This window comes from Arachis ipaensis, chromosome B2, assembly GCF_059453495.1.
Source record: "Arachis ipaensis isolate K30076 ecotype BB chromosome B2, ASM5945349v1, whole genome shotgun sequence".
In the NCBI taxonomy this organism is placed as follows: domain Eukaryota; kingdom Viridiplantae; phylum Streptophyta; class Magnoliopsida; order Fabales; family Fabaceae; genus Arachis; species Arachis ipaensis.
In genome coordinates, this window is record NC_142437.1 from 84,373,265 (window position 1) to 84,445,353 (window position 72,089).

At 37.0% G+C, this 72,089-nt stretch overlaps 1 protein-coding gene and 2 pseudogenes across 1 annotated transcript; all 3 read left to right on the forward strand.

Moving 5' to 3' along the window:
- Positions 1-18,965: 18,965 nt before the first annotated feature.
- Positions 18,966-43,129, forward strand: LOC107625406 (putative 2-oxoglutarate-dependent dioxygenase AOP1.2; annotated as a pseudogene).
- LOC148574658 (disease resistance protein RPV1-like) lies at positions 35,441-36,374 on the forward strand. Its single transcript, XM_088504537.1, has 3 exons — positions 35,441-35,465; positions 35,890-36,200; positions 36,354-36,374. The coding sequence occupies exons 1-3, from the start codon at positions 35,441-35,443 to the stop codon at positions 36,372-36,374; spliced, it is 357 nt and encodes a 118-aa protein (XP_088360663.1).
- On the forward strand, positions 37,112-39,968 carry LOC107625407 (transcription factor bHLH10-like; annotated as a pseudogene).
- Positions 43,130-72,089: the final 28,960 nt, after the last annotated feature.

The following is a 72,089-nucleotide window of genomic DNA, read 5'->3' on the forward strand; positions in this document are numbered from 1 at the left end:
AACAGAAACCAAAATACACCCAAGGACTACTTCGCTTCCCATGATCCAGACGCCTAGCGAGGAGCCTCTCGACCTACATCTGAAAAACAACAATACAATATGGAATGAGAACCGGAGGTTCTCAGCATGGTAAAAGTGCCACACATATAATAAATAAGGTCCCGAGAATGCCACAGGCAATCCTAGAACTCCGTTATTCAATTATCCAACTTGAGTACTAAACAGAATCCATAAACAGGGGTAGGTGTTCTAAATCTACCTAACTTACTCAAGTTCAATCTTAACCTAACACCAAACCATTTTCCCGTTTCCTCTATCCATCCATCATTCATAATGCAACAGAAACACACAACCAAATAAGTTCACACACAAGTAATAAGCAGATAGTACAAATAGCAAGTATGACAGATAGCAGATGATATATATCAATTAGGCGAACCCAGGAAATGCATAGCAATCAAAACAAATAAATGCATATGATGCATGCCTGTCCTATGGCTGATGGGGTCCATCTGTCAGTTATCCAGCCAACTCGACAAGTCTGAAAACCTTAGACTGTCCCCATCACGTATCCCCAAGAGTCTATGCATGGAGTTCACATTCATTCATCATATAATCACTCGATGGGGGTTATCCATACCTGGAAATTTATACGTGCCCGGTCACCCTTACGACGTAGGGTCAACAGAGTATCAAGATTCAACCTAGAACATGTGGCGAGCCACTATTTTTACCCAGGAAAACTCGTATCTCAGATATCATTATTCATAAGCCATGGCAATTATCATCAATACATTATCAAATATCAAGCCTTAATGTTAAACTTCATTAACATTCTTATTTTCTTCATAAAAGCCACCGTTTACAACTTTCTTCACCATAAAGTTATGTTGTTTTCCTAGCTTCTTTTATCTACTGGACCTAGAACCATACTTTAAGCCTTAAAAGGAAGAAAATAGAGGTTTAGAAGTGGAAAATTAGTTTAAAAACAGCCAAAACCAATTTTTGCAGCAGGCAGCATCAACGCGTACGTATAGGCCACGCGCACTCGTGAAGCGTACATCAAGTCACGCGTACGCATGCCTCTCACGCATGCATTGCCAAAATTCCACGCCAAGCGTACGCATGAGCCACGGGTACGCGTGGGTGGGCGTCTTTCAAAAATGGGCAGAATGCCCAGAAAACTTGCAATAACCTGTTTGCCCACCCTGAACACAGATTTAAACACTACACTTGCAACGTCAATAACTTTCTCCACAAAATTTTGTTTTCCATAAAGTGGATATCAATCAAAAGCTCTTAAAACCATCTTTTATTTGCAACAAACCACAATTCAATCCAAAATTTAAGAAGAATATTATGGACATCCAAAATTCATCAAAATTTGGTTTTAACCAATTTCTAACAAAACCTCACTTTCACCAATTTAAGTTTCTTACCATTAAAACTTGCATTACAATACCATATCAACCCAATTCATCAACAACCATTGCCAATATAACCTATAATCAACTTAACTAACCTTGATCATCAACAATTATCCACATTTACCTCATACATCATTAACCCTTCATTTATTCATATCAATTCTTCACCTATACCAACTTTCATCATGTATTTGTCAACCTTCCATTAACATATACCAATTAAATGACATTAACATAAATCAACCATTCATACACATTAATCCATCAACTTCACATAACACATTTTAGTAACAAACACCAACACAATCCATCAATACATTAAAATCAACACAACCCATTATAAGCAAGTCCAAGAGCATAAATTAATAACCTCAATGTCTCATAATTCCAATATATGTTCATCAACAATTATACCAACAACAATACAAAGCTACTCATTAAATGCCATTAAAAAATTCAACTTATCCTATGGTTCTTCTAACCTAAGTTTTCACAACACCGTAAATATTAAACGTGCGAAACTGAAACCATACCTTGGTCGATCACTTAGTTCACCCAAGGCAGCCTCACAACTCAAAATTACAGCCCCTCTAAGCTCAATTAAAACAGCCCCCAAACCAAGCTTGATCACCAACAAGCCTCCAATTACTCCCAAGTCAATTTCAATGCTTGTATACCCACTTAATCTATACCTAATACATATACATGTTCCAATTCATTTTTTCCATCATAAATACAAGATTGAGCTAGGGTTAGGGTGTTCTTACTAGCTCAATAGCTTGAGCCCACAAGTCCCAGAAGCTAACTTGAACCTAGAACACAAAAATTGGACAAGATTCACCATAGGTTTTCAAGTTTACCAAAGAAAGAGGGAAAGAGATTCTGAACCAAATATGAGGCTTACCGGTGAAATTTTTCAGATATAAAGGTAGAGCTTGACGCGCTAAGCGCGTGGCCGCGAACGGTGCGGCGATCGGAGCTCAAACGAGGAAGATATGGTGGTTGGAGTATTTGGTTAGGGTTAGGGAGCTCTCCTCCTCTCCCTTTCTATTATGGCGTCCAGCAGCTATTGAGAAAGAAGAAAGTTGCTGTTTCATTTAAGTGTTTGGGTCCGGTTGGACCTACGGACCCGGTTTGGGCCCTGGTTCAACCGGTTCAGCCCTTCCGGTCCGACTTTGGGCCAAATTTTCGAAATTGGTATCAAAATTCTTATTTCGACCAGCTCTATCCTATTTTGATATTAGTTTTGCATTTTTAACTTTCCTAATTAAAATTCAATTTATTAACTAATAATTTACCGATTTTTTTGCGGGATTTACATTCTTGATGATGCCTTGAGTATCTAGTTATTGTGCCTTTCTATTGTTTTCTTCTTTTTTGTTTAGTTATTTATTTTTCTCTCATCTTACTAAAAAAACAAAAAAAAAAATATTTTACATTTTATAAAATAACTAAAAATTATTCAGGTTAAAATTATACAGGGCATATGATGTTATCCTAAGGAACCAAATGATTTGATATAATACAATAGAAATGCTTCATGCTTAAGAAAAGTTTGAGTTTAATCTACACTAATGAAAGTCATATCATTATTGTAGCCGTTGCTGAAGTTGGTGTCATGATGGTTAGTACCACCTTAGTGACCATTGTGAATTGTGATGCTCTACTTATATAGAGGGCCAATAACTAAAGTACCTCTGGCATTTACACACTTAAGCCAGCCCCAACAAGAACAATTAGTAAACCAAACTTCATAGGTAGCAAACAACCAATTGCACATCTTACACTACACCACCACTATCACCAAAAAGTCTCGCTAAAAAAATAAAAACAAAAAAAACATACTAACAAGCACATTAGCCATTGCAATTTCTCCTTTTTTGGTGCCTTTTTTTGGAATAAAAGTATGTAATTTTGAGGGGTCGAAAATAGAAATAATGCATATATAAATATGTAGCCCATGAACAAGAAACACAACTTATCAAAGCAACAACACAATACACCATCAATATCCATTCTATTAGAAAAATTCTAAAGCCATTTCTATCGTTTCAAAAAATGACACAAAGCACTGTATAAAGTACCATCGTTTGAAATAAATATATTCAATTTACAGAGGAACAGAAAAAAAATAAATATTTGGATAAAATAAAACAAGAGACTTAAGTTCCAGAAAGAGAAAAGGTGAACTAATAGAACATGAGAACGAGAATGCATACCTAAGTTTCCAAAATAATGGCCCTTATCACAGGAATGGAGAAACAAAGGGAATACTTACCTTGTAGTATTTACGATGAGGGTTGAGTGCCAATTAAGGGAGAGGTAATGACAATGTAGGGAGGAGGGAGAGAGAGGCAGCGTCTTTAGTGTTTAGGTTTTGCGAGAGAGAGACTGCTGAGGGAGGACACGCCGATGCAAGGTGCACCGACGGAGCAGCGTCGATGGAGGGTTGCGAGAGAAGGTGTGAGTGTTGCGAACCCGACGAGGAGGCTTGCGTTGAAGATGCGAGGGTTGCAACAAAGATGGCGCAAGAGAGGGTTACGATAGAGCTCAAGTGCGACAGAGGGCTCGGAGAGAGGGCTGGGTGCGAGGGTTCTCAGTAGTGATGAAGATGAAGGGCTGGGAGAGAGGGCAGCTGGGTGCGAGGGTTCTCATCGGAGAGAGGGCAGCTGGGTGCGAGGGTTCTCATCGGAGAGAGGAAAGCTGAGTGTGACAGTTCTCATCGGCAGTGATGAAGATGAAGGGCAGCTGGGTGCGACGGCTTGAGTATTGATGAAAGGGTTATCACTTCTTTAGTGTTAAAGTGAAAATTTGGAAAAAAAAATTGGTGGGAAATTAAATTTTTTTGTGGGAACTATGTCGCTACGCTTTTTTAGGGTGCCTAAATAATTAGAGGATGTGGGCACACTTTAAAAATCTGACCGTAGGAAGACAAACTAGCCACGCTTTAAAAGCGTACCTATTTTCGTCTGTGGCCACACTTTTGAAGCGTGACAAAAAAGCGTGGTCAAATCACTAATCAATCATCAACCTCATAAAAGCGTGCTAGTTTCTCTTTATGACCACGTTTTTGAAGCGTGGCAAAAATGTGTGCCCAAATTACTAATCATTCATCACCCTCATAAAAGCATGGCCATTGACCACTTTTGGCCAAGCTTTTAAAGCGTGACAAGAAAAAAGTGTGCCAACATGCCTTTTTCTTGTAGTGTAATCAAATTTTTTATTCTCTTCATAATTTTATTTATTTTATTTTGTTCTCAATTTATTGATCCTTATTATTTATTTTTTCATCTTTTGTTTTATTATATGCATATAAATTTCTAAAGTGAATTGATCAATTTACTAACTTAGAATTTATTTTTATTTTTAGAAATAGTAATGTAGAAATATTTTAAAAGCAAGCTACCACATACTAGAATCTGAAGTCACTCCATTAGTCTCTTCTAATAAAGAAAAATTCTTAGAATTCAATGTGAAAAGGCTGATCCTGGACAACGACCCAAAATTTCAAATTATGAACCAAATGATATAGATGAAGTTAGACGAGCTTATTTGTAAAATGGTCCTTGTCAACCAAGAGAATACGATTTTTCACAAACATATTTTGGAATTTCTCCCCATAGATTTAATGCTGATTGGTTTGATGAATTTTGTAATTGGTTGGAATATAGTACTTCAAAAAATGTTGTCTTTTGTCTTTGTTGCTATCTTATGAAACCTGATGGTGCGCGTAACATTCTACAACATAGAGCTTTACGCCTAGGTTGTAAATCAAAGGTGGTGAGGCGCTACGACCTCTAAAAACAAAATTACTTACATATAGCTGAAGGATAGGTTAACTAGGAGTCTTGAACAAAAGGGTAAACAAAACAAACACCGAACTCAGGTCACACTCGAAACGCTGAGAAATAGAAATCGGGATGACATAATTGCAGAAAGGACATCATACATATATATATATATATATATATATATATATATATATATATATATATATATATAAAGAGTTCCAACAAGATATATAACAAACTCTAGTTGCGACGTGCGAAGAAAAGGCCGGCTAAAAAATATATACGTTCATCCTAAAAGTACCAATATACAAAATACAAATCCTAATTTCTCCGAATCAACCTCAAAGAGGGACAAAATACAAGTTTTATACAAAAGTGGAGAATGTGTGCGCGCGCGCGTGCACACACACACACACACATATATATATACACACACACAGATATATATATATATATATATATATATATATATATACACACACACACACACACACATACATATACAAGCTAAGTAAGTTGAAATCCCCAAAAGTAGATCTTCGCTTGTACAAGAGTCTCCAGCAGCTAGGTGCCTCGTGTCCTGCATCTAAAAAATATCAAATATGCATGAAATGAGAACCGGATGTTCTCAGTATAGTAGTAGTGCCCAATAGATAAGATATAATATTTCGGGAAGCCAAAGGCAATCCTAAACTTTTACAACCTAGATCAAAGCCTAGAGTTCTAACTGGTAACTAACCAGAAATAAGGTAATTCTACCTAGGGATTCTAATCTATCTCTTCAATTCCAATTCTCGACAAATCTCCCAATAGCCAATATAAAACAACTCTCAACGTCACCTCTACCAGCATGAGAGATCTCTCAAAGCAGACACATATAAGACATACAAGTAATACACAAATTAGGAAACAGATACAACATTTAAGTCACGTAGCATATAAATACAGATAATCAAATGGGCAAGCCAAAATACAATATGCATACTAAAACAAATCATAGAATGCACATGATGTATGTCTGTCCTATAGCCGATGAGCTCATCTGTTGGTTTTACAGCCATACCCGACGCACCTGGTAGCTAACCTGGATATGGTCTCTAGGTTGCGCATCCCTAGAAGGATCATAAACGAATGAGAGTATCTTTTTACCTTATCCTAGAGTTATCACGAAGGAGTGTGCCTTTCCACATCGAAGAAGTGTGCCTTTCCACCTTGCAACAAAGAAAGAATGTGGGAGAAAACAGTATGAAAGAGTGTACCTTTTCACCTTCCCTACATCCACACCACGACAAGAGAAAGAATCCCTCATCCTCAACTTGCCAACCTCGTACATAGAATGAAACCTCCAACCTCACCACAGACAGGAATAAAATAATAATCCCTACGAATCCACAACGCACTGAGAAAGCGGGACTATGCCTACATTCTTGCCAGGTAATTAATAATCTTTCCATTCACAATCACAAATCAAACCTCATTATAATCATAATCCATCTCTTAATATCTTAATCATCCTCATCACATCTCTCATTTCATTTAAGTCCCTCTTCTTTCAGTTCACTATCTCGACTCATTAGGTCTCACTCCCAACTCCTCTACCCTCTAATATACCAGCTCTAGACTCATAACAGAAAACATCCCTTTTGTTTCATCCAGAACACTCTCACAAATCCCAAAGCCTAATCACTAGCTAGGGATCCTAAACAGAGATTACAGAGGTTTGAAAAGCTAGAGAAAGGGTTAAAACTCAAAAATATAACTTTGGCAGGTTAGTCATGCGTATGCATGCCACCCGCGTACGCATAAGTTCAAAATTTGCTAAACTCGCATACGCAGCCTCTTCCGCATACGCGAATGTGTGGGCAGAGAAGGGGTTCTGCATACGCATGATACATGCCACGTACGCATGAGTGTAAAAGAGACAATGTTTTGTACACAGCCCTCTTTCGTGTATGTGAGTGTGTAGGCAGAGCCCAATACTCGCGTCGTGTGACACGGTCGCGTACGCAAGCATATTAGTTTTGCCAAAAAGCTGTTAAGTTAAGAAAAATCAGTCTTTCACACCAAACTTTCAACGCGCATAACTTTTCGTTAAAAATTATTTTCAGTCCGTTCTTCGAACGTTATAAACTTCACGGACTGAATTTTTAATCAAGACAAGTTTCACAAGATTTGGGGGTCCGGAAGCCAAGTTATGGCCTGATGACAAGTTATCTTAGCCTAGTTTCACTAGCCTTTTTCTTTTGTTTTCAATTGAATTATGCACTTTCTTGAGCCAAAAGCAAGCCAATTGGGTAGATTTTCATGTTTCCTTTGATTTAATCAACCATGTATGAATTCATGCTATTTCATGAGGTTTTATGCTATAATTGTCATATATTATGAAAGAATGAATATCTCATGATTTTGAGCATAGCTTTGATGTGTTTGGTTGATTAATGATAGGTGAAGAAAGCTTGGAGAAAGGTTGATGCAAGAAGGAATGGCTAGGAGGAATGACTTGAGTCTTGGATTAATTATGAACCAGGAAGCAAAAGTTGGAGCAAAAGTTAGCCCCTAACTTTTTGGCTAACTTTTGGGCAAAAGCTGGACCAAAAGTTAGCCCCTAACTTTTTAGCTAACTTTTGGCATGAAAAACACTCCCTGGATGCACCAAAAGTTTGCGCCAACGTTAGCCCCTAACTTTTTGGCTAACGTTGGCACCTGAAAAACTCCCTGGGCTAGCAAAAGTTTGCGCCAACGTTAGCCCCTAACTTTCTGGCTAACGTTGGCGCCATGAATAACTAAAGGGAGGCCAACGTTGGAGCAAAAGTTAGACCCCTAACTTTTGCCCCAACGTTGGTATCATCAAAACAAGGGTGCTGATGTGAAAAGTTGGAGCAAAAGTTAGACCCTAACTTTTACTCCAACTTTTACTCAAGCTTTCATGATTCCAACCCGGTTCAATTCGGTTCTTCTCCAAACTCCAAGAGCAATCAACTAAGGCCTCTCTCAACCCAATTCCACCAAAAGCAAAGGCCCAATTGAAGGCTTGAAGACCATTTGAAGAAGGTGTATAAATAGATTAGAATTTAAGTTTTAGGGGAGCTTCCCTTTTAGTTTTTAAGAATAGCTTTCTTTTCGGTTGCTTAGAGCTCACTTTTACATTCTAGCATTGTTGTTTTAATTCAAGAGAATTGGGGAGGAGAATTGATCTCTCTTCTTCCTTGATTCTTGTCCAGCACTCTTTAATTTTCCTGCTTCGGATCTTGGGTGGAGAATTGAAGAACTTCTGTTTCAATCTCACCTTGGGATCTTGTTTAATTTTCTGCTTAATTGAATTTTAGTTTTGGTTAATTGCTTTTCATCTACTTTCTTTGCAATCTACATTTCCTTTGCAATTGTTCTTGTTGGATCTAGGAAGGCATTGAGATCTAGACTTGGTTCTCTAGTCTCTTGGGTCCTGAGATCCGGTTTTCCATTTTCCATTCCCTGTTTACTGTTTTCATGCTTATTTACATTTCTGTTTTAAGATCCGGTTCGATTCAAGACATCCTTTACTTCTCTGCTTGTTGCAATTTTACATTTCCTTGTTTAATTTCTGCAAATCCAACTCCCCATTCCCTTTACAATTCAAGCCATTTACATTTCTTGCACTTTAAGATTTTGCAATTTACATTTCTTGCGTTCTAAGTTTCTGCCATTTAATTTCTTGTTCTTTAAGATTCAGCATTTTAATTCCTGTTCTCTTTAATTTCATGCCAATTACCCATTCCTTTTACTTTCTATGCAATTTAAATTCTGCAAATCACAAATCTCTCAACCAAATCTTGATTCGCTTGACTAAATCAACCACTAAACTAAAATTGATCAATCCTTCAATCCCTGTGGGATCGACCTCACTCCCGTGAGTTATTATTACTTGATGCGACCCGGTGCACTTGCCGGTTAGATTTGGGTGTTTTGGAGAAATTCGTTTCTCCCACAAAAATATCCCATCAAGTTTTTGGCGCCGTTGCCGGGGATTGATTAGATTGACAATGATTAAGTAAGGTGGTGATCTAGATCAAGCACTTTTTCTTTATTTTTCTCTAATTTTGACTAACCCACTAACTGTTTGAATTTTTGCTTAAGCTAACTAAAACTTCATTCTAGCAGTAGATTGAAGTGTCACTGGTTTGTGTGTTTCTTATGTTCTGCTTGTATGTCAGGTACAAGAAGAAATACACCCATCTTTCATGAACAAGACGAAAGAACTCTTAGAAGGTTAAGAAGAGCTGAAAGAGGGAAAAATATTGTTGGAGAAGAGGAATCAGAAGAAGAATTCCAAGATATGGAGGAACATTCAACCAATCCACCAGGTGGAGCAGACAACAACAATAACAATCCACCCCAGAGGAGAGTTTTAGCCTCCTATACTTTTGCAAATCCTAGACATTGTGGAAGTAGCATCTTAACTCCAAATGTCAATGCAAACAATTTTGAACTAAAGCCACAACTCATCACTTTGGTTCAAAACAATTGCTCTTTTGGTGGAGGACCACTTGAAGATCCGAACCAACACTTATCCACCTTCTTGAGGATTTGTAACACTGTTAAAACTAATGGTGTGCCTCCTGACAGCTACAAGCTATTGCTATTCCCATTTCCTCTCAGAGACAAAGCCACTCAATGGTTGGAATCCTTTCCAAGAGACAGCATCAACAATTGGGATGATTTGGTAACCAAGTTCCTTGCCAAATTTTACCCACCTCAAAGGATCATAAGGTTGAAGACTGAGGTACAAACATTTACACAAATGGAGGCTGAACCCATCCATGAGGCATGGGAGAGATACAAGGCTCTAATCAGGAAATGTCCTCCTGAAATGTTCACTGAGTGGGATAAGCTGCAGAATTTCTATGAGGGCTTAACATTGAAATCTCAAGAAGCTTTGGATCATTCAGCTGGAGGTTCCTTGCAACTCATGAAAACTGCAGAGGAAGCTCAAAATCTCATTGATATGGTGGCTAACAACCAATATTTCTTTGCTCATCAAAGAAACCGCCAACCATCACAAAGAAGAGGAGTAATGGAGTTAGAAGGAGTGGACTCAATCTTGGCTCAAAACAAGATGATGCAGCAGCAAATTAAACAACAATTTGAACAAATGGCCAAGAGAATTGATAGTCTCCAAGTTGCAGCAGTTAACACTAGCCAACCATCAACCACATGGGGACAAAATGAAGAAACTCAAGAAGAACAACAACAAGAGCAAGTACAGTATATGCACAACCAAGGACCAAATGAAGTGTATGGTGATACATACAATCCATCCTGGAAGAACCACCCAAACCTCAGATGGGGAGATAATCATACCCAAAACCAACAACCATGGCAGAGGAACTCAAACCAAAACAACCCAAGAAGCAACCAAAACCACAACCAGCAGCAGACTAACCAAAACCCCTACAGAAAACCTCAAAACAACTATCCCAACCCCAACCAGTACCAATCTAATAACCAACCTACCAACCAAAATGCCTACCATCTACCACCCACATCTCATAACCCACCTCAAGTATCACCTGAAGCCCAAAGAATCACTAACTTGGAGGCCGTGATAGACAAAATGTTGAAACACCAGGAAATGACAACCAAGAATCATGAAGCCTCCCTGAAGAGCCTAGAGAGGCAGATGGGGCAAATCTCCAAACAGATTTCTGTTGAGAGACCTTCGAGCTCACTGCCGAGTGACATAATCCCAAATCCTAAGGAAGAATGCAAGGCAATACAATTAAGGAGTGGGAGAACATTGATGAGCAACAATGACACTACTAAGAAGCAAGTAGAGAGCAGCAAAAGACCAATAGAAGATGATCAGCCAACACACACAGAGGAAGCCAATGATGAGGATGCAATGGCAAGCAAGGAAGCTTCAAAGCAAACTCAAGCAAAGGAGGAACAATCAAAAATTCCAAAAAAAGGGAATGAAGCAGTTGAAGAGCCAACCAAGAATCAAAAGCAACAAGCAGAGAAAACCTTTGTACCTCCACTGCCATATCCCCAGAGGTTCAACAGAGAAACCAAGGACCAGCATTTTCACAAGTTCCTTGAAACTTTCAAAAAGCTGGAAATCAATATTCCTTTTGCTGAAGCACTTGAGCAAATGCCTCTGTATGCCAAGTTTTTGAAGGAGCTTATCAACAAGAAAAGAAGTTGGCTTTAGAAGGAAACCGTGTTACTCACCGAGGAATGCAGTGCTTTAATTCAAAGGGGCATTCCACCAAAACTCAAGGATCTAGGAAGCTTTGTAGTCTCATGAACCATTGGCAGAATAATTCTCAACAAAGCTCTCTGTGACCTTGGTGCCAGCATCAACTTAATGCCTCTCTCAATGATGAGAAAACTTGCTATTGAAGAGCTTAAACCCACCAGGATGTCATTGGTCATGGCTGACAGATCAATCAAAATACCCACTGGAATTGTGGAAAATCTGTTGGTAAAGGTTGGGGAGTTTATTTTCCCAGCAGATTTTGTGATTTTGGATACTGAAGAGGAAGGAAATAATTCAATCATTTTGGGAAGGCCATTTCTAGCCACAGCAAGAGCCACTATCGATGTAGAAAAAGGAGAAATGATCTTCAGGGTCCACAATGAACAAATGGTCATAAACGTCTTCAAGTCAATGCAACACATTCCTGAGCAAGAGGATTATGTGAGAGTAGACATGATAGAGAGTTTGGTAAAAGAAATGCTGGAAGAAAGTCCTCAAGAGCAAGAAGGAAATCAAGGGGCAACAGAGGAACAAGTAGGTGAGACTTCCATTGAGCAAGATGAAAAACAAGACAAGAAGGAAGAAGTACGAAAACAAGAACTGAAACCATTACCCACCCATCTCAAATATGCATTCCTTGGCACATCGGAGAGCTTCCCAGTAATCATTAATTCATCCCTGACAAAGAAGGAAGAAGGAGAACTTCTTGATGTACTCAAAGCTCACAAAGATGCTTTAGGATGGACCATTGATGACCTGAAGGGAATCAGCCCTGCAGTATGTATGCACAAGATCCTCTTGGAAGATAATTCCAAACCAGTGGTTCAACCACAAAGAAGGCTAAATCCCACAATGAAGGAAGTTGTCCAGAAAGAAGTAATGAAGTTGTGGAATGCAGGGATAATCTTCCCAATATCTGACAGCCCATGGGTAAGCCCGGTTCAAGTTGTACCAAAGAAAGGAGGAATGACGGTCATCATTAATGAGAAGAATGAGTTGATCCCTACTAGAACAGTGACTGGGTGGAGGATGTGCATAGACTATAGAAGATTGAATGATACCACCAGGAAGGACCATTTCCCTCTTCCATTCATTAATCAGATGCTGGAAAGGTTGGCCGGCCATGCCTATTATTGCTTTTTAGACGGATATTTTGGGTATAATCAAATCGTGGTGGACCCCAAGGACCAAGAGAAAACTGCCTTTACATGTCCATTTGGAGTCTTTGCATACCGGAGGATGCCCTTTGGGCTCTGCAACGCCCCTGCCACATTTCAAAGGTGTATGCTCTCCATTTTCTCTGATATGGTCGAAAAGTTTTTAGAAGTCTTCATGGATGACTTCTCTGTTTTTGGTGATAATTTCAATGCTTGCCTAAACCATTTAACCCTTGTTTTAAAACGGTGCCAAGAAACTAATTTAGTTTTGAACTGGGAGAAATGCCACTTCATGGTACCCGAAGGGATTGTTCTTGGCCATAAAGTTTCAAGAAAAGGGATAGAGGTTGATAAGGCAAAGGTTGAAATCATAGAAAAACTCCCTCCACCAATTAATGTGAAATCTGTTAGAAGTTTCTTGGGGCATGCCGGATTCTACAGAAGGTTTATCAAGGATTTTTCAAAAATAGCTAAACCTTTGAGTAATCTACTAATGCTTGATAACCCTTTTGTTTTTTATGAAAACTGCCAGCAAGCCTTTGAAACTTTAAAAAACAAACTCACAACAGCACCAATCATAACACCTCCGGATTGGGAGTTACCCTTTGAACTCATGTGTGATGCAAGTGACCTTGCAATTGGTGCTGTACTTGGGCAAAAGAAGGGAAACTTACATCATGTCATATATTATGCAAGTAAAGTGTTGAATGAGGCCCAAAGAAATTACACCACAACGGAGAAGGAGTTGCTAGCTGTAGTTTATGCTTTTGATAAGTTTAGATCATACTTGATAGGATCCAAAGTTGTGGTCTATACTGACCATGCTGCACTTAAGTATTTGATGTCAAAACAGGATGCTAAACCAAGACTTATCAGGTGGATATTGCTCTTACAAGAGTTTGACATTGAGGTAAGAGACAGGAAGGGCACTGAAAACCGGGTTGCTGACCATTTGTCGAGGCTACCACATGAAACAATGCAACAAGCATCTCAGCCCATGAACGAAAGCTTCCCAGATGAGCACCTTTTGCAGATCCAGCAAGCACCTTGGTTTGCTGACATAGCAAACTACAAAGTGGGAAGAAAGATACCTCAAGACTTTTCTAAGCAACAAGTGAAGAAGTTAATCAATGAGGGAAAGAAATTCTTATGGGATGAACCCTTCCTGTTCAAGAGATGTTCTGATGGAGTAATTAGAAGGTGTGTCCCTGAGAGTGAAATGAGGGATATCCTGTGGCACTGCCATGGTTCAGCTTATGGTGGACACTTTGGCCCAGAGAAGACAGCTGCAAAGATATTGCAGAGCGGCTTCTATTGGCCAACTATCTTCAAGGATGCCAGAGAATATGTTCACCAATGTAATGAATGCCAGAAAGCAGGAGGATTAACAAGAAGGAATGAGATGCCTCAAAATTTCATCTTGGAACTGGAATTATTTGATCTATGGGGAATTGATTTCATGGGGCCCTTTCCCCCTTCCTATTCTTTCAGATATATCTTAGTCGCAGTGGAATATGTCTCAAAGTGGGTGGAAGCCATAGCTACGACCACTTGTGATGCACAGATTGTCCTCCAATTCCTTAAAAAGCACATTTTCACAAGATATGGAGTGCCCAAGAGTCTTGTCAGTGATGGTGGAAGTCACTTTTGCAACAAACAGATGGAGAAGCTCCTCCACAAATATGGAGTAATCCATAAAGTGGCTACACCTTACCACCCTCAGACTAATGGCCAGGCTGAACTAGCAAATAGGGAATTAAAGAAGATCCTAGAGAAAACAGTGGGAAGCACAAGAAAAGACTGGGCTAGGAAGCTAGAAGATGCATTATGGGCATATAGGACAGCTTTCAAAACTCCTATTGGCAAGTCACCCTTTCAGCTATTGTATGGCAAATCCTGCCACCTCCCTGTAGAGCTTGAACACAGAGCTTTTTGGGCCACTAAACTCCTCAACCTTGATTCCCAAGCTGCAGGAGAAAAAAGGTTGTTGCAACTGAATGAGTTAGATGAATTCAGGATAGAAGCTTATGAGAGTGCTAAGATATACAAGGAAAGAGCTAAGAGGTGGCATGACAAGAAGATCACAAAGAAGGAATTCAAGCCAGGGCAGCAAGTGCTCCTATATAACTCAAGGCTTAAGATCTTCCCTGGCAAACTTAAGTCTAAATGGACTGGCCCATACTTGGTGACAAATGTTTTTCCTTATGGGAGCATTGAACTGCTAGATGAAGCAACAAAGAATCAATTCACAGTAAATGGTCACAGAGCAAAGCTGTACTTGGGAGGACAATGGGATAAGGAAAAAGAGGTCCAGAACCTACAGCCTTCCTGAAAGGAATTGAAGGATGTCAAGCTAGTGACAATAAAAGAGCGCTTGTTGGGAGGCAACCCAACCTGAGGTAATTTTCTCTTAATAGCTAGTTTAATAAAAGAGTTGAGTAGACTTCTCTGTATTGCAAAGAGCTAAGTTTGGTGTTGCACACCAAAATAGTTAAGGGGTGAATGTTGAATACTAAGTTTGGTGTTCCACCAAAAATTTCATTAAGAACACATTGCACCCTCAGCATGATCAGTATCGGCTCCAACTCATCAGAGAAACTGCTTAACAATTGTCATGTTTCCAGTTTTTGGTTGTTTTCTGGTTCATAGTTTGTTTCTTAGTTCATAGTTTATTTCCTTAACAAAAGTACTTGATGTTTCATGCATGTATTTATTTTGCTACATATAGAAGTAGGCAAGGAACTAAGTTTGGTGTTCCCACACCAACTTAGGTTCACAGAATCACAAGCATACAGGCATGCTAACTACCTCTCAAGTGCTTGGGGAACAAGCAACTTTCAATATCTTTTGTAGGAAGTCATTCAAATCTCTTGGAGAAAAAAATACATCATCATGGACAGAGGAAGGATATATAACCCAACAATGATGATGACACAGAGGAAACAAATAGACTCCAAGAGGTTGTATTGTTCTCTGACTGATTCTAGTTCAAGTATGTTAATTGAAAGTGCAAATGTCCCCTGTTGATTTGTGTCTTCTTAGATTCATTTACTGTCTGCGAGTTTGTTTGGTTTCATGCTATTATGGCTTACTAGTCTAAGTGCTTGATTCACTTTCATCTTACTTGAATTATATGCTTTGTCCCCTGCATTTTCAATTCAATAAAAGAAATGTTTGAATGTGAAGTGAGATAGTTCTCTGTTAGATAGAAGTAAAATAAAAGTAAGTGGTGGTATGTGTGTGATTGTATAATAGCTCACCTTTAATGAATAAGAACACTAGGATGTCTCCTCTTAAGTAGAAAGTAGCTACTGTCTATGAATCTCAATTGAATAAAAATCCTTGGTTAGAAAGAAAAACAAAAAGAAAGAAAAAGAGGAGGAGAAAAAGAAATAGCCAAGAAGTGGCAGAACAAAAGAAAAACAAAAAGAAACAAAGCTGGACACCAATAGCTTGAACCTTAGAATATATGCCTGTGGTGTCTTTGTATTAGGATCTGCTTGGATTATTAAGCTCTTTGGAGTGCATCAACACTTGATGACTTGGGTTAACTAACCCGGGATCATCAGCTGAAAGTCCACTATCAAGAGCAACCTAACTACAAGGCATTTAGTAGCCCAAAGAGGTGCTGGGCATCAATGTTCTAAGAAGGAATGTGAGCCAAGTGTCTATAGTGAATAATGTGTCAAGTATAAAGAAAAGGAAATGAACTTGCTACACATGACACTCAAATAAAGCTCATGAACAAGATAATAGCCAAGGATAAAGGAATAATGAGAGGTCATAGCAGTATGTTACTTGAAACTTGAAAGAGGCTTTCTAGGCTTAAGAGTCAATAAGAGGTGAGTGTGTACATATCCACATAAAACCCCATGAACTATCAATAACACTCTACTAGCATGAACATCCTCTCCCATTTCATTCTTTCTTCTCAATAAATCATTTCTTGCTTGGGGACAAGCAAGCTTTAAGTTTGGTGTTGTGATGACAAGTCATCTTAGCCTAGTTTCACTAGCCTTTTTCTTTTGTTTTCAATTGAATTATGCACTTTCTTGAGCCAAAAGCAAGCCAATTGGGTAGATTTTCATGTTTCCTTTGATTTAATCAACCATGTATGAATTCATGCTATTTCATGAGGTTTTATACTATAATTGTCATATATTATGAAAGAATGAATATCTCATGATTTTGAGCATAGCTTTGATGTGTTTGGTCGATTAATGATAGGTGAAGAAAGCTTGGAGAAAGGTTGATGCAAGAAGGAATGGCTAGGAGGAATGACTTGAGTCTTGGATTAATTATGAACCAGGAAGCAAAAGCTGGAGCAAAAGTTAGCCCCTAACTTTTTGGCTAACTTTTGGGCAAAAGCTGGAGCAAAAGTTAGCCCCTAACTTTTTGGCTAACTTTTGGGCAAAAGCTGGACCAAAAGTTAGCCCCTAACTTTTTGGCTAACTTTTGGCATGAAAAACACTCCCTGGATGCACCAAAAGTTTGTGCCAACGTTAGCCCCTAACTTTTTGGCTAACGTTGGCGCCTGAAAAACTCCCTGGGCTAGCAAAAGTTTGCGCCAACGCTAGCCCCTAACTTTCTGGCTAACGTTGGCGCCATGAATAACTAAAGGGAGGCCAACGTTGGAGCAAAAGTTAGACCCCTAACTTTTGCCCTAACATTGGTATCAGCAAAACAAGGGTGCTGATGTGAAAAGTTGGATCAAAAGTTAGACCCTAACTTTTACTCCAACTTTTACTCAAGCTTTCATGATTCCAACCCGATTCAATTCGGTTCTTCTCCAAACTCCAAGAGCAATCAACTAAGGCCTCTCTCAACCAAATTCCACCAAAAGCAAAGGCCCAATTGAAGGCTTGAAGACCATTTGAAGAAAGTGTATAAATAGATTAGAATTTAAGTTTTAGGGGAGCTTCCCTTTTAGTTTTTGAGAATAGCTTTCTTTTCGGTTGCTTAGAGCTCACTTTTACATTCTAGCATTGTTGTTTTAATTCAAGAGAATTGGGGAGGAGAATTGATCTCTCTTCTTCCTTGATTATTGCCCAGCACTCTTTAATTTTCCTGCTTCGGATCTTGGGTGGAGAATTGAAGAACTTCTGTTTCAATCTCACCTTGGGATCTTGTTTAATTTTCTGCTTAATTGAATTTCAGTTTCGGTTAATTGCTTTTCATCTACTTTCTTTGCAATCTACATTTCCTTTGCAATTGTTCTTGTTGGATCTAGGAAGGCATTGAGATCTAGACTTGGTTCTCTAGTCTCTTGGGTCCTGAGATCCGGATTTCCATTTCCCATTCCCTGTTTACTGTTTTCATGCTTATTTACATTTCTGTTTTAAGATCCGGTTCGATTCAAGACATCCTTTACTTCTCTGCTTGTTGCAATTTTACATTTCCTTGTTTAATTTCTGCAAATCCAACTCCCCATTCCCTTTACAATTCAAGCCATTTACATTTCTTGCACTTTAAGATTTTGCAATTTACATTTCTTGCGTTCTAAGTTTCTGCCATTTAATTTCTTGTTCTTTAAGATTCAGCATTTTAATTCCTGTTCTCTTTAATTTCATGCCAATTACCCATTCCTTTTGCTTTCTATGCAATTTAAATTCTGCAAATCACAAATCTCTCAACCAAATCTTGATTCGCTTGACTAAATCAACCACTAAACTAAAATTGCTCAATCCTTCAATCCCTGTGGGATCGACCTCACTCCCGTGAGTTATTATTACTTGATGCGACCCGATGCACTTGCCGGTTAGATTTGGGTGTTTTGGAGAAATTCGTTTCTCCCACAAAAATATCCCATCATGGCCCACCGGAATTGGTGAAAAATTGATTGTTTTACCAAAACTTACAAATCCTCTAGTTTTCCAAAATTCTCAATTCAATTACTCCTAACCTTTATGATATACTTCTCAATCACTCCACAAACATATCAACACCTAAATTATTAAATTTCCATTTCAATCCAAACATAAGCACTCACTCCAAACCATTTCAATTCACAAGTTCACAATCCAATAACATTTCACAATCCCTTTCCACTTTGTTTAAATAGAATCAAAGAGAATTCTAACACGAACGTATGGCCATAAATGACTCATCAATGGAGTTACGGATTGAAAGTTATGGGCAAATGAAATTGGGAGTGAATAGTAGTTAGGTTTTGGCTCACCTCTTCTTCTCTTCTTCATGGATCATGAACACCAGCGGAAAAAGTGGCTAAAGTTCTACTTTTGTGGGTTATATGAGTTGGGCTTGGGCCTAACATAGCCCTGGTTCCACCAGTTGGCCCATTGGCCCAATTTCAGGTCAAAATATTTAAAATTAGTGTCAAAAGTTTACACATGTTATGTGGCCTCAAGGAAATGATCATTTCTGGTAATTAACTTTTTCTTATAAACTTCAAATTTAGAGTAATTCTATATGAACACTCGTGTTTGACCTTTAATTAAATTTGATACTAGTAAAAAAGGTTTGTAACTTTTCTTTTTGTTTTGTTTCTTACTCTTTTAGTTGAAGTTCTTAAATTCTTTACAAAAGGAAAAACAAAAGGAGGAGCTATAAAGATTCGTAGCTAGTGTTTATAAGTATAGAAGTAGACTTTTTCTTAAATTCTTTTTAGATAGATATTTATGCACATATATATTTAGTTTTAGTTAGCTTTTGATTTATTTTTTACTATTTTATCCATTTTTATTTTTATAATTATGTTATATGTACACCAAAAATTAATCACTAATCAAATATTATGTATAAAAGTATGTATTTAGCATTTCATAAGTATATTCCTGTAAATAAATTTGATTATTAGTTTATTATAAGTTTGATTATTATTCTACTATACCAAGTTTGATTATTTTTTAGGTAATTATTTAATTAAAAAATGTGTGAATCAAATATGTATAAATATACATAAATACATAATAGTTAATTTCATATCTAATTTTTAGTATATATAGAGATTTTTTGCTGCTCTTATAATGGATCCTCTTTTTCTATTGATTGGTGTAATGATGAATTAATCCCTAACTTTGATACACAACACTAGTCTTTTTGCTCTATAAGCAATTTTTTACGCTGTAAATATATAAAAATATTAAATCCTTATATAATTTTTTTTCATTATTATGTCAAATATATTGAATGAACATTTGTGATTTAACTACAGTCTCAACACGCAGCAAAAGTGTAAATTCCTATGCAAAGCAATTACAAAAACTAGACTAAGTTGTGAAAAGAATGTTGTTTGAGAGCTATGGACTGGAGAACAAGAAATTAGAATGTTTACTGGATTTAACTGATTATGTGCTCCGAGGTTACAAGTACAGAACACCAAAAGTTGGTGAAAGCAACTTGGGAGTGGCTCCTAATTCAGACACATCTTTCCTAACAATACTAAATCAGAAGATAGAAGGCTTGGGGGTTAAGCTCAAGAATGGGGAATGGTTTGAAGTTGGTGTTTCATCCTCTTTGTATTTGGTTATGGGTGGTGATGCATTGCAGGTCAGTCACTTTTAAATTAGATATATACGTGATACAATATTTATTTTTTTCTCTCACCATTTTTAATATCAAAGAACTCTTGGGATTAATAGCTTTTAGTATTTTTGACTATCATTTGGCCAGCACAAATACTAGATTATCTTTAATAAATAAATTTTACTGATGTATGTGTGTAAAATTTGAAAAATGTGAGTGCAAATTGTATTGATTCATGTGTGTAAAACTCTAATAAATATAGGTGCAAAATATATGTTTCTTATGTGCAAAATATTTATAAATATAGATGCAAATTATTGCTGGCCAATAATGATAAGATTTGCTAGTCATATAGCATTGCTCTTAAATATCCGTCCAAAAACAAAAGTGGATAATGTTTCAAAGTATCTATTTTTTATTGGAGTTTAGGAGGACCTTTGTTAGTCCACAACCTTAAGGTAGCGTTTGGCAGAGAGACAGAGATGGAAAGACTGAGACTGAGAGACAGAGATTCAGAACAGAAACTGAAATAAATTTTTGTATTCTGTTTGGTGCAAAATGGGAGACAGAAATTGAAACAAGAATGAAGCTCTAATTTAATTTGTACAAAGGGTAAAATTAGAATTAATTAATTGAAATGAGGGTATTTTAGGTATAAAATATTATTAATTTTTAGTCTCTATTTCTAAGAATTTCAATCCCCTGTGTTCTCAGTTTTTGGAGGTACTGAAATATTGAAATTTTAGGAACAGAGACAGAAATTTTAGTACCAGTCTCTGAGCTAACAAACATGATACGGATCTCAGTCTTCTAAACTCTGTCCCAGTACCTCAAAACAAATGCTACCTAAAAGGATGTGCCAATTTCACTTTTTCGAATTGATTTTTTTTTTTTTTTGCGAAGCAAAAACTAATCTCGAAATGTGAAGAGAAAATTTAGATCATATGGATATTAATGTTCATTTTTATAGACTCAAATGGTTTGTCAAGTGGCTTGTGTTGGCATGGAGGGATTATGTAAAGGTGAAGGTAAGATATACAACAGTGAAAGATGAGGCTAAAAATTAAGAGCGGGACTGGTGGGTGTGTCTCATAGTATTAATGTGCATACTCGTTTGGAATAATTTTAAAGAATCTAGGTAGTCCTTCTTGAATTTGATGGCAAGGTGATAGTAACGAGGAGTTTCAATGTAATCAAGAGTTAGAAAGAAAATAAGGGAGGAGATCTAAGATCATTAGGTTCTATTAATAATTTTAACTATTTTATCGATGATAACTTTTTGGTGGATAGGCCTCAACTTTACATAGTCTAATAGGAGAGCAGGGTGAGACCTATTAAAGGAGAGACTCGACTGTTTCTTATGTGGGCTGCAGTAGCTAGGTAATTATGAGGCTGCAGTGGTTCGAAGACTAGCTGAAATGAGTTCGTACCATGCACCATTATTACTTGATACCAATCCTCCTAGACAGGTCACTATAAAGAGGTTCTAATTTCAGGAAAGGTGGTGTGGTAATGAAGAGATCAAAAAGTTAATTCTAAAAAATTAAAACATGCATGCATATGATTTTTCAATGTTCATCACCGTTTAGTCTAATGACAATATCAAAGCAAGTCAAATTCAAGAAGGCTATTGATGAACTGAACCAGTGCTATGTAGCAAGGAGGGTAGAAAGGATTCATCGAAGTTGTGAGATTGATAAATTCGAGAGAAAATTGGAGGAAGAATACAAAAGGAAGAAAGATATTAGAGAGAAAAATCAAGATATAAGTGGATTAAAGACGTGAATTGCAACACAAAGTTCTTTTGCTAAAGGTTCCAATCTAGAAATCGAAAAAATAAGATATCGAGACTAGTTAGAGTTGATGGGGTGAGAGCTACAGAGACGAAAGGCATAGCTAGAGTAACGAGTAGTTATTTCAAAGAACTATTCACAACCTCTAACCCAGCTGATCCAACTATTACTTTTCATGACTTTATTCCTGTAGTTACAACTAGCATGAATCGTTGTCTCTTGAGGATGGTGACTTTGGATCGGAGGAAGCAAAGAGGCCAACTTTCATTGTTTGTGCGAAGAGTGCATCAGGAGATGATAGTTTTATTGCAAATTTTTCTAGTTCTATTAGGATATTTCAGGCGATGACATTTTCAAGGTAGTTTATAGCTTCTTTAGGGTTGTAAGAGTTCTAAAAGGTTTCAACCACACTCCTGATATGCTTAATCCCCAAGATCCCAAATGCTAGAGACATGTATCAAATTAAACCTATTAGTCTATTCTCTATTTTTTATAGGATTATATCAAAATTTAAAGTACTGGTTCAAAGACTTCAACTTTTCATGAATAATTTTGTGAGTTCAAACCAAAGTGTATTTTGAAAAGAAGGCTACATCTGACAATATACTCATTGCCCGTGAGTGGATACACTACCTGAAGACAGAAGACAAGATTGAAATATGAAATGGTACTGAAACTGGATATGATCAAGGCCTAAAATAAGGTTGAATAGAGCTTTTTGTGGTTTATTATGGAGAAAATGGTTTTTGATGGTTGATGGATTTTGTGGATTTCAGACTTGGTCACCAGTGTTTCTTACTCTGTTATTGTAGAGAGTCAACCTTATGACTTCTTTAGGCCAACAAAGGCCATCTATCAAGGAGATCCTCTGTCACCATACCATCTCCTTTTCTGTGTGGAAGCTCTTTCGTTCCTATTACACAAGATAGAGAAAACAGGAAAATTCAAGACATTCAAATCCATAAAAGATGTATTATTGCCAATCATTTACAATTTTGCTGATGTCTTTATCCCTTTCTATAAGGCCTCACATGATTCATTCACTAATGTTCTAGAGCTTCTCTATAACTATGAGATGTTTAGTTGTCAAAAAGTCAATCTAAACAAGTATGTCATATTCTTCAATAAAAATGCCATTCCACTCTCAGAGTCGTCCAAGTAATATCTGAGGTGAATCAGAGTCGATCTCTCGAAGATTGTTGGCTCAAATCAAGCTATGGACACCTTGTAGATCTTAGTCAGGTGATTAGAAAAGAGTTATGTTGTTAAAAATGCATAAAGACTAAATAAAGATAAATTTACTTAGTAGTTGTGAATTCAATGAAAAGAAGATGGTTGAGGCTTCGAAAATGCTTCATTCTTCTGGATCAATCTTTCTTACTGTTTTCTCCAACTGTGAGTGGTTCTTTTCATGACAGGCTGTAAGTGATCAACGCCGGTTCAATGGCTGCCAATCTTCCTCTCTCAGGCTGAACGCTAGATTTAGTGTATGCCCAATCTGAATGAGGGTGAAGCTCCTGCAGTTCATTGACGATCAGATTCTTGCCAGTAAAGAATTTCATAAAAATAATCACGTTGTAGATATAGTTTCTAAACCAATAGAGAATCCTTTCGTACAAAAGTTTGGTTGTCACAAGTAACAAAACCCAATAAAATTTATAATCGAAGTATTTAAACCTCGGGTCGTCTCTCAAAGAATTGCAGGGAAGTATGATTTATTATTGGTTAATGAAAAAGGTATATTTATGGGCTTTTGAAAGGTTGAACAGGGAATTTAAATAGCAGGAAGATAAATTAATAACTAGAAAAACTCTTGGCAAGGTATGAGAACTGGAAATCCCATTCCAGTTATCCTTATCAGGTGTGATGAGAATTATTTATTGCTCCCACTTAGTTAACTCTTACTAAATAAAGGAAAGTCAAGTGGACTAATCAACTTGATTCCTCAAGTCCTAGTCAACTCCTATGGAAAGACTAGATTTAGAGGGATCCAAATCAATCAGCAATTTCAATTTTCAATCAACTGCTGAGTTTGATAACTCAAGTGTCACGAATTACTCAACCAAAGCCAAAAGGGGAAAATCCAAATTATTTATATCATAAATAGAAGAAAGCAATCATAAATCTGAAATACCTCAAATTGCATTGAATAAAGAAATCAAATATAACATGGAGTTCATAAATCAAATTGGGAAAATAAACAAACTAAAGTAATAGAACAAATAAAAGTAGAAGAGAAACTAAAGTAAAGAAACATTGAACCTGGAATTGAAGAAGAAGTAAACCTAACCTAAGAGAAATCCTAATCCTAAATCCTAAGAGAGAGGAGAGAGCCTCTCTCTCTAAAAACTATATCTAAAACCTACAAATTGTGAATTATGAATGTTGTTGATAAATGAATGGATTTCCCCATTTTATAGCCTCTAATCTGTGTTTTCTGGGCTGAAAACTGGGTCAGAAACAGCTCAAAAATTACCCCCAGCAATTTCTGATACGTCTAGTGATGATCTAATTTCTGCCAGTAAAGAAATTTATAAAAATAATCGCGTTGTAAGTATAGTTTCTAAACCAACAGAGAATCCTTTCGTACAAAAGTTTTGGTTGTCACTTAAGCAAACCCAATAAAAATAATAACCGAAGTATTTAAACCTCGGGTTGTTTTCTCAAGGAATTGCAGGGAGGTATGATTTATTATTGGTTATGAGAAAAAGTATGTTTTTGGGTTTTTGAAATAAGGAAGAAGTAATTTAAATGGCAAGAAAAATAAATTAATAATAGTAAAAACTCTTGGCAAGGTATGAGAACTAGAAATTCTATCCTAGTTATCCTTATCAGGTGTGATGAGAATTGGATTTTTGCTCCCACTTAGTTAACCCTTACTAAATAAAGGAAAGTTAAGTGGACTAATTAACTTGATACCTCAAGTCCTAGTCAACTCCTATGGAAAGACTAGCTTTAGAGGGATCCAAATCAATCAGCAATCCCAATTTCCAATCAACTGCTAAGTTGATAACTCAAGTGTCACCAATTACTCAACCAAAGCCAAAAGGGAAAAAATCTAATTTATTTATATCGTAAATAGAAGAAAGCAATCTTAAATCTGAAATACCTCAAATTGCATTTAAATAAAGAAATCAATTCTAACGTGGAGTTCATAAGCCAAATTGAAAAGATAAATAACAATTAAAGTAATAGAATAAATAAAAGTAGAAAATAAATTAAAGGAACATTGAACCTAGAATGAAGAGAAGTAGCCTAATCATAATAGAAATCCTAAATCCTAATCCTAATCCTAAATCCTAAGAGAGAGGAGAGAGCCCCTCTCTCTAGAAACTACATCTAAAACGTAAAATTATGTATATGAAAGTTCTATTTTTGAAGGGATGCATTCTCCTATTTTATAGCCTCTAATCTTTTGTTTTCTGGGCGGAGAACTGGGCCAGAAACAGCCCAGAATTCGCTAGTTGCGAATTCAAACACGCTGATTTTTGCAGATGCAATGCGTGCGCGTGATGCACGTGTTTGCATCACTTATATTCAGAGCAACAATTGAAAATTATATATCCTTTCGAAGCCCCGGATGTTAGATTTCGAACGCAACTGAAACCACCTAATTTGGACCTCCGTAGCTCAAGTTATGATCGATTTAGTGCGAGAGGGTCAGGCTGACAGCTTTGCAGTTCCTTTAATTTCTTGTATTCATTGCACTTTTGCATGCTTCCTTTCCATCCTCCAAGTCGTTCCTGCCCTGTAATCCCTGTAATCACTTAACGCACATATCACAGCATCGAATGGTAATAAGAGAGGATTAATATTAGCAAATATAAGGCCAAAGAAGCATGTTTTCAATCATAGCACAAAATCAGGAAGGAAAACGTAAAACATGCGAATTGTATGAATAAGTGTGAGAATAATAGATAAAATTCAATAGATTAAGCACATGATAAACCCTAAAAATGGGGTTTATCATCCAGCACGCTGCAAAGTCACGCGTGAGCGTCGTCCACGCGTGAGCGTGGATTGGATTTTTGCCAGGTCACGCGTGCGCGTGATCGACGCGTGCGTGTCACCTGGTATCGAGGTAGCTGTGGCAAATTATATATCGTTGCGAAGCCCTGGATGTTAGCTTTTCAATGCAACTAGAACCGCCTCATTTGGATCTCTGTAGCTCAAGTTATGGTCGATTTAGTACCAAGAGGTCAAGCTGGACAGCTTTAGCAATTCCTTCAGTTTCTTGTATTCCTTCCACTTTTGCATGCTTCCTTTCCATCCTCTAAGCCATTCCTGCCCTATAAAGCTTGAAATCACTTAACACACATATCCCGACATCAAATGGTAATAAGAGAGGATTAATATTAGCAAATATAAGGCCAAAGAAACATGTTTTCAATCATAGCACAAAATCAGGAATGAAAACGTAAAACATACGAATTGTATGAATAAGTGTGAGAATAATAGATAAAATTCACTAGATTAAGCACAGGATAAACCCTAAAAATGGGGTTTATCAACCTCCCCACACTTAAACATTAGCAAGTCCTCATGCTCAGCTCAAGAGAAGCTATAAAGGAGTGAAGTGGAATGGTAGAATAATGTATGAAATGCAACCTATCTATATGAATGCAACTACATGCTAAGATGTTAACCTACTTGGTTAAAAGTAAATAAGCTCTTCAAGAAAAACATAAATCAGATTTCACTAATTCAAATTATATAATAAAAGACAAGTAAACTTGTAAGAAGATAGCTCATGAAAGTAGGGAACATAGAATCAAGCATTGAACCCTCACTGGTAGTGTATATGCACTTTAATCTCTCAAGTGTCTAAGGTGAATCACTCTACTCTTCTCTAATCATGCTTTCTAAACTTTGTTCTTCATCTAACCAATCAAAAAATATTTAATGTACCAATGCAAACATCATGAGGTCTTTTCAAGGTTGTAATGGGGCTAAGGTAAGAGTGAGGATATATGTATGGTCAAGTGAGCTGAAATATGAATCTTTGACTAACCTAAGCTTTCACCTAACACACACATACTCTCTCTATGTAATTCTAAAGTCATGCCTAGCTACCCAGAATTCTGACTTTTGCATCACATACTCATGCATCAACTTACATACTCATGCATCAACTCTTCTTTTAATTTTATCACATATGCATTGATCTTTTTATTAACTTAACTTTGCATTGGGGTAATTTTGTCCCCTTATTTATTTACTTATTTATTGAATAATTTTTTTGGATTTTTTTCTCTCTTTTTTTTTAATTTTTTAATTTTTTTAATTTTTTTATTTTTAAATAGAAAAATAAACATAACTTATCAATGCACATGGATTTTTAATTTTTCTGGTCTCAGATGAGTAGGTACCCAAATTCCCAATATTTTATCAAAGTAAAAACATAACACATTTCCTTATTAGCCCATGTTCCCACAGTTTCCGCACACTTAGTTGATACACAATCTCTAACTTAAGCTAACCAAAGATTCAATTTGAGGTATTTAATTGTTTTTCCGCTTAAGGTTAGTGATGTGGTAAAATATAGAACAAATGGGATTAAAAGGCTCAAAGTGGCTAACAAAGGTGATTAAAAGTGTATGCTATTTGGGATAAGTGAGCAAAAACAAGTAATGGCCTCAATCATATGCAAGCATGTAAATATACTAAATAGTGGACATATAGAATGGAACAAAGAAAAGATTGCAATCATAGGGAAGAAAACACACAGGAATAAAAATTTATGGTTAAATAATGTAACCATATAAATAAGCTCAAAATCTCACAGGTTGTGTGTTCTTAGCTATAATTCATATTCCAATTTACAATCTTCAAACAAGTTTAACACAAAAGTTTTAATTTAAATTAGTGAAATTTTATAAAATAAGGTCTTGAAAGGAAACTCAGTACTTTAACCAAGCAGTGGTAAATATATGCACAAAATCAAGAAAACATGCAATCAAATATGCAGATGCAACAATGAACTAATAAAGAAAATAAGGCATTGGTGTTGAGAAGAAAATAACTAATCCATGGAGATCGGTATCGACCTCCCCACACCTAAAGATTGCACCGTCCTCGGTGCATGCTGAGATGTGCAGGTGGACGGGCTGCTACAACTGATACTTTTTTCCAAAGATTGGGCAGGTGGACTTGTCTGTCGCCCCATATAGAAGTTCTTTTCCTTTCCTTTTCCCGGTGGCCATCCTGAAAGAAGAGGAAAAGAAGAAAAGTAACCCAGAAACAAAGATAGAAAACAAATAAAATATGGGTGTTAATGCCAAATAATAAGGGTCTTAATTACATGGTAGCAACAACATGCAAGTGAAAAATAGTGGAAGCAAATGGCATATCAATAGTGCAAAAGTTAAAACAATGGGGAAGAGAGTGTGGATAATGCAAGATAGTATAAGTGCATATCAATGCAAAAGGAATATCAGTATTATAAAAATTAGCATTGTCTTATGAATAATAATACCCAATCAGAATAAAACAAGTCATGAAGCACCGGAATAATGCAAGAAAAGATGCAACAGTTAAATAAGAAAATTTAACACCAATAGAAAAATAATAAATTTAGAAAAGAAAATAAAAATATGCACAAAATTAAAATGTAATGAACGAAAGTATGTAAATAAATTAAGTAAAATAGAATGAAGGTGAAGAAGGATGAGAAGTTAAAGAGATAACGAAGTAGAAAGTAAGAAAGGAGGAAGAAAGAAGGAGAAAAGATAGAAGAAAAAGGGTAAGAGTTTAGAAACGGGGCGCGACGTGTACGCGTGCATCACGCGTACGCGCGAAAACTAAATTGGCCGTTCAACGCGTAAGCGTCGCCCATGCGTACGCGTGGGAGGTCTATTAGCGAATTGACGTGCACGCGTCAGGGAGGCATACGCATGGGGTGATTTTGTGCCTCTAGCACAGTGCCAGCGCCAGACCATCACAACTCTCTGTTCAGCACGCTTTTATGCCGATTTTCATTCCCACGCGTACACGTCGCTGATGCTTACGTGTGGGTTGAACTTTTTGTAGGGGACACATACGCGTGAAGCACGCGTATGCGTAGGGTGGCTTGTGCACCCGCACCCCTCCCGCACGTCTCTTACGCAACTCTCTGTCTAGTTGCGTAGACACATATGATGCGTGCGCGTCGTTGACGCTTGCGCGTCGATCCCCTTTTTTATTTTTATTTTTTTATTTTTTATGCAGAATGCAAAATGCAGAATGCAGATGACTATGCAGAAATTATGAATGAACACGAATAAAAATAAAATAAAATAAAACTAAGAACAAAAAGGAATGAATATACCATGGTGGGTTGTCTCCCACCTAGCACTTTTAGTTAAAGTATTTAAGTTGGACATTTGGCGAGCTCCTTGTCATGGAGGCTTATGCTTGAACTCATCCTGAAACTGCCACCAATGCTTGGACTTCCAATAATCTTCGTCATTCTCAAGTGAATTTTCCAAGCCTTGAGGGAGTTCTTCACAAGCTTTGAGCTCCCAAAGTGGATCCCCGTGTATGCCCGAATCCCAAATCTTGATTCTACACCCGTCTTCAAGTTGATCATCATGGTTCCATCCAGTTGGCAAGTACTCTGAATTCTCTACGGAGTACCAAACTCTTCTTTTAGATCTAACCAAATTATCACCAGTTGAGTCCTTACATCTATCTCTTGAAGTATCAACCTTGATGAGCCTTGATTTACAACTTCAACCACTAAACATCCTTCTCTTACGCTTAATGCCACAAAGTCTCCTAAGTTGGCCATCCGTTTCAAGAATACCATATTCAGGTGGAATGGTAAGGCGAATAGAGACAAGCCTTATCCACTCAAATGAAGGAGTAGATGGCAATCTAGGTGGAGAAGTCTCCCACGTTCTTGACAAAGCGTACTCAACTCCCGTCTGCCCTTTTCTAAGAATTTCCGCTTCCACATCATTCTCAGACTCAATCAGAAAAGAGTCTTCATATTCAAGGGGTTCATTTGCGGATGTAGATTTATCACTAGGAGGACTTGATGCATGATCCTCATCACCAAGGGAACTTACTTCTTGAACTACCCCATCCAAGTCTTCATAAGGAATATGCCATGGAGGTTGTGCACTAGCCTTCTTGACATCAATTTCAATCTTATTGGAGGAGTACTCTACAATTCTAGATTCCCATGGAGGTTTAGCATCTCCTAAATCTTCAACCACTTCTTCCTCTGTAACCGTTATGGCTTCCTCCACTTGTTCCAATACAAAACCATGTTCCTCATTGTCCACCAGAGTTTCTAGTGTCTCCTTCATACTATAATTTTCTTTAGATTCTCCACATGTAGCCATGGGAGTACTTTGGGTGTTCAAATGTTGGAAAGCTAATTGATTTATTAACTCGCCCAAGGCAGCCGCGAAATTTAGCACATTCTTTTCCATCTCTTCTTGCCCTTGAAGAAGTACACCAATGGTTTCATTCATTGGAGATTGGGGTGAATATGAGCGTTCATTACTTGGGGGGAAGGGTTCATGATACGGAGGTAGTTCTTCTTGATAAGGATGTGGCAGTTCAACACTCTCCATCTTTTCCACTTGTTGCTCAACATACTCATCTGTGGGAATGCTTTGTTCATTGCATGAGTCTCTTGGGCCAAACTTTTGACGGATGGTTGCGTGAAGTTGATCTATTGCTTCCTGGAGACGATCGATTGACTCTTGTCCAGCTTGACTATCATAAGTAGGATCATAGTGCTCTTGGGTTGATGGGTATGGATATGGTATATATGGAGGTGGTGGTTCTTGGGAGTAATTGGGTTGGAATTGGGGTAGATCTATGTATGGCTCATATGGCTCATAGGGTGGTTGATATGGTGGATATGGGTTAGGATCATATGAGGTTGTTTGGTAGTAGGAGGCTTGTGAGTTTGGTGGTTCAAACCTATGTTGAGGAGGGGGGTCATAGGCATATGGTGGGTCTTGTTGGTAACTACAAGAGGTCCACCATATTCATCATCTTGGTATGCACCTTGGAATGGCTCTTGACCATAGTAATTTGGTGGAGATTGATTGTCACAAAAGGGTTCACCATAACTATTGTCTTAGTATGCATCACAGAATGGTTGTTGGTTATAGCGCATTAGAGGGGGTTGTTGCCATGAGGGTTGATCAAATCCTTGTGGCTCCTCCTATCTTTGATTCTTCCAACCTTGATGCCTATTTTCATTATAGTTTTCATTCCTTACAACAACATTGGAACTAAACTTAAAACCAGAGGGGTGAGAATTCATAGTAGTCAGGGAAATAAAAATTAAAGAAAATAAACTCTTAAAACTAGAAACACTAAGAAAGAAACGAAAAAGCAAATATTTACAATAACCAATAATAAGGCACACGTTTGCAATTCCCCGGCAACGACTCCATTTTGACGATCAGATTCTTGCCAGTAAAGAATTTCATAAAAATAATCACGTTGTAGATATAGTTTCTAAACCAATAGAGAATCCTTTCGTACAAAAGTTTGGTTGTCACAAGTAACAAAACCCAATAAAATTTATAACCGAAGTATTTAAACCTCGGGTCATCTCACAAGGAATTGCAGGGAAGTATGATTTATTATTGGTTATGGAAAAAGGTATATTTATGGGTTTTTGAAAGGTTGAAAAGGGAATTTAAATAACAGGAAGATAAATTAATAACTAGAAAAACTCTTGGCAAGGTATGAGAACTGGAAATCCCATCCCAGTTATCCTTATCAGGTGTGATAAGAATTGTTTATTGCTCCCACTTAGTTAACCCTTACTAAATAAAGGAAAATCAAGTGGACTAATCAACTTGATTCCTCAAGTCCTAGTCAACTCCTATGGAAAGACTAGCTTTAGAGGGATCCAAATCAATCAGCAATTCCAATTTTTAATCAACTGCTGAGTTTGATAACTCAAGTGTCACCAATTACTCAACCAAACTAAAAGGGGAAAATCCAAATTATTTATATCATAAATAGAAGAAAGCAATCATAAATTTGAAATACCTCAAATTACACTAAATAAAGAAATCAAATATAACATGGAGTTCATAAATCAAATTGGAAAAATAAACAAACTAAAGTAATAGAACAAATAAAAGTATAAGAGAAACTAAAGTAAAGGAACATTGAACCTAAAATTGAAGAAGAAGTAAACCTAACCTAAGATAAATCCTAATCCTAAATCCTAAGAGAGAGGAGAAAGCCTCTCTTTCTCTAAAAACTACATCTAAAACCTAAAAATTATGAATTATGAATGTTGTTGATGAATGAATGGATTCCCCTACTTTATAGTCTCTAATCTGTGTTTTCTGGGCCAAAAACTGGGTCAGAAACAGCCCAAAAATTGCCTCCAGTGATTTCTGATACGTCCAGCATGCTTCAAAGTCACGCGTGAGCGTCGTCCACGCGTGAGCGTGGAATGGATTTTTGCCAGGTCTCGCGTGCACGTAATCCACGCGTGCGCATCACCTGGATTCAGAGAAGCTATGGCAAATTATATATCGTTGCGAAGCCCCGGATGTTAGCTTTTCAACACAACTAGAACTGCCTCATTTGGACCTCTGTAGCTCAAGTTATGGTCGATTTAGTACCAAGAGGTCAGGCTGGACAACTTTAGTAGTTCCTTCAGTTTCTTGTATTCCTTCCACTTTTGCATGCTTCCTTTCCATCCTCTAAGCCATTCCTGCCCTATAAACCCTAAAATTACTTAACACATATATCATGGCATCGAATGGTAATAAGAGAGGATTAATATTAGCAAATATAAGGCCAAAGAAGCATGCTTTCAATCATAGCACAAATCAGGAAGGAAAACGTAAAACATGCAAATTGTATGAATAAGTATGAGAATAATGGATAAAATCCACTAGACTAAGCACAGGATAAACCCTAAAAATCGGGATTATCATTCATCTCCCTTGATGATCCTACTCAAAATGCCACAGACAAGGTTGAATCTTCCAGATCAGAGAATACTGCGGCTTTGGTTCTAGCCTCTACCACAAAGACTATAATCTTCCCATACCTCGGCTGAACTGGTGTTTCGAGAAGTCCCCAATGAAGTCGTAGATTAGCCATCTAAGAGATGTATAATCAAGCTTGTGGTTCAGTGATCTCCAGTCAAGGACTCACATTGAACCCATGTAGAATAAGGATGAGTGTCACGGTTCATCTCACTCATAAGGTTGAAGAACGAAGATACATCTTTGAATAGAGTCACACACAAATTGAATAGAATAGTAGTACTTTTATAAAACCATGAAAATCAACAGAGCTCCTAACCTTAACCTAGGAGGTTTAGTGACTCATGCTGTGTAGAAAATACAATGAAAGGTTCGAATAGGGCAAAGATTAGAAGTTTTTAAAACACTACAAAAAAATATGTTTAAAATGGCATTTATATTACGGTGGTTCTTTAAAACCGCCGTAATATTTGGATAATATGGCAATTTTGATCGCTGCGGATAATAAATTTGAATTTGATGGCGGTTTTGGTCATTATGGCGGTTTTGAACCGCCGTTAGCACTTGTATATAAAATGACAAATTGAAAATCCCTAGTTTCAGAAACACTTGGTTCAGTACTTTAGTTGGTTGAAAGTTGAAGCTCGTGTACGGTGCTACTGCAGTGACCTCTTCCTCTTGCGTTCTCCTCTAACGACGATCTTCTCCGATGGCATCTCCTGCGATAGCTTCTCTAGCGGCAATCTTATCCGGTGACGGCCCCTCCAGCTTCCTCTCCTTGCCATCCCCTATATCTTCTCCGCAAAAATCTCAGTGCCTCCCTTTCGTTCTGGATCAGTAAGGTCGGCTTGCCTCTTTTAGGTCGTGTGCAAGGATTCATCGCGAGTGGTTCCACTGTTTGCGTAGCAAGATCAACAGCAATAGCAAGAATAAGAAGAGGTGCGGTTGAATCTGGTTTATATCTTATTGTAAACTTGTAATTACGGTTTTAGATTGCTATTGATATGATTATGATTATGATTATGATTGAGTTACTGTTATTACAATTGAAATAAGAGCCCTAGGTTTTTGGCAAGTATTTGCACCTAATTGTTACTAGAATAAAAAATAGGAAATTGTTCCTCTTCACTCTTGAGATCAACATTCCAAACAAACTCATTTTTAATCTCATCCAGGACGGCACTGAATTTTGAATCGTAGTGGAGTAGTAGTAGCGAGTGTACTTCTCCAGAGTCCACATTCGCTATGGCCAAGCATTGAAGCTTTGATTTTGATGAAGAGAAAAGCTCTGGACTGTACGGACACTCAGAACCATTATCTATATAATAATGAGGTCCTTCTTCAGCTCTGTAGAAGCAGGCAAGTAATTCCTTCTTTCTTTCTTTTCTATTTTCCCTGTTTTCTCGCTCTGCATTATTATCCATTACAAAGAAAAAAAAAAAGATTTCATGTAGAGTATGTATTTGTTGCATTGAACTTGAAAGGAAGAAAAGAACTTAGGACAAATGTGTTTTGTTCCTAAATTAAAATGCCCTTAGTTAAGCATGCAATTAGATCTAAAATTTTCTATTATCAGTATGTCATAACTACTCTTAAAACAGAGATCCTGTTCTCTATTTATATCATACTTAATTGCAAATTAAAATTGCAAACTCAAATAATTTTAACTTAGATTTTGATAATATTAACTTAAGATTATTTTTTAATCTTAACACAACTATAAGCTGATTATGATTATGATTATGATTGGGTTACTGTTTTTAATAATATTCATTCACCTTTGCTTTGTTGTTATGATTGAGATGAATTGTTTCTAAGCCATAGAGGAAGTATCTAAAAGAACAATAGCGTTACTTGACTGTTTTTGAAATGATTTCTCTAGTAATCTTTCTCATCAGTTGAGTTTAAACATGTTTCATGCAATTTCTTGTCCATAAGGTGTTTGTGTTATTGTCTTTGAGTCTAATATTTTCTTTGAGGAGCTTATGCTTTATGTATTTCTTGTGCCTGGGTCATCATTCATTCTCCTTTACTTTGTTGATATAATTGAGATGAATTGTTTCTAAGCCATAAGTCCTTATCTATTATAGGATTTTTCAAATAAGTATAAGAACTAGAAAATTTTCACCAATAGAATGTGATTTTAGCCAGTATTATCATTTAGTTATACTTAGTTATGGTAATAACTCAAAATAGCCTTCTTATAAAAAGATTCATCAGCACTAGAAACTTTTTCGATTGATTCTGTTTTTATTCATGTTCAAAGATATATGCTGCTACTTGTATTATATATCATTTCTATGTTGGTTATAAGTGAGGAAAGATTTGTGATGGAGAAAATTGGAAACTGTTCACCAATGGATTCTCTTTTGAGCTCATACCTAGGGCCAAATTTTAGATTTTGAAATTTTTACTTCCTCCATCTTATTTGGTTATATGTCTACTAACTTTCTGTTACATTCACAGGTGGCTGCTCTTGTTACTAAAGGGGAGCTTGATGGTGAAATGGGGGATGCACACATGGCAATGCAGGCTAGGTTGATGAGCCAGGCCCTTCGGAAATTAAACCGCTCCTTGTCAGTTTCTCAATGTATATTGATTTTTATGAACTAGGTATGAGTTAAAAACTAGTAATTGCACTGTTGTCAGTCTTGTGTGAATATTTTTAATATTTTAACCTTTAATGATGCTGAGGGATGTTCTGCCATATACTATCATATTTTATTGGCGATTCTATGAAAAACCAAAAAGAAATCCACATTCTCTACTTTTAATTACTCATATTTTGTATTTGCTAATTATTACTACTTCTATTTCTTTAATGCTAGGTTTTGATTTTCTCTTTGTTAGCAGAAATTTGGAGTAAGGTCTTCATGAAATTCCTTCGATTTTTTTCTTACATGCATGTATACAAATTTTCATTTGCTTCACAGTTTTGATTTGTAAATATGCTCTCCGTTGGTGATTTACTGATTTGCATAGCACGTGTTTGATGAATTGTTTGAATGCTTATTTTTTTTGTTCAAGGCAATCGAAGATTCTAGAATCTCGATTGTGGTTTTCTCCAGAAGCTATGGGGATTCGACGTGGTGGTTGAAGGAATTGGAGAAGATAACAGAGTGTTGGAGCAGTAAGGGTCAGAAGGTTGCGCCAGTGTTCTACGTTGTTGATCTGTCGGAAGCTGGGGCGGCGTTCGCATGCCGGGAATCGCTCAAGAAAGATGCTTGCCTTCCGGGTTTTGTTACACTGAATCGGCTTTCGAAGGAGGTAGTCGACGCGCGCCACCAGTGCCTTAAGTGCGCTATGGACCTTTCCATGAAGCACGAGTATCTCCCTGAAGATCTTCAGGTTTTTTCTTCTTTTTTTGACCAATCCTTTTAATTCTAATTCTAGCTACCCATGTATTTTATTTATTTATTTATTTATTTATTGTTGTTTTTGTTGTTGAGATGGATGAGAATCTTTCAGTAATTCAGTATTAAGTTTTGATTTGTCTTTTAGATTGCCTCAGCGAAATGCTAAGTGTTACAGGGCCTGAATTTTAGTTAACAACTACAAAAGGAAAACGCTTGAAAAGAACATGGATTTGGATGAATCGTTTCCTTCAGAATCTTCTTAACTGTAAGTATATCAATTTTTAAAAAAGGAAGGGCAATGTTTCCAAGATTGATGGGGCCATAGTACTGTATGGATTTTGCTACCATTTGGCTTAGATAAGTTTTTTTTATCACCAGGGAGAGTATTGAACTTATGTGGCATTTCTAAAAATCTTATATGTCTACTAGTCAAGTGTTCATGATGTATCTTTTGTACTATGTTCTTTCTCTCTAAATGCTTTTCACTGCTGCATCTAACTTTCAAATTTCAATACATATCATTATATCAATTGCAAATTATGTATTAAGAGCCCATTTGGGAAGTAGCAGAAGCTACTTTTTTTACTTTTGGATTATGAAAAGTCAAAATCTACGTATTTGGCAACATTTTAAAAAAAGCTTTTAACTTCCTGAAAAGTTAATTCACAGTTTTTTGAAGAAGTAGAATTATATGACTTCTCTACTTCTCGATAAGTCATTCTACCACTTCCTTAAAAAAAATTTAATTTCAAAACAAAAAAAATCTACTTTTCTTCTTGACTCTGTGAAAAATACTAAGCCTTCACCACCATCTTCACGCAAGGTCTACTAGAAGCACTGGCCTTCCACCATCATTCCATCATCATTCTCATGCAATATTCCAAATCTCACCATTTTCATGTAATGATTCATCTGATGGAAGTATTGATCCTCTACCACCATTTTTCAGACATTATTGCATCTGAACAACCTACTGCATATATTGCTTCTAGGTATTTTTTTTATCATTTTATCACTCTATTTTTTATTATTAAATTGTATTTAACTGTGGTATGAAATTTCAGTTTTAATTTTATTTTTTTCACATGTGATTTTATAACTTGCTATTATTTTCATAGTTAATTATAGCAAGTTCCTGGCCTCAATAAAGGAGAAGGAAATTTTAATAGGAGTAAAAAAATAGAAAATAGCAACAAAATATATATTGACACATTTTATATTTATTTTTTATTTTTACCTACCATATCATGCACAATATTAGTGATTAGGTTATGTAAAATCAACATTCAATATTAGAAAGTATTTTTTATCATCATTATTTTAATATTCATTCTCTTCTGTAAAAAAAAATTATTTTTTGAGTTATTTATCCAAACGCTACAACTTTAAAATAAGGACTTTTATAACTAAAAATCTAAACACAAAATAACTTACGTATAAGCTGCTATTAATAAAAGTCCTTATGCTTTAAGCTCTTTTTCCAAAAGAACTTATTTAAGTTATTTACCCAAACTGGGCCTAATTCTTTCTCATTAAAATCTTCTTTTAAACTCAAAAAAAGAAAAAGTAATAATTAAGCTATTATATTTTAAAATCCCACTTATTACCAGCTTATTATATTTCTAGTAATAAGGCATAAACGTGACATAAGAGTGTTTATTCAATATTAGTCACTATCGAAACAACCCCCCTTAAAACCAAAAGAAAAAAAGAAAACCACAAAAGAAAAGAATAATGTGAGTATTATATAGTGTTGTCTTATTCATGAAATAAATAATCCAACAACTATTTTATTTTTCATTAATACAGTGTTATTTGTCACCATAAGTATAGATTTTCGTGAAATAACCCTCTAACAGCTTCCCTAATGAAAAATAATACAAACTGCCCCCACCGACACACCAAGCAAAACTCCATTTTAAGTCCTTGTTTTCTAATGTTCAGCTCAGAGGTCCTTGTTTTTTTATTTTTTTTCCTTTTAAGTGTTCTACTAAGAGGTCCATTTCATAGTTGGTTGTAAGAAGAAAGTTGTAAAATGGAGTTGAATTTGGATTAGTTCATTAAAATGTAGTATACTGTTTCTCGCTGTCATTTTGCCTCATGCAAATCTCTATTTGTTTAGGTCACCGTTATTTGTTTTATTAATTCCGAACTTGGCTTTATTCTACTTCTGTTTGTTTATAGCGACTTGTTCTCAATTCTACAGAATTTGGATCAGCGTTTTAATCATGAGATTTTGCTTTTGACTCATTTTTTTCTCTTTTGGGTATGTCACAATGTTGTGGTGTTCTAATACTTGTTATGTTATCTGCTTTTGCAGTGAATTAACAACAACTGCGAGCACTCTTATGGCTTAGAGCGAGTAATTCAATTCGATGATAGTGTCAAGTTCTACTCTCAATGTACTTTTTGATAAGCAGACCTAGTTCTTTTCCTATATTTATGATGATGTTGATCTGCTAATAATTTGCTTCTACAGTTTTGAATGTTGATTATTACTTAATTTATTTGAGCCTCTAGGGAGTGCACACTTAGTTTGACTTTTTTTGATCGTTTTTAGGTTTAAGAGATTGACAGGTCGGAATGAAGTAGCTATCTCAGCTGATGACTACAAATTTTATTCTCCAAGATACAAGTTTTGGCATACAGCATCAATTTCACTTTTCAATATCGCTGATATCCCTGTTAAGTATGATGTGCCCCATTTTGGTGAATAAAGTGATCCTTGTAAGATATCCAACAATATAAGCAACTTCATTGTCTAATAATAAAGGAGGTTTAGGTTATGACATAATTTGTTGGAAAAATGAATGGAAACCATGTTCGTATATATATGTAATTAGGTGCCATATGGCTTAGCTGCATATTGCATGTTAAAAAGCTTTGAAGGGATTCATGTGCTTTGGTTTCTAATTTTGTGTTTTTCTAACTGGTTGTCAACTATTAAGAAGGCTTAGGGTGTTTGTTAGTGGGTACCTTCTTGAAATCACTTGTGGGCAAAAGAAGGGAAGGAAAAGGCACCAAACACTTTGCAACTGAGAAACAAAGAAGATAGCAACTGAATGGCAAATACAAAATCCTGAGAAGTCTTATCCCAAGCCCCACAAAGGTATAAAACACTTATAAACTTGTTTACTAATTTTTACAAATCAAACTAATAGGTTGAATCTGCTATTAACAGATGGATAGAGCCTTTGTGGTGGGTGATGTCATTGAATATATAAGGGAGCTGCTCAGAATGGTTAATGAGCTCAAATTACTGGTGGAGAAGAAAAGATATTAAAGGGAGAGATGCAAAAGGCAGAAAGCGAAAGATGATGCTGCAGAGAGCTGTAACATAAAGTCTTTCAGCAATCCAGATGGATGCATAAGGACCTCATGGCTTCAAAGGAAATCGAAAGATAGCGAGGTTGATGTGCGGATTATTGATGATGATGTTACAATCAAACTCTTCCAGAGGAAGAAGATTAACTGTCTACTTTCAGTCGCCAAGTTTCTGGATGAACTTCAGTTGGAACTTCACCATGTTGCAGGTGGACATGTTGGCAAATATTACAGTTTCTTGTTCAATAGCAAGGTTGGTATTTCTTTTTGACAAGAAACTAACAGGGGCAATCATAAATCTTTTGAATCACATTGTTATGCTTCTGTATTTTAACTATGGCCTATTTCAGTCTATGCCAGTGCTATAGCCAACAGTGTGATCGATGTTATGGACACTCAGTATGCAGCAGCAGTTCCACATACAGGTAGCTATTAGGTTAAGGGGATAATAGTTTCAAGTTTTGGCACTGTACCAAGGTTCAAGTAACTAGTTACATGTACGAAAATAAGAAAAGAGAATTGTCTTTATTGCAAATTATGATCCGTCGAGGTTATTGAGTAACCTAAGCAGTCTCTATGCTAATACTTCACAAAGTAATAATTAGTGGATATGATTTGCTTAATTATTTATATAGGAATTATTACTTTTGATTTTTAATACTAAAAATTATATATTATGTTTGATATTTTATTTGAGTTATGTAATATTGTTTATGGGTTATAATTTTTTGTTATTATGAAATTTTAAACAAAAAATTGTTTGCTTAACGTGGTAAAAATAATAGTTAAAAATGCCTTTTTAAACGATAAAAAATGTCTTTTTTATTCAGTAAAAATAGTAGTTCATGAATGCCGTTTTAAACAACATGAAATGCCATTTTAACTCGGTAAAAATGTCGGTTTCAAACATCATTTTAACCAATTAAAAAATACCATTTTATCCGAAAATAATAGCAGTTTGAACCGCCATTTTAACCAACAAAAAAATGCCATTTTATCCGAAAATAACGGCGGTTGAACCGCCGTTTTAACCAACCAAAAAATCGCTGTTTTATTCGAAAAAAATGACGGTTTGAACCACCGTTTTAACCAACATAAAAGTGTCATTTTAACCGGAAATAACGGTGGTTTGAAATCGCCGTTTTAACTAACTAAAAAATCGTCGTTGTATCCGAAAATAACGGCATTTTGAACCGCCGTTTTAACCAAGGAAATTGTGGCGGTTTTTTAAAAACCGCCATAATAACCAAATGGCGCTTTGAATTTCGACGGTTTTTGTTATCCGCCATTCAAGGTAATAACGGTGGTTCAAACCGCCGTAATAACCCTAAAAAACCGCCGTAATAACTAAATTTTTTTGTAGTGAAAGTTCTTAACAATGGTGATCTTTGTTATATTTATACTAGTCTAGTAACTAAGGATTACAAAAAATAAGATAAACTAGTCTTGTAGTGCGAAAATCTACTACTAGGACCCACTTGGTGAGTATTTGGGTTGAGCTCGAGTGTTTCCCCTAAGCTAGGGTCCCTTAGGGGCATTGAACGCTGGCTAAGGACCCCCTTGTGGGTGTTGGATGCCAGCTACTCCTCTGTGGGCGTTGGACGCCAGGAACGGGGTAGGTGGCTGGCATTGAACGCCAATTTTGGGTCTTCATTTCCGAAGCAAAGTATAGACTATTATATATTTCTAAAAACCCCTAGATGTTAGCTTTCCATAGCTGTTGAGAGCGCGCCCGTTGGACTTCTGTAACTCCAGAAAAGCTCTTTCGAGTGCACGGAGGTCAAATCCTGACAGCATCTGCAGTGCTTTCTCTGTCTCTGAATCAGACTTTTGCTCAAGCTCCTTAATTTCAACCAGAAAATACCTGAAATCATCATAAAACACACAAACTCAAAGTTGATTCCAAAAGTATGAATTTTGCACTCAAACCTATTAAAATATAATAAAACTTAAATAAAACATAATAAAAACTATATGAAAATAATGTCAAAAAGTGTATAAAATATTCGCTCATCAGCTACTAAACCCAATTCACCACTGTCCAGTATTCTCAAGGGCAAGTGCTTTCGCTATTCCTATCTTTTCATAGCAAAAAAGGTCATCTACCATCTTGGAGTTGGCCGAATCTACTAGAAAGGAGGAAGATAGTGGAAAAAGGTTTGAGATAGAATATTAGTTCTTGGTCTAGTGTTAGAATTTTGTAAGATCCTTGACTTGCCTTACCCATTTTACATTAATTCAACTAGACCCACAACCACAGGAATGTATTGGGTAAAGGATTTACTAACCGAGAATTGTACCTAAAATCAAGAATTGAATAGCTAAAACCTTTCATCCAGACATAGGAACAAGAATCCTTAACACTTTTTTGAATGAAGATGAAATTGATTTGTTGATTTTGTCTTGGAATAAGAAAAAATAGTATGATGTTGCCTCAACCAACCTCATAGCATATGATTTCTCCCACCCACCAATTGATTAGTACCCTCTGTTGATGAAGAACTTGACAATTTAGAAGAATATGCAAGGGGTTGAAAATCCCTTCAAAAGTAATTATTTTGTGGAGAGTTCTGCATGAAAGCTTAGCTGTCATGACCAACATCTACCGAAGATTCTCATCAACCTCCATTGTGTGTCCAAGGTGTAGAGAGGCTGCCAAATTAATCTACTACTGTTTTAAAAAATGTGCATCCTCTGGTGACATTTGGAGAGGACCTCAACCGGATTTGATCACATTCATTTTTTTTTTGTTATTGAAGATAGGAAGATTCGAATCCGCAACCTCTTAGTTGAGTATGAAGAGACTATACTATTTGAACTATAATTCATTGACAGGGAATTTTTCGTTCTTTTAATATGTCCCTCTTTGAACCATGTACTTCATTTTCTAGTAAAATGCAATTATCTTACTGTTAGGAGAAAAAGTAGTGGTTTTTATAAAAAAGATAAATTTTACTTATTATAATTGACACTATATATTTTTTTAAATTATGGTGATACTTAGATATTCTTAATGAGATAAATATTTTAAAATTTAAAAAAAATAATGAGAAAAATTATAAGAAATAATGTATTTAATAGCTAACAAATCCTATTGATAACTTCCTTTTAAGAGAAAACTTATGAGTAAAAGAATTATTTTTCTCCAAAAATAATTGAACCAAGTACCTTGTTTTTAAAATAACAAAAATAAATCTCCATTTTTATGATAAAAAATTAAAAGAAAGCACAGAATTAAAACGAAACAAGATTGACAATTCCACTTGATTTTTGGCACAACTAATTGAGAAATATACTTCAAAATTTTTTACGTGTCTCTGACTTAGTAAATAACTTGAAATTTTCATGGCACAAGTGTGGAGTAATGACAGAATACCAGCTTGTGAACACCGAGTCTTGGTAAACTCAAAGATAGATAGATACTCTACGGGGCTGCTTTCGTATGTTAATAACATAATGGAACCACAAGAGGAGCTTGTTGATGAGGAAAACCCTTTTTGTTACAAGCCTTTTGACCATTACGGGTACCTCCATTTCTTTCTCTCAGATAAAGCTCTGAAATCTACTTCACGTATCAAAGCATATTGTGGAATCTAACACACATACATTGTGATGTACTTGGATGATCCATGGTTTTAATTTCAATTGTGCAAACCCACTAGAACTTAAAAATATGTTTGTGTTAGTTTGTGTGGTGTCCTTATGATTCTAATGTCATGTTAAAATTTACGTTTCGTATTATTATTAATGTTTTATATGTGATATGTTATGTTTATTTCAGTAATTTTTATGTAATATAGTCGTCAACTTCTTGTCGGATGAATGCGACAAAAGAGTAATGTGTTATTCGATCATCTGAGATGAAATGGACAAACTCATGTTTGTGAATTGAGATTACAAAGCGTAATAGGTGCAAATCAGTGATATATTTGTATTTTGAGTTTAAATTAAATAATGATGGTATAACTTGAAATCATTATTACCAGTGATATGATTGTTATAAATAGACAAACACATTCTTCTATTTTAAAAGCAACGGTTTGTTCCTTGAGCCTTTGCTTTTTTCTTACATTTATAGATTCTATTTTTAGTCTGCTATTCTTACTTTTGATTGAATTTCTATGTGCTATATTATGCTTTTAGCATTATAGTACTTTTTTTTCTTGAAATTTTTTGAAAAACTTTAAGAATATAGTTATAATATATTTTGTTTTAAATTGATTTATAATGTTTCAAATATATTTCAATTATACCTTTGAAGGTTAATACCATTAATAAAAATCTGACATGACAATCATATACTGTCGTGTCACTAACATGTGACATTCATACGCTGTGGTATCACTAGCATGTCATAAGTTGCCCACATGAAGGATATAATTGAAACACCTTTAAAATGTTCGAAAGGTTTTTCAAATATTCGAGCACAAATAGAAAATTGAGGAACTTGCTTTCTTGTCTAGTCATGAACCATGTCGAGAGGGCAACCTACAATGATACTTTAGTGCTTAAATTAGTTGAGTGTTTATTTGAGTGTTTTTAATGTAGCTTCTCTTACATCTATTTTCGCTTACTCCTCATTTTAAATGAGTGTTTATTATCGTTACAGAGATAATAACTATAGTAGTTAATGTTCATCATGATTTGGTCATTATTCCTATTCTATAACGTTTTTAGGTTATTCTTTCATAAATAGATATTTTAATACTATGAATCTACATTCCCATAGCTTTAGAGTATATGAGGTTACTGGATTTCTTCATTCTAGCATAGTCTTACTCCATTATGAATTAGCAACATTATACGTTGCGCTAATATCATTCTTAGTCCAAATTGGTTTCTAGGAACATGGGTCTAGTCCAAAACGGTGCCCCAAACTACTCAACATTCCTTTTTTTAAGGCTTTTGGCTCGTTTATTTCGGTCTAAGTGATGCGTTTGCATCTTTAGCACTTTTCTTGTTTTAATTTCTTATATTTTTAGATTTAATTATATTTTTTTATAATTTCATCACTTTTAAGTCTCATTTGCCACTGAGGTATTTTCTAAGTGGTACTCAATGAAATACAATATTGAAAAAGAAAATCAAGTAGCTGATGGGGGAAAAATGTCGGTAAAAATCTAAAAATTTTCACAAAAATATCGCGTTGCAAGTATAGTTCTAAAACGACAATTAAAACTCAATCAATATTTAAATTATTTGTCACTTAAGCAAACCCAATAAAATTAACCGAAGTATTTAAACCTCGGGTCGTCTCTCAAGGAATTGCAGGGAATGTACTTATAATTGGTTTTTGTGATAAGAGACAAGTAACGTAAATAACAAGGAAATAAAATAACAAAGAAAAGTCCTAGCAAGGAATGAGAATTGGAATTCCTATCCTCATTATCATTATCAATTGCGATGATAATTGCCTTTTGCTCTCACTTAGTTAACCTGTAACACCCTACCATATAGAGTCTTATGCTTAAGTCATAAAACGGAGATGGTAAGGTATTACGACCTCTAAAATAAAAGTTAGTATTTGTAATAGTGTGAAAAATGTTTATAACTAGGAGCCTTTGAAGAAAAAGGGGTAAAACAAAATTGAAACTCGAAAAGCATAACACTCCGATCGGTAACATAACAAAACCGACAAATGATATATTAACGTGAAACCATAAACAAAAGAGTGCCAAAGGTACAAATATCAAAACTCAAGACCCGGTTTGCGAAGATAACCGGTCCGAGCATAAAAGTATATATATATTTATATACATAAAGAAAGAAACCCAAGGGAAATCCCAAGGACAAACTATCAAAACCTATTCTCCAAAACAACCTCTAAGAGGAGTCAAACAGTATATAATTATTTAGTGGCTGGAGATGACAAGTATCTAAGTAAAAACATAAAATGAAAATAAAGTCCCGAGAACCAAGTATCTTTACTAATCCAGAAGTCTTCATTTTGCCTCAGCGAGGGGCCTCACGTCCTGCATCTGAAAATCACAAAATCCGCATGGGTGAGAACCGGAGGTTCTCAGTATGGTAACAGTACCCACATATCTAATATGTAATGTCCTGGGAAAGCCGAAGGCAATCCTAGAACTTCCAACAGATAAATCAAAGCTTATAAATAGACTAAACCATAAATGGCAACTGACTAAAGATCTTCAGTCTAACTAACATTCCCCTTTCCAAATCCTACAGACCTCCCAACCACCAGTAGTAATATAATATGGCAAACTCAATTATACCAGACAAGGAGATGTAAAAATAGGAAACAAATACGGCATTTAGACAATTAGCAAGTAATATGCAGTCAATTAGGCAATTCCAAACAATTCACATAATATGCGTATCATGTATGCCTGTCCTAATGGCCGATGAGTCTCATCTGTCGGTTATAAAGCCAACCCGACAAGTCCTAGTAGCTAACCATTAGACTGTCCCTCTGTCGTGCATCCCCAACTCGAGTTATTCAGAACATAAATCATAATTCGTATCCAAGACCCTCACTAGTGTATATTCAAGGGGGAGAGCTCATCCGGAACTTTAATAGTTTTCGGCCACACTTACGACATTGGGTCAGCAGAGTATCGAGTCTCCACCTGGAGCACATGGTAGCTAGCCACTGCTTTCTCCCATGGAAACTCGTATCTCAGATAGTAGAAGTGCAACATTCACATTTCATTCAATACGCATATATGCAATCATACTCAGCCATAATTCAATAATGGCTCAGCCATAATTTGGCAATAACTCAGCCATTCGGCTCATAATTCAATCCATAACCAGCCAATTTATTAACAATTACAGCCCTTCTGCTCATGGCATATAAAGCACTTCCACCACCATCCTCCGTATCTCGTACAATCATCTTTAATCATCATTGATCATTAATTCTCCTCTTTCTTCATCCACAAGTTACCACATTTCCTAGCCCTTCCCATTGCTAGGCATATCATAAAGATTTAAGATATAAAGGGTGAGATCGGAGGCTTAGAAGTCTGACATTTGGCTCTGAAAACTCAAAAATCAACCTTGTGGTGAAAACAGGGTCATGGGTGCGCGTCGCCCATGTGCACACGTGGAAGGCAGCAAAGTTACAGTGATGCGTACGCATCCTCACGCGCACACGTGGATGGGAGAAAAGTAAAGTGACGCCTACGCGTCAGCTACGCATACGCGTGGGTGCGTTTTGTGCCCCACGCACAAAACTAGCACAATTCCCGCACAACTCTCAGGAATTTCGGCTGGGCACTTGAATCAGCACATCGACCCGTACGGGTTGGCCAGGCGCACGCGTGGGTAGTGAACATTTGAAAACGATGCGTGTGCGTCGGCCACGCGTAAGCGTGGGAGCGCGATCTGCCAAAATTTTTACTAAGTTAAAAGGTGTAGAATTCACATTTTCAAACCCCAATTTTCCGACGGGCATAACTTCTCCGTTTCAAAACTTTAATTTATTCCATGCTCCTTCCATTCATGCATGCTTCCTTCACTCCTCTTAGCCATTTTTGCCCTATAACTTCTGAAACCATTTAACAAACGGATCAAGGCATTGAATGGCAATAGCGGAGGATTATAATATATCAATTTTGATGCAAAAGAAGCATATTTTCATCTATGAGGCAAAGTTGGGAAAGGAACACAAAATCATGCAGTTTTATATGAATAAGTGTGGAAGATCATTGATAAAACCCTTAAATTCTATACATGATAAACCCTAAAAACGGGGTTTATCAGCCCTTAGCGCGTTCGCGTGGTTGGGAAAATCGGCGTAAAACCTCGTCTTACCCGAGAGTTATGCTGGATTGGGGCTGGTACTGTGCTCAAGGCACAAATTCACCGATGCGTACATGTCCATGACGCGTGCGCATCTTTTTCCACACATGGCCACCTATGCGTCCGCACACTGTGCGCCTCCACACCCTTTCTTTTCTCTCAATGCACGTGTACGCGTACTGTACGCGTGCGCGACGATTGCGCCGCCAGCTTTCAAATTTCTCTCCTCCCTTCTCCTCTTATTCTCTTTCTTTCTCTTTTGTTTATTCAGTTTGCATACTCGCATTCATGGCATTTTAACTTTGTTGTTTCCTCTACTTTTCTCTCTATATCTCTTGTTTTCATATTGGTGTTAAATTTTCTTACACATCTGCTGCATATTTCCTACATTGTAATGGGTGCTTCTTGACTTGTTTGCTATTTAGTTGACATACCCTGTGCTTTTATTATTTTCTCACTTACATGTTGTAGCTACCATGTAGTTGAGCACCTTACTATTTGGCACTAACCCACCTATGTTTTATTTCTTTTCATATCTTTGCTTGTGGGTTCTTTCCCTTCCTTTTTCTCTTCTTTCAGGATGGCCACCAAGAGAAAAAAGGAAAACTTTTCAACCTGGAGCAATAAACAAGTCTGCAGCACAATCTTTGGAGAAAAAGCATCAGTTGGAGCCACCCGCCCACTGCGCATCTTTACATGCACCGAGGACGGTGCAATCTTTAAGTGTGGGGAGGTCGATACCGATCTCCGTGGGTTAGTTACTCTCTTTTCAACACCAATGTTTAGTTTTCGTTGTTACTAAGTTGTTGCATTACATAGTAGGTTGCATGTGTAGTTAATTGCTTGCATGTATGTACTACTTGGTTGAAGTAATATTTTCTTTTTCAAGAAACTAATTTGAAATAATATAGCATTTCACTAATTTGAATTAAATTTTTGTTAAACTTGTTTGAAAAAATTTAATTTGGAACATGGTTTTAGAGCTCAAACACACAACATGTGAGATTTGAGCTTAATTATATGGTTACATTATTTAACCACAAATATTTTATTTCTGTGTGTTTGCTTCTCTATGACTGCAATCTATATTTTGTTCCACTCTATATGTCCAGTGTTTAGTGTATTTACATGCATACATATGATTGAGGCCATCATTTGTTATTAGCTCACTTATCCCAAATAGCCTACCATTTCATTTACCCTTGTTAGCCACTTTGAGCCTTTTAATCCCCATTTGTTCTTTATATTACCACATCACTAGCCTTAAGCGGAAAAATAAGTAATTACCTGATTTGAATCTTTGGTTAGCTTAAGATAGTATGTTAACTAAGTGTGGGGAATTGTGGAAGACCCGGGTTAATAGGAATGTGTTGTGTTTTTACTTTAATTAAATATTGGGAATTTGGGTGCCTACTCATGTGAGATCAGAAGAACCATATGCATTGAAATGTTATGTTTGGTTTCATGTTTATTATTTTTATATATATAAAAAAAAGATACAATTTATTCTACAGCATAAATAAATAAATAAGGGGACAAAATTACCCCAATGTTAAGTTTAAATGAAAGATCAATGCATATATGGTGAAATTAAAGAACATTTGAATACATGAGTAGGTAAAAAACACAAAAATGAGACTATGGGTAGTTAGGCATGATTTTAGAAGCATAGAAAATGTGTGTGCGTTAGGTGAAGAACTTAGGTTAATCAAGGATTCAATTCTTAGCTCACTTGGCCATACATGTATCCTCACCCTTGCCTAAGTCCCATTACAACCTTGAAAAAGACCTTATGACGTTTGCATGTGTGCACTAAATATCTATTGATTGGTTAGGTGAAGAACAAAATTTTAGAACGCATGAATAGAGGAGACTAAAGTGGATTACCCTATACACTTGAGTGATTAGAGTGCATATACACTTCCAGTGAGGGTTCAATGCTTGACTCTATGTTCCCTGCTTTCATGAGCTATCTCCTTACAAGTTTACTTGTCTTTACTGTGTGATTTGAATTAGTGGAATCTGATTTATATTTGTCTTGGAGAACTTGTTTATTTTCAACCAAGTAGATGGAAACATCTTAGCATATAGTTGCATTCATATATAGGTTGCATTTCATGAGTCTTACTTTCCCCTATTCATTTTTTGAGCCTATTTGATTGGTTGCATCTTATCAACCAATATTTTATTTTTTTTTTTGTGTGTTGTTCTCTCTAAAATTATTATCTTTGTCTTGCTTAATTCTATATTTTCATTATTTGATGTATGCATGCACTTATGTGATTGAGGCCTTGTTTCACAAAGCTTACATACCCATATAGCTTTAACCTTTCATTATCCTTTGCAAACTAATTTTGTGCCTATTTCACCCCTTTTGTTCTCTATTTTAGCACATCACTAACTCTAAGTGGAAAATAATAATGTCCTTAATTTGAATCCTTGGTTAGCTTAGACTAGTAAGAGTGTTCATGATTTAAGTGTGGAAAAAGTGGGTTTGGAAACGTTTGGTTTGGGAATTGAGTATGTTAGACTTTTCTGTGAAAATGTGAAAAAAAAATGTTCAGCGTATATATTCTTGCACTCAATACTTTAATCATATGCGTTGAGAAAAACAAAAGAAAAGAAAAGAAAAATAGAAAAAAATAGAAAAAAGAAAAAAAAAGAGCAAATAAAAAAAGGGGACAAAATGCCCCAAAGTAAATGGTGAAAGCAATGCATATAAGTTGTACTAAAACATGGATGCATGAATATGTGGCAAATCATAGTTAATGGGTAGTTAGGCTTTATATCATGATTACATGGATTGTCCTAAGTTAGGTGAGAAGTTTAGGTTAATTAAGGATTCAGATTTTAGTCCACTTGACCAAATACAGTCCTACCTTGACCCTAACCCCATTACAACCCTCAAAAGACCTCTTGATTTGTGTATTTGTGCATTAAATTTTTGTTGATTGTTAGATGAAGAGAAAGTCTTAGAAAGCAAGCTTAGTAGAGAATTGAGAAAATCGAACCTTAAACACCTGAGCGATTAGAGTGTATACACTTCCGGTGAGGGTTCGATGCTCGATTCTTTGTTCCCAGCTTTCATGAGCTATTTTCTTCTTGCAAGTCTATTTGTACTTCATTTTTATGATTTGAATTAGTGAAATCTAGTTCATATTTGTTCTTGAAAGGTTTATTTACTTTTCACCAAGTTGGTAGAAACATTTTGCAGTTAGCTACATTCATACAGATAGGTTGCATCTCATACTTTCTACCATTCCTCTTCACTCTTATAGCGTCTCTTGAGCTTAGCATAAGGACATGCTAATGTTTAAGTGTGGGGAGATTTGATGCACCACTATTTTGTGGTACATCTTGTGCTTAATTGAGTGGATTTTATCCACTATTCTCACACTTATTCATGTAAATTGCATGTTTTACATTTTCCTTCTTGATTTTGTGCTATGATCGAAAACATGCTTCTTTGGTCTTAATTTGGCTAATTTTAATCATCTCTTATTACCATTTGATGCCGTGATATGTGTGTTAAGTGTTTTCAGAGATTACAGAGCAGGAATGACTTAGATGATGGAAAGGAAGCATGCAAAAGTGGAAGGAATACAAGAAGCTGAAGGAACTGCAAAGCTGTCAGCCCTGACCTCTTCGCACTCAATCGATCATAACTTGAGCTACAGAGGTCCAAATGAGGCGGTTTCAGTTGTGTTGAACGATATACAATTTGTCATAGTTGAGCTGGCATTCAGGGATGCGCACGCGCAAAGCATGCGTACGCGTGGATCGTGCAAAAGCTCAGCAATGCGTACGCATGCATGACACGTACACGCGCATGGGCCACGTGTTGTACATATCAGAAATCGCTGCTGGGCTGTTTTTGGCCCATTTTTTGGGCCAGAAAATACAGATTAAAGGCTGCAGAGTGGAGGAATCAAGGGGAACTTCTCATTCACATAATTTTAGGTTTTAGATGTAGTTTCTAGGGAGGGAGGCTCTCTCCTCTCTCTAGGTTTTAGGATTTAGGATTTTTTTCTTTCAATTTTCCCTTTGGTTCAAGTTCAATGTTCCTTTAATTTAGTTTTTTTCTACCTTTATTTGTTCTAGTATTCTAATTTATCTATTCCCCAATTTAGTTTATGAATTTTCGTGTTAGATTCAATTTCTTATTTAATGCAATTTGAGGTATTTTATATTTATGATTGCTTTCTTCAATTTATGTTATTGATGCTTTCAATTTAATTTAGATTTCTTTCTTTTTGGCTTTGGTTGAGTAATTGGAGACTCTTGAGTTATCAAACTCCCTTGTTGATTGATAATTGTTATGTTTGCTAGTTGATTTGAATTTCACTGACTCTAGTCTTTCCATAGGAATTGACTAGGACCTGAGGAATCAAATTGATTTATCCACTTGACTTACCTTCATAGTTAGAGGTTGACTAAGTGGGAGTAATGAACAATTGATGTCACAATTGATAAGGATAACTAGGATAGGACCTCTAATTCTCATACCTTTCCAAGAGTTTTATTAGCTATTAGTTTTATTCTTGCAATTTACTTTTCTTGTTCAACCTTTACAAAAACCCAAAAAGATACAATCTCATAACCAATAATAACTACACCTCCCTGCAATTCCTTGAGAGACGACCCGAGGTTTAAATACTTCGGTTTATTTTTATTGGGTTTGCTTAAGTGACAACCAAAACTTTTGTACAAAAGAATTCTCTGTTGGTTTAGAAACTATACTAGCAACGAGAACTTATTTGTGAAATTCTTTACTAGCAGAAATCCATTCGTCAGTCGTATATATGGGTCATGCGTACGCATGATGGCCATGTCCTACGTGAAAGCCTTCATGTCTCACGTCTAATCTTCTATGTACCACGTTGAAATGGAGGGTCATGCGTTCGCATGAATGAGCAAATTTTGCCACTTGTGCGTCACATGGGTCATACGTACGCACCGCTTCCGTTTTGGCGTTGTACGCCAATGCTCCCACATTGTGTGTTGGAGTGTCTTATACTCCTGAGAGTTCATAGTTAGTTTGCCATGGCACGTTGCACGTGAAGCTTTCTGTTCAATTCAGGGGCCTTTCTGTTTGTATCCAGAATGCTTTCTATTTGCTCCTCCATTCTTGCTCTTATTGCTCAAAGTGATTCCTTGCCTCTTTTTCTCTTTGATCTTTGCCAATTTTCTTCCAAATTTCCTGAAATCAATGAATGCACACTAACTCAAAGTATTTCTCAATCAACCATGAAAATGTTGTTTAAGTTGCAATAATTCTTAGTTTATTGGATGGAGTTCTAAGTGAAAAATATTAAAGATGTGCATGTATCACGACACCAAACTTAAGCTCTTGCATGTCCTCAAGCAAGCAAAGAATCAGGGCTAAGTCATCAAATTTTCCAACCTTATAATACAAGGGTGAATGGTTGCAATCCAAATGAGTTTGGTTTGCCATTTCACTTATGCACAATTCAACACAATTGGTTATAATCTTTCAAGGCTTCTGTCCAGATTAGATTATAGAATCCTTCCTTGAACCATCACCTTGAAGCAAGTTTATTTACTTTCTTTTCACAGTTTATTTTCATTGGATGCTTTGCACCTTGAGCCTAGCCGTGACTTTAAATATTTTGTCTCAAGTTTTTCTCGACACAGAAACACCATAAGCACATAATTAGGGAGCTCTTCCAATTTACATTGTCCTTTTAACATTCCCCATCATTGGTGCTCAGAGGTTTGGTTTTCTCATTTTGGGAGGGGTGCTTTGCACCTCGAGTCTATCCGTGACTCTAAATGCTTTATTTTCAAGCTTTTTTCTTGATACATAAGCACCACAAGCACTTGACTAGGATGCTCTTTGAGCTTATTTTTCTTTTAATTTCCTTAGTCAGTGGTACTCAGAGCCTTTGGCTTCAATTCCAACCCTTTTTTCTTAGTTATTGTTCCTTATTTTCTTACTTCTTCAAGGCTTTATCAAGTATAAAGATCCCATAATAGTCCTCTAGACTAAAACCTCAAGCAATTTGGCTCAGCTTGTATTGAACATTCTTAGTTAGTTTGGCCTACTAAACTCACATTGTCATGCTCTTTATGATCCATCCCTATTTCTTTTTGTTTTTTCCTTAGCACATGACTCCTTGCCCATGTTTAGGACCAAGCACAATTATAATTGTGGGTTGTGATGGACAAGTAATGATATGTACTTGACAAACAGGAATTTTAAATGCATTATATAAGATAGAACAAAATGGAACGAATGCATATAATTAAAAAGGTAGGAAACAATTAGAATTCAATAACCTCAGGTCTTACTGCCTTTCTCTTTATCATCTTCCTCTTCATCACCTTTTAGGCTATGTAGAGTATAGCCTTCAACACCAAACTTAAAATGGTTGCTTGTCCTCAAGTAACAAAGAAAAGAAAAATAATGGTGATGGAAATAAGCATAAACAGGATTATCAAGTGAAAGCAATCAAGAAGTGCAAAGGCTTATTCAAATCAAACAAATCAAATTAAAACAAAACTAAAGAAAAGATAAAACAATGTAACATAACTATGTTGTTAATATGTTTGCATGGGGTTGGACCTTTCATAAGTGAGGTGTGGCAACACAAAACTTAATGTGAGAACACTAAACTTAGTGTGATACAATCAATGTGAACTAGGCCAAGTACCCAATGAAATGCACATATCATGTTGGTGTAGTACACCAAACTTAATCCAGGAAACACATACACAACCTTAAATAAAGCAAAAAGAAGAATGAAAAAAAAATACCAAAGGTTTAGTTGCCTACTAACAAGTGATTCTTTAACATCACTAGCTTGACGGTTGTTCCTTACTAAGGTGGAGGTTGATCATAGTGCTTCACCTCCTCTCCTCTCACTTTGAATTTTCTCCCTATGTCTTAATGTAGTAGCTCAAGATGCTTAAGAGATAGAATTTTATTCATAGTGTATCGCAACAATAGGTGGTGAGATAAGACCACTTTCTCCCCTGGTGAGAAGTCTTTAGTAGGAATTTTCTTGTTCCTCCACTCTCTAGGTACTTTTTTCTTGGGAGCTTCCTCCTTACTTGATACACACCCAACACCAAATTTAGGTTTAATATCAGGGGGTTTCTTGTTAATTGCAAATGGAGGCTTTGGTTGCAAACCTTTAATAGTTTCAATTGAATTTCACCTTGCTGCACCTTCTCTTTTGGTTATTTTCTTCCCCAGCATGAAAAAGGAGTTTCTAGAAGTGATTTGTTAGGTGCTTCCTTCAAGTTTGGATTATTGGCTTCAACCTTCTTACAATTCTCTTGATCACTTGAATGATGCATGGTCTTAAAAACATGAAAACTAAATGTTTCTCATGCACCCTCAACATTAATTCACCCTTTTTCAACATCAATAAGGGCTCTTCCAGTGTCTAGGAAAGGTCTTCCTTAGAATAATGGAGGTGTTCTCATCTTCCTCCATGTCAAGAATAACAAAACCCACTGGGAGGAAGAATTTTTCCACTTTGATCAAGACATTTTCAACCACTCTATGTGCATGCTTCATTGATTTGTCTTCCATTTGTAAAGCTATTTGTGTGGGCTTCAACTCTTGAATTGGTAACCCTTTCATCTCAAATAAGGGCATCAAATTAATACTTGCCCCCAGATCACATAATGCTCTCTCAATGGTGGTATTGCAAATAGTGCAAGAAATTTGAAAACTCTCTGGATCTTTCTTATTTGTTGGCAAGTTCCTTTGAATAATTACACTACACTCCTTGGTCATCTCCACTGTTTGGCCTTCCTTCAAGTATTTTTTTTCTTGGACAATAATTCCTTCAAGAATTTATTATACAAGGACATTTATTCAAGTGCTTCTATGAAGGGAATGTTGATGTACAGTATCTTCAATATCTCCAAAATTTTGGAGTATTATTTTTCTTTGTTCTCTCCTTGGAGCCTTTGAGGGTATCAAATCCTAGGCTTGTACTCTTGCACTTGGACCTTCTCTCTTGATACATTCTTTGAAGCTTGAATTATATGTTCCTGAAAGGTGGGGGTCACGTGTTCTTCCAAGGGATTAGCTTCCTCTTGAGTCTATTTCTCTTGCATGGCTATGGGCTCTTCCTTCTCTTCTTTTTCCAACAACTTTTCACTTCTCAAATAAATAGCTTTGCACTCTTACCTTGGGTTTGGAATTATGTTACTTGGAAGATCATTTGTGAATTGTTTCAATTGTTGAGAAATTTAGTCTATTTGCTCTTACAGCTTTCTAACTGAAACGCCTTGATTTTGGAAGTTAGACCTTGTTTTCTCAATGAAGCCTCTAGTTTCTTGCATGAATGTGAGTGTGCTCTGGGAGAGTTTCTCCATGGCTAGTTGGTAGCATGAATCCCCACACCTTCGTCCTGTTGTACCAACAAGGGCACTGGGTCATCCAAGTAATACCTGAGCGAGTCAGGGTCGATCCCACAAGGTTTGTGGCTTGAAGCAAGCTATGGTTATCTTGCAAGCCTTAGTCAGGCAAATCAGAAGGTTATTGAACTAAGATGATCATGAAATTATGAAAAAATATAACTAATAAAGATACTCTGTAAATTAAATAAAATCAGTAATAGGAATAAGGTGAAGGATTGGAGTTGCTTTGTCTTTCTGAATTAACTCTGGTATTACTGTCTTCTTTGCTTATGAGTGATCTTCTTCTATGGCAGGCTGTATGTGATCAACGCCATGGGCTGTGGTCATTGATCTTCTCTGCTATAGATTAAACGCCATTGGCCGTGGTCATCCAATCTGACGAAGGGTGAAGCGCTTAGAAGTTCATTCTCTTGGAAATTCTACTCAAAACGCCACAGATAAGGTCGAATCTTCCGGATCAGAGGATTCTGCTTCTTAGGATTCTAGCCTATACCACAGAGACCCTAATCTCCCCAAAAATTGGCTGAACCGGTGTCTCAAAAAGTCCCTAACAAAGTCGTGGATTAGCCGTCTAAGAGATGTATAAACATAGCTGTTGGCTCGTGCTTTCCAGTCACGTATTCACACGAACCCAAGTAGATGCGGGTGTTTGTCAGGCACATTCGTCTTAATATGATGAACAGATTTGATTGTCTAATCATCCTATCCACCACGACGTAGATTGAATACACATCTTAGAAATAAATCAAACACAGATCGAACAAGAAACAGTAGTACTTTTATTAATTCATAGGACTCAGCAGGGCTCCTCCCTCAATCTAGGAGATTTAGAAACTCATACTGATGTGAAAAATAAAGTAAAACTCAAAAATAATGAGTAAAGTCTAGATGTGGTTCGAATGATTATGTAAAATACACTTTAAATACTAAACAGATGACTAGTAAGGGTAAAACCGTCTATTTAGTGCTAAAATCCACTTCTGGGGCCCACTTTGTAAGTGTTTAGGCTGAGCTTTGATGAGATCCATGGGCTATGAGGTCGCTGGGGCGTGGAACGCTAGCTAGGGGGTCCTCTCTGGACGTTTGGACTCTGGGCTCTATTCTTTGGGCGCTGGACGCCTGGAAGGGGGCAGGAAGCTGGCGTTAGACACCAGTTTTGGGCCTTCTAATCCAAAGTACAGTATGGATTATTATATATTTATGGAAAGCTCTGGAAGTCAGGTTTCCAGAGCCATTGATAGCGCTCCATTTGTACTTCTGTAGCTCCAGAAAAGCTTTTTCAAATGCAGGCAGGTCAGATCCGGACAACATCTGCCGTGCTTTCTCTATCTCTGAATCAGACTTCTGCTCCAGCTCCTCAATTTCAGCCAGAAAATATCTGAAATTGTACAAAAATACAAAAAATCATAGTAGAATCCAAAAATGTGAATTTAACACTAAATCCTATAAAAAAAACTTAATAAAAACTAAACAAAAACTACTAAAAACTATATGAAAATGATGCCAAAAAGCGTATAAAATATCCGCTCATCACAACACCAAACTTAAAATGTTGCTTGTCCCCAAACAACCAAAAACACAGTAGGATTAAAAAAAACAAAATTAAGATACATTAAATCTCTAAGTTTCAAATGAAGCTTAATTACAATTAGATGAGCGGGACTTAGTAGCTTTTTGCTTCTGAATAGTTTTAGCATCTCACTATCCATTAAAACTCAGAATGGTTGGCATCTTTAGGAATTTAAAATCCGGATGATATCATTGACTCTCCTAGTTAAGCTTATTTTGATTCTTGAACACAGCTTTCAGAGTCTTGGCCGTGACCCTAAGCACCTTGTTTTCCAGTATTACCACCGGATACAATAATGCCACAGACACTTTAACTGGGTGAACCTTTTCAGATTGTGACTCAGCTTTGCTAGAGTCCTCAGATAGAGGTATCCAGAGTTCTTAAGCACACTCTTTTTGCTTTGGACCACAACTTTAACCGCTCAGTCTCAAGCTTTTCACTTGACACCTTCATGCCACAAGCACATGATTAGGAACAGCTTGGTTTAGGCGCTTAGGCTAGTATTTTATTCCTTTGGGCCCTCCTATCCACTGATGCTCAAAGCCTTTGGTCCTTCTACCCTTGCCTTTTGGTTTAAAGGGTTACTGGCTTTTTCAATCTACCCTCATTTTTCTGTATTTTTGGGCAGTAGTGGATTTTTCTGCTTTTTATATTTTTCTTTTCGCCATTTTTTTCTTTCTTTTTTTGCATGCATATATTTTTTTATTTTGCAACATGCTTTTTCTTTTTCTTTTTGATGCTTTTTCTTGCTTCAAGAATCAATTTTATGATTTTTCAGATTATCAATAATATTTTTTCTTTTTCCTTATTCTTTCAAGAGCCAACATTTTAAAATTTCAACTTCAAATATGCATTGTTTAATCATACATTTAGAAAATAAAAGCAATGACACCACATCAACATAATTAAACTATTCTTATTTTAAACTTGAAATTCATGCATCTCTTGATTCTTTTCAAGTAAAATTTTTCTTTTAAGCATGGTGAAAGATATATGAAACATCTTACAACTTTAATATATCAATACAAATGATCATGCAACTAGAACAATAGAACAGACAAAATATAACAGAAAACAGAAAAATAATAAAGAAAAAGAGGTAAAAGAGAACGAGTCCACCTTTAATGGTGGCGTCTAGTGCTCCTCCTTGAGGATCCAATGTGATGCTTGCTCTCTTCTATGTCATCCCTTTGCCTTTGTTGAGGTGGCTGTACAGGCTCATGTGCATGCTCTCTAGTTTGCTCCATCATCTTCTTCCATACTTAGGAGTGGTAGAAGTCAAAAAGCAAAGCTTTTGCAACACCAAACTTAAGGTTTTGCTTGTCCTTGAGCAAATATGAATGATGGGGAAGAATATTGTAGAAGAAGGTGGTGTAGGTGGAGCTTCTGTGGGACCTACTGGTCTTGAGAGGCTAGGGAATTTGAAATTCCTTACTTCTCTGCACTAGCGTTTGAACGCCCAGCAGGGATACCCTGGCTGGCATTCAACTTTAACACTCCATTCAGAGTGTTCTGTCTTCACTGCTGTGAAATTTCTGTCTCTGTTCTGACTGCTGCATATGATCATGACCCTAAAATAAAAACAAAACAAAATAAAAGGAAATAATTAATTAAGGTTGGGTTACCTCCCAACAAGCGCTTCTTTAATGTCATTAGCTTGACGGACAACTGATGAGAGAACTTTTGCGTGGTCTAGAAATTTGCGGATAAATCCTCGTTGCAAGTATAGTTTCTAAACCTTCAAAAGTCCTTTCATACAAACGTTTTGGGTGTCACAAGTAACAAACCCCTTAAAAAATTGTTAACCGAGTATTCAAACCTCGGGTCGTCTTCTCAAGGAACTGCGAGGAAGTATGTTCTTATTATTGGTTATAAAGGTTGTAATCGGGGTTTAGAAGGTGAGAAGCAAGTAATTTAAATGACGAGTAAATTAAATGGCAATTAAAAATAAATAATAACTATAAAACAACTTTTGGCAAGATAAGGGAAATTAGAGGTCCAACTTAGTTATCTCTCTCAATTATAATGAAAGTTGAATCTAAACTCCACTTGGTCAACCTTTACTAGGGCAAAGGAAAGTCAATGGACTAATTAATCTGGCCTTTGAATCCTATTTATTTCCTAAGAAAAGGTTGGGATTACTTAAGTTCAGCTCAATTAGCAAGATAATGATTATCAATTATGTTGAGTTTAATAACTGTTGAGTTACTGAATCCTTAACCAGAACCAAAAGGGGAAAAAGTAAAATTGCTGAAATAATAAAGACGTCCTTAGATGGGAAGCAATGATAACTTAAATCAAAGAGAACAATCATAAACTGAAAATACCTCAATTATCATTAATTCAAATAACTGTCTGTAACATGGAATAATTCGTAAATCAAATTATAATAATCAATTCAAATATTGGAATAAATAAATAAAAGTAAAACTAAAATAAAAGAACATTAAACCTGGGATCCAGAGTTACTCTTAAAACAAGAAGAAATCCTAAATCCTAAAAGAGAGAGAGAGAAGATCTCCCTCTCAACTAAATCTAAATCATTGGAAAGTAAAATATGCGAGCTCCCTTTTTGAATGGGTGCATTCCCACACTTTATAACCTCTGGTCTATGCTGTCTGTACTTGGATCTGGGCCAAAAAGGGCTTCAGAATTTGCTGGGGGCGTATTCTGTAAATTCTGGTGCGTGGCCTCTGTCACGCGTCTGCGTGGGTCACGCGGTCGCGTCATTTGGAGCCTTTCCTTGCCACGCGGTCGCGTCAGTCATGCGACCGCGTCATATGCGTTCTACTTAAGGCGCGCGGTCGCGTCAGTCATGCGGCCGCGTCGCTGCTGATTCGTGCTTGGCACGCGATCGCGTCATCCATGCGATCGCGTGGATACCAGTTTCCTTAAAGCTCCGTTTTGCTTCCTCCTTCCATTTTAGTATGTTTCCTTTTTCATCCTTTAAGTCATTCTGCCTTAGAAAATCTGAAACTACTCAACACACTAATCACGGCATCGAATGGAAATAAAGGTAATTAAATTAATTGATTTTAAAGCTTAGGAAACATATTTTTCACAATATGACATAATAAGGAAGGGAAAGTAAAACCATGCAATTAATGTGAATAAGTAGGTGAAGAGTTGAATAAATCACTCTAATTAAGCACAAAAGAACTCATGAAATATGGGTTTATCAACCTCCCCACACTTAAACACTAGCATGTCCTCATGCTAAATCCAAGGTAAATAATTAAGGTTAAAGTGATGGAATGTCATGCAATGCAACCTAATTTAAATGCAACTACCTAAATGAATGATGCATCATGCAACTCTAATTTATTCACTCATATATAAAGCTTAAATGTAGTCAAGTTAATCCACATTCTCAAGGAGTCATGTATATATATAGCCAACCCTTAAATAATAAAGCATTTTAGCAAATGAGATGGGAAAGAAAACTTAGTACAAACTTGCAAAATAATTAGTAAATTAAGTACAGATATATGTTGATGAGTTATTGAACCCTCACTGGATTTTGTGTTTACTCTCTAGTCACTCAGTGTTTATTGGGTTTATTCACTCCATCTTTCTTTTTATTCTTAATTTCTATAGCTTTGTTCTTCATCTAACCAATCAACAATTATAGAATATAGTCATACCAAAAAGTCATAAGGTCTTTAATTAAGGTTGTAATGGGGCCAAGGTAAAGGTAAGAATTTATGTATAAGGTTAAGTGAGCTAATAAGCGAATCCTTAATTAGACTAAGATCTCACCTAACATACATTTCTAGCAAGATAAAACTTCTTTACCTATTCTCCCACATTATCCCACTTATTGTTACATGCTCATGTTTCACTCTTTTATTTTTATCCCATGTGCAATTTTAATTTGCATTGGGGAATTTCTTTTGTATCCCCTTTTATTCAAATGCTGAAAAAAATAACTTTCTCTCTCTTTTTTTTTTTTTTTAATGCACATGGTAATTGAATCACTTAGATTTTCTCATGAGTATGCTTCCCAAATTTTATTTTATTCTTTTTAACTTTTCTACCTTTTGTTTCTATCATCCATATTCCCAAAAGGTTTCCCACATTCTACTTTATTTATAATTTTCTATCTTAAGCTAACCAAGGATTCACTTGGGATTTTCTTTTGTTTTTCTGCTTAAGGATAGTAATTTGGCTAAATAGAATAAAGGGGTTTTTAAAAGGCTCAAGGGGGCTAACAAGGGTGATGTAAAAGGTAGGCTAATTTAGGGTGAGTGAGCTAAAATCAAATGATGGCCTCAGTCATTCTCTTGGTATGTATCTATTCTATATTCTATAATTGGACATATAGATTAAAGCAAAGGAAAGAACATCAGAATAAAAAGAAATGTAACACACAGAAATGAAATTATGGTTTGAATGCAACCACACAATTTAAGCTCAAGACTCACAGGCTGTGTGTTCTCTAACTCAAGCATCATATATCATTTATATATTGTATGCAGGTTTAGTTAAAAATTCCCATTATTCTCATAAAAAAATTATTTAGGGTGGCTTTTAAAGTTTTAATGTTCCTCTTTGATGAAATGTTGTTAGCTTAACTACATCATGTAATGCTATATACAAGTTTTGTGGATTTAAATCTGATATGTTCAATTTCCTAGCTTACTTCCTTTTTATATTTTTCAATTTAAACTAAGCTATAACTAAGCTATCTTATGTAAAAAGGGTAAACTATACTAATTGATCCACTAATAAGTTAGAATTGTAAACTAAACTAAATAACTAAAATGAACTAAATAACTAAAATATGAACAAAATTTGCAAAATGCAGAAAATAGAGTAAAATACACAAGTAGCAATGTATAAGTACTTAGAAAAAGAGGAAAATACAGAAAAATATCCAAAATAAAAGAAAAAGTATGTAGTAGTTCACAAAAATAAACGCCAGAGATGGCGACCTCCCCACACTTAAAATGAAGCATCATCCTCGATGCTCAATAAAGCCGGGTGTGAAGGAGTGTCATCACTGGGAGGGATGGTAGCTGGGGTCTTTGTGGCGGTGGTGGGCTGAGAGTCTGGCTGCTGTAGAGGAGGGACTGACTGGAGCAGGATCTCCGGATCTGCAGCCTCAAGCTGATGTGGGGCCTCCTGCTGTGGTGTGGCGTGCTCTGTGCCTGCCTGCTGATGAGTCTCCGCCTGGGAATGAGGCTCCTCCTCGTGCTCATCCTCCTCCTCCTCTGATGGCTCTGATGGTGTGTCAGGCTCGGAGGGGATGTCGGCGCCCTATCTGATCATCAGCTTCAGATGGGAATAGCGTCGCCTGCTGCGGCGCTCCAATCTCTCATACCGGCGCCTGTTACGGCGCTCCATCTGATCAAGCTAGCGGAATAGATGGTGCACGAGGTGATAAACTGGCTCAGAGGCGGGTGGAGGTGCAGTGGTGGCAGCAGGGGCAGCTGTGGCAGCTGTGGATGAAGAGGGTCCAGCAGACGGAGGGGCTGTCTCATCAGTAGCAGTGACAGGTGGTCGTCTGTAGCCCAAAGCAAGGAAGTTCCTGCTGTGAGGAATGATCTTCCTGCAATCCGCCGCTGGTGGTCTCTCATCGGCATCCTCCCATGGCACGTCAGCTCGACGGCCTAGCTGTGTAATCAGATACGGAAAAGGGAGGGTGCCGCGGACGTGGACCCTGGCTATATAGTGCCGAATGAAACGTGGCAGATAAAGGTCCTTACCCTCCAGCACACACCAAAGGAGGGTGATCATGGTAGCCGGGATCTCCGTCTCGTGAGTACTCGGCATCACAAAATTACTCAAGATCTGATGCCATAGCCGAGCCTCATCATTCAAATACACTCTCTTGATCCCTCTAGGCATAGTGGTGTTCTGACCCATCTCCCAAGGAACAGCAGGGTCGAGAGCTATCCGTGCCTTCAAGGCGTCCCAGTCAAACTACATCTGGCCCATGTCCTCCTCAGCCTGTGCAAAACCATCTGGCTGATCGGACTTGGCTGGGAGTTGGAGAATGGTCTCTATGGCCTTCTCAGTGACCAGAATTTGCTTTCCCCTCAGGTTCACTGCATCTAGGGTAGTAAGGTAGTAGTTGCAATAGAATTCCCGAACCCAAGATGCACTGACCTCTGTCAGTGGTCTCTCCAGAAAGAACCAGCCCCGTTGCTTGATTTGCTCAGTAGTGTATTGCTGGAGGGCTTCTGGAATCTTCAAGGTACGTTCCAGGTATAGATTTCTGGAGTTTGCAAAAGTCGGGTACTTCAGCTCACCGTACCGGTTTGAAAATTTTATAGGATCAGTCGAAGGGAGCAGCTGGTCAGCTTTTTCCTGCTGTGTAAAGTTCTTCTCCCGCCATGAGGAATCGTGCATTAGAGCAATGATGGACTGGGAGGAATCTCCTCTCTTGCGCTTGCCAGTAGCCTTGCCTTTGCCTTTCCTCTGTGAGGCAGACATCCTGAAAAACAGAAAACCAGGAATGGATAAAAAAATAGGAAAGCAAATAGGCAATTAAACAAAAAATCTCAAAGCGGTAAGGGAGAAATAGAATAAGGAAAATGAGCAATTGAAATGTGATTGAATTAATGTTAAATGGAAAGAAAAAAATCAATATGCCATAGTGAGAAAGTTAGAGGAAGTAAAAGTAATCAGAAAAGAGATCAAGAGGGTTAGTATGGTAAAAAGAAATTAGTAAATTAAAATTAGTGAGTTAGGAAAGCAAGTGGCATAGAAAAAATTTCATATAACAAGGATTCACAGGTAAGAGTAGAAGTACTCATAATCGAATAAAGAAAACAGGGTGATGCTGATTCGAATAGAAATAAAGAAATCAAAAATTCGAATCAGTGAATCACAAATGCAGGTTAAGAACCAGGAAATCAAAGAGGATAAGAAAGTCTGCCATAGCATTCATGTAATGGTTTGGGTAAAGCAGAGTAAAACAGATTTCAGAAATTCCAAACCAAAACATGAATGAAAACAATTTTAAAAAAATTTGGGCAACATTTCGGCTAAAATTGGATTGTCCCGGAAAATAAACAGCAATCATATCAGTTCATATGAATTAAAAAATCAAGCTGCATGTACATAGATATAAAATAAACATAAAAACTCAATGTAAACAGCAGCAACATACAAGAAAGCAGCATATGAAACATGATTATAGCAGCAACATATTTGCACATAGGATAAAACAGAAGTAAGAACAGTGCAAGTAAACAGACCTAGATTCACTAACCACAGCCTAAGCTACCTAACAACCTAAAAATCCACTACAACATGCAAGTCTAGCTATCCTAATCATGAACATAAACGGAATAAAAAATACAGAAAAGTGACGAACGGATAAAAAGGATTGCATGTTGCAGAACCTGGTAAGCGGAAGGGGTGGAACAGGGAAGAAGGTGGCTGCGGCGGCGTCCGGCGCGGTGGTGGTGCACAGCGTCGTGGTGGCGGCGGAGGGGGCAGTGGCGGAGGGAGGTATTAGGGTTAGTGAGAGAGGAAGAGGATAGGGGAAGGGAGGGCGGTGGTTGTTGCTGGCTGAAGGGGGTGGGTGGTGGAGAGGAGGGTGCGGCTGGATGGCCGGCGGTGGTTGGGCGGTGCTCACGGAGGTGGCTGTGGTGGAGAGGGGAGGAGAGAGGAAGAAGGAAGAAGAGAGAAGGGGAGGGGGTGGTACGGCGGTGGCGTCTGGGCGGCGGTGGCGTCGGGGTGGTGGCGTGGTGGCTAGCCGACGGTGGCTGGGGGAGGAAGAACAGAGAGAGAGAAGAGGGTTGGGGGTGAAGGGGGGCTGCACGACTGATAGGGTTCGCGGGCTGGGAGATTATATTTTCGAATCCACGCGGCCGTGTGGGGCACGCAGTCACGTGGTTGGGGTGAAAATGGGGGGAACGCGATCGCGTGGGTCGCGCGATCGCATGAGGGGGGAAAGAGGGGTGACGCGATCGCGTGGGTCGCGCGATCGCGTCACTGGAATTCGTGCTAAACGCACGACTCCAGCGCCGTTTCAGCGCAACTTTCTGTCTCCTTTTAGGGTGATATGCAATCCATGCAACGCGATCGCGTCGCTCACGCGGTCGCGTGGGATTGGTATTGGGTAAGTGACGCGATCGCATGGGGCATGCGATCGCGTGGGCTAATTTGTGCGAAACGCACAAGAGCCACACGATTCCAGCCTAACTTTCTATTCGTTGGATCCTTACGCCGATATATATGTCACGCGGTCGCATGGGTGGTGTTTTTCGCGATATGACGCGATCGCATGAGGTATGCGGTCGCGTCGTGCAACCCTTTTTTTTTTTAAAACTGAAAAATGTAGGATGCAGTGATTAACATGAATGCTATGCATGATTCCAGGTTAATGTTAAAATAAAATAAAAAAAGGTAAATTGAAAACAATAAACAAGAAATAGATTGAGAAAGAAGCGACCATACCATGGTGGGTTGTCTCCCACCTAGCACTTTTAGTTAAAGTCCTTAAGTTGGACATTGGAAGAGTATCCTGTTATGGTGGCTTATGTTTAAATTCGTCCAAAAGTTTCCACCAGTGCTTGGAATGCCAATAGCCTCTGGGGTCCCAAACTAGGCATGTAAAGCTTCTGAGCAGCTTCAAACAGATATTCAGCCTCCCGGGATGACGAATGTCAGAATATAATCCATGATCCCAAGCTGTGTTTTTAGATCCGCCTCCGTTTTGATTTGTAAGTTTCCATTCGGGCGGGTTAAAAAGTAGAATCTCACCGTGGTGACCAAACGTTTTCTGTGATCCATGCAATTGAGCATGATACCAATCCGTGTACTTCGAGGTGAAGCGTGGAACCTTATTGAACCTGGTGCACCAGCTCTGAGTACGAGCCAATTCTCTCTTACTCTTAAAGCCGCAGAGAGCTCTAAGTTGGCCATCTGTTTCGAGCAAACCATATTCAAGTGAATAAGTAAAATTATAAGTTAAGGATTGTACCCACTTGAAGCTTGTATTAGGTGGTAATGGCCTTGGGATAGGTGTTTTTGGTGGTTCTGCAAGTTTCGTTTCCTTGTGCTCTTCTGTGAATTCTTCCACTTCTTTGCAAAGATCTTCAAGTGTATCTGTGTCCTGGTCAAAGTCTTCGGTGTCTTCCTAATCACTTGAGTCGTAGATTGGAGGTTGAGAGAAATCTACCTCCGCATCATCCTCATATTCACTTGGGGAAGATTCTTCGATTTCAGAGAATTCACTTGCGGACGCAAGTTTATCACTAGGAGAACTAGACTTGTGACTATCATCATCAAGGAAAATTGCTTCTTGGATTATTCCGTCTGATTCTTCGTAAATGATTTGCCTTGGAGATTGTACGGTATCCTCCTTAGCATTAATTGTAGCATCTTGGACAGAGTTTTCCTCAATTCTGGATTCCCAAGGAAGTTCAGCATCTCCTAGATCTTCAACCAACTTTTCTTCTTAAACAATGACAGCTTCTTCCACTTGTTCTAGTACGAATTCATTCTCTGTCTTGTCCACTGGAGTCTCTAGTATTTCTTTCATGCTACGCTCTTCATCGGGCTGTCCACATGGAGCTGTGGTTGATCCTTGTATATTTGAGCGCCTAGTGGCCCATTGAATTAGTGCTTGCTCCAGTTGTTGAATGGTTGTTTGAAATTTAATTACTGTTTCTTTTAGGCGATCCTTTGCTTCGCGGTTTGCCGGACTTGGACATGATACAAAGGAAAGTGGTGATGATTGGGAACGATTGGATTGGTATTGGGGTAATGAAGGATCATATGATGGCGAATGGTGAAGAGAAGCTTGTGAGTGTGGTGGTTCGAGGTTATGTTGAAAGGATGGTTCATATGCACGGGGTGGGACTTGTTGGTAGTTACAAGGTTGTCCACCATGTCTTTCAGCTGGGTATGCACAGTAGAACGGTCTTTGTCCAGGATATCTCGGAGGGTGTTGCTGCCAAAAGGGTTGATTAGATCCTCTTGGTTCCATCCATCCTTGATTGGTCTGACCTTGATGCACATTCCTGCTGTAACTTCTATTTCCTTTAACAATATTAGAACCAAACTCAAAGCGAGGGGGGTGAGAGTTCATAGTAGCAAATAAAGATAAAAAGGAAAAACAAAAATAAATAAACAAGCAAAAAAAAAATATTTACAATAACCAATAATAAGGCACACGTTAGCAGTTCCCCGGCAACGACGCCATTTTGATGAGAGAACTTTTGCGTGGTCTAGAAATTTGCGGATAAATCCTCGTTGCAAGTATAGTTTCTAAACCTTCAAAAGTCCTTTCATACAAACGTTTTGGGTGTCACAAGTAACAAACCCCTAAAAAATTGTTAACCGAGTATTCAAACCTCGGGTCGTCTTCTCAAGGAACTGCGAAGAAGTATGTTCTTATTATTGGTTATAAAGGTTGTAATCGGGGTTTAGAAGGTGAGAAGCAAGTAATTTAAATGACGAGTAAATTAAATGGCAATTAAAAATAAATAATAACTATAAAACAACTTTTGGCAAGATAAGGGAAATTAGAGGTCCAACTTAGTTATCTCTCTCAATTATAATGAAAGTTGAATCTAAACTCCACTTGGTCAACCTTTACTAGGGTAAAGGAAAGTCAATGGACTAATTAATCTGGCCTTTGAATCCTATTTATTTCCTAAGAAAAGGTTGGGATTACTTAAGTTCAGCTCAATTAGCAAGATAATGATTATCAATTATGTTGAGTTTAATAACTGTTGAGTTACTGAATCCTTAACCAGAACCAAAAGGGGAAAAAGTAAAATTGCTGAAATAATAAAGACGTCCTTAGATGGGAAGCAATGATAACTTAAATCAAAGAGAACAATCATAAACTGAAAATACCTCAATTATCATTAATTCAAATAACTGTCTGTAACATGGAATAATTCGTAAATCAAATTATAATAATCAATTCAAATGTTGGAATAAATAAATAAAAGTAAAACTAAAATAAAAGAACATTAAACCTGGGATCCAGAGTTACTCTTAAAACAAGAAGAAATCCTAAATCCTAAAAGAGAGAGAGAGAAGATCTCCCTCTCAACTAAATCTAAATCATTGAAAAGTAAAATATGCGAGCTCCCTTTTTGAATAGGTGCATTCCCACACTTTATAACCTCTGGTCTATGCTGTCTGTACTTGGATCTGGGCCAAAAAGGGCTTCAGAATTTGCTGGGGGCGTATTCTGTAAATTCTGGTGCGTGGCCTCTGTCACGCGTCCGCGTGTGTCACGCGGTCGCGTCATTTGGAGCCTTTCCTTGCCACGCGGTCGCGTCAGTCATGCGACCGCGTCATATGCGTTCTACTTAAGGCGCGCGGTCGCATCAGTCATGCGGCCGCGTCGCTGCTGATTCGTGCTTGGCACGCGATCGCGTCATCCATGCGATCGCGTGGATACCAGTTTCCTTAAAGCTCTGTTTTGCTTCTTCCTTCCATTTTAGTATGTTTTCTTTTTCATCCTTTAAGTCATTCTGCTTTAGAAAATCTGAAACTACTCAACACACTAATCACGGCATCGAATGGAAATAAAGGTAATTAAATTAATTGATTTTAAAGCTTAGGAAACATGTTTTTCACAATATGACATAATAAGGAAGGGAAAGTAAAACCATGCAATTAATGTGAATAAGTAGGTGAAGAGTTGAATAAATCACTCTAATTAAGCACAAAAGAACTCATGAAATATGGGTTTATCAACAACTCCTTTCAAGGAGGGAGATAGTCATAGAGGAATAAATCCTTACTACTTACTAGGAGCTTCCTTCCTGTGCTCTCTTGGATTAGTGTAATATGCTCAAGAGACAGGATCTTGTTCACTGCCTGAGGCAGGGTTGGGCTTGTAGCAATATGCTAGTATCCCTTTTTGTCACTTCCCTATTTCATGGCGAATACCATGATTAGATAACTGAATATCACCATCTTCCATGGTGAAAATCCTTCAGTAGGGATATTTTTGTTTTTCTAGCCCCTAGGTATCTTCCTCTTGCGGCGTTCCTCCTTGATGGATAGTGTACATCGAACACCAAACCTACGTTTGGTCTTAAGAGGGATTGAATTGGTTTCATCCAAGGGAAGAGGCTTAGATGCTGAATTCTTTAGGCAAGTGCCTCCCTTGTCAGGGGGTAATGGAGGGTCCAGAACCTTGAACACCATCCAGTCTTTATGCAAGGTAATCCTTGCTTCTTGTGCCTCTTGGATTTCCAGCTTCTCCATTACAGAGAGTGGCATGAGGTTTATACTTGATCCTAGGTCACACAGAGCCTTCTCAAAGGTCATGGTGCCTACGGTGCAAGGGATCAGAAAGCGTCCTGGATCTAGAAGCTTCTGAGGTAGCTCCTGCTAAACCCAAGTACTGAGTTCTTTGGAAAGCAATAGAGGTTCTTCATCCATAAGATTTGTACCAAATATCTTGACATTCAGCTTCATGAGAGCTCCTAGGTACCGAGCAACTTGCTCTTCCCAAGTGTCCTTATCCTCATCAGAGGATGAGTGTTCAAAAGAAATTATACACTGTAGGAGTGCATGTAAAGGAACCTCAATGGTTTTTATGGTTTCCTTTGGTTCTGGGCTAGAGGGTTCTTGAGTAGGATTTAAGCACTCAAAGGGTGTGCTTTGACTGGCGTTCAACGCCAGCTCTGATAGCTCTTTGGGCTTTGAATGCCTGATGATTGGACTTTTGAGTGGTTTAGAATTCACAAATGAAAGCTCATTGCAATACAGTTTCTAAACCAACATCAATCCTTTCATACAAAAAATTTGTTTGTCACAAGTAACAAACCCCTAAAATCTTTAAACCGAAGTATTGAACCTCGGGTCATTCTCCCTAGGAATTGCAATAAAGTGTCTTATTATTGGTTATGAGGTATATTTTGGGATTTTTGATAAGAGGCATGAAAAGTAAATGGAAATGAAAATAAACTAACAACTAAAGAGGTCTTGGCAAGGTTTGGTGGTCAAAGATCTCTATCCTAATCACTAACCACAACATGAGAATTGGCAAGGACCAACCCCACTAAGTTAACCCCTAACTAATAGTATAGGAAAGTAAAGTGAGCTATGTCAATCCAAGTCCATAAGTCCTAGTTCTACACCAAATCAATTAGTGAGATCTAGAGTTAATGGCTCCCAATCGTCAATCACTTGGACATTAGTAACTCAAGAGTTCCTAAGTTACCTTTCCAAGCCAAGAGCATAAAATTCTACCCTAAAATCCTTCCAAGCATTTCATCAAACACTTAGAAGGCACAAAAGAAAAGCATAGTAAATTGCAAGAATTAAAAGAATCTACAATTACAAAAGTAAGAGATTAACAATAGAAAGGCAAAACAATAGAAAAGTAAACTCATAACTAAAAGAAGCATTTTAACAAACACATAGAAGGCAATAAAAGTAAACAACATGAATTGTAAGAATTAAAGAGAGATCTAACTAGAATAGCAAGAGATCAACAATAGAAAAGGAAAACAATTATGAAACAACAAAGAACTCACCAATTGCATTGAAGAAGAAATGTAGATCTATAAAAGAAAGTTCATAAACTACAACTAACAATACAAAGGAATTACAAGAGAAGAAGAATTCTACAACTACAAGAGAACAATTAGGGAAGAGAAAGAAAAATTAGAAGAGAGAAGAAGAACTAGATCTCGATCTAAAACCTAATCCTAATTCTAGAGAGAAGTGAGAGCTTCTCTCTCTAAAACTAACTAAAACTACTCCTAAAGCTTAAACTATGACTAATGATCAAATGTATGTAAAGTATGTCAATTCCCCTTCAATACTTGGCTTAAATAGCATCAGAAATGAGTTGGATTGGGCCCACAAGACTTTAGAATTCGCTCGCCACGAATTTGCATTTAATGAATCACATGCAAATTGGCGTGTACGCATACCGTACGCGTGTGCACCCCTATCCGTGATGGAACTATGGCAAATCTTATATCATTTTGAAGCCCCGGATGTTAGCTTTCTAACTCGATTGGAACTGAATCATTTGGACCTCTGTAGCTCAAGTTATGGTCGATTAAGTGCAAAGAGGTCGGCTTGACAGCTTTTGCGATTCCTTCATTTCTTCATGAGTTCTCCATTTTTACATGCTTTTCCTTCATTCTCTTGATCTAATCTTTGCCTCCTAAATCTGAAATCACTTAACAAACATATCAAGGCATCTAATGGAATCAAGGTGAATTAAATTTAGCTATTTTGAGTCCTAAAAGCATGTTTTCACTCTTAAGCACAATTAAAGAAGAAGTTATAAAACCATGCTATTTCATTGAATAAATGTGAGGAAAGGTTATCAAAATGCTCTAAATTCATCACAAGATAAATCCTACAAATGGGGTTTATCAACCTCCCCACACTTAAACCAAGCATGTCCTCGTGCTTAAACCAAGAGAAAGTAAAGGGTATCAACATTTATTCAATGTGAACTAATCTAAATGCAACCTAAACTATATACATCTATCTATATGAATGCAACTAAATGCAAAATGATTCTACCTACTTGGTTAAAAATAAATCAATCTCCAAGACATACATGCACAAGTAGGGCTAAGGTCCCATGACGACTCATGAATCCTACCAATTTAAATATCAAAATGAAGTTCAAGTAGACTGGCAAGAAGAAAGCTCATGAAAGCCAGAAATCAAGGAATTGAGTATCGAACCCTCACCGAAAGTATTTGCACTTTAATCGCACAAGTGTATAGGGTCGATTCTCTCGATTCTCCCCTAATCATGCTTTCTAAGATTTATTTTTCTTCTAACAATCAACATATATTTCATGCATGCATACAAGTATCATGAGGTCTTTTCATAGGTTGTAATGGGGCTAGGGTCAAA

What these genes read in the sequence shown, in the direction of transcription:
- LOC148574658 (XM_088504537.1), top strand. Translation starts at nt 35,441, where the DNA reads ATGTATATTGATTTTTATGAACTAG. An exon ending in TATTGATTTTTATGAACTAG is followed by an intron (nt 35,466 to 35,889) that starts GTATGAGTTAAA and finishes AGGCAATCGAAG; the next exon opens with ATTCTAGAATCTCGATTGTG. An exon ending in ATCTCCCTGAAGATCTTCAG is followed by an intron (nt 36,201 to 36,353) that starts GTTTTTTCTTCT and finishes TTTGTCTTTTAG; the next exon opens with ATTGCCTCAGCGAAATGCTA.